Below are 72,089 nucleotides of genomic sequence, written 5' to 3' on the forward strand. Positions count from 1 at the left end.
GTTAGGACCTCAGGCCCCGTAGCCGAATGGGATTTCTGCGACGCGAAACGAAAACGAAACGCCGCGAATAGTAGTCTGGCTCTGTCGCGCCAATACGCAAGAGCGGTAGAGATAGATAGCTACGAAAGAGATATCATCGTGAGCGTTTGTCCATTCGGCTACGCACACAGGCTACGACATACGCATATTATCTGTGATAGTTATGATTTATGGTTGCGATGTATCAATTACGGTAACGGCAGCCGTAACATGACGCCTGACCACAAATCTAGCTCAGATCAGACCGGTTTTGCGTGTGACAAAATGCCTAGGTACACTGTTAAACAGAAATTGTGTGTGTGTAATTCGACATTTAGAGACTTTTTATACAAGTGTGTTTTTGTTTATGATATAGGAGATAAACAAGCAGATAGATCGCCTGATGGTAATCTAACATTGCCAATGGACACTATCAACTCCAGAGAGAAATTAGTTTTTCAAAAATCAGCCTTGAGCAGGGTTTACATCTTTGATTTACTTGAAAAGAAAATTAAATTTGACTTAGTACCTAAATAAAAAAAATAAAAAACAGATGTCCCTAAATCTAAACATGGCATTATAGGCCAGCATTAGAACAACTTAAAAAAACTTTGCTGTGGCAAATAAGAGTCGGTTGCGCCAAACTGTTTGTCACCCAATTTAGTGTTTGCAATTTTTTTTATATGGGAACCTCCATAGACTTCTGCTGTGTGACATTGACGCTATACATTTAAGTAGCATAACTCTGTACCTTTGTACAAAGTATGGTTAATTATGAGTTACTAGCTTTTGCCCGCGGCTTCGCTCGCGTTACATTAGAAAATTGCAGTATGCTCCATACAAACTTCCACTTAGGGAAGCAAGGGGGGGGGGGGGGGTAAAACAAAGACAAAAAGTAGTCTATGTCACTCTCTGTCCCTTCAACTATCTCTACTTAAAAAAACACGTCAATTCGTTGCTTCGTTTTGCCGTGAAAGACGGACAAACAAACAGACACACACACTTTCCCTTTTATAATATTAGTATGGATTTTTTAGATCTGGTACGTCAGTGAATATAATAGTAGGATAATCTAAATAAAATCACATGAAATAATATAAATGTATTTTCTTTCTTCTTCTTCTTTCAAATAATACTATTATCAAATTCCAAAGAAGAAAAAGAAGATTTACAACTTTAAACTTCAAATATAATATAAGTAACTCGTAATTAATTATCATCAATATTATGCATGCATATCAACAATGGCAGTTGTTGATGTGACATGGTTAGCATAATAAGTATAATGACCCTGGTAAATTGTTCTAAAGGGCCTGGCCGGACTGCCATGGTAAAATCGCCCCTGGCTAAATATGAAATATTGATATGCAGGATTATTCGTATTGTTACTACATGTACTACTACTGAATATTATGCCTCAAACTATTTCCGTTTATGAAAAAAATAAAAAAAAATTTTGTTTTTTATTTTTTTCTTTAAAACCGCGTATCCGATTAACTTGTTCTTTGGATATTTTATAGATATATTAGGGATACATCAATTAAAAAAAAATTAACTTCCTGACTTTTTGTTAAGTACATTTTTTTTTAAATTTATGTTTAAATTTTTTTTTTTTTTACCACATACGAGTTAGCGACACCTACTATATTTTCATATAATAATCGCGATTTTATACTCTATTACATATATTTTTATCAAAAATATTAGTTTGGATCAACAATGTCAAAATAAGTTATTTATGTATTATTACCCTTTAGTACTTAGTACGTTGCTCCTGGAAAGTGATGTATGAAAATTTTGGCATAATTAATGGAAGATTTTTTTTTAATTGGGATATGTACATTATAGGCCGAAGTTATTTTTCATCAACCCTCCCCACCCCTCCCCCTCTGCGTCACCCATCTACCCCCCCTTAAAGAGCCGAAAATGCGATTTTTCTCGATTTCTGACAAAACCGATTAAGATACAGAAAAAGCGTGTAGGAACGAAGTAATCCTTAATAAATTTACTACAAATCTCTCATAAACACTTTAGTGCTAGCACTTATAGTTTTCGCGCAATCCGTCACGAAAGTTGCTCCTTTCTTCAATTTTCTTTAATGAATGAAAAGTTTTCTCCTTATATGTTTACGAAATCATCGGTTTGATAGTACTAAAATATTATAAACTCAAGAATTAATTTCAGGGGAAAAAATCACTACCATGGGCGGGACTTGAACTCACGGCCTCTAGATTGATAGATATGATAGATAAATAACGCTAGGGGTACCATTGATTCATATAGTAGAAAGCTGAAAGATTCGCTAACTAGAGATGAGCTTTTGGTGGCTCAGTTGGTAGAGCCCTCGAGTTTCTATTCAGAAGCCGTGAGTTCAAGTCCCATCCATGGTAGTGATTTATCCCCTTAATTTAATTATAGTCATGAGTTTACAATATTTTAGTCGTATCAAACAAATTTCGACGATTTCGTAAGCATTTTGGGAGAACACTTTAATATTCTTTAAAGAAAATTGCAGCAAGGACCAACTTTCGTGACGGATCACGCGAAAACTATAAGAGCTAGCACTAAAGTGTTAATGAGAGATTTGTAGTAAATTTATTAAGGATTATTTCGTTGCTACACGTTTTTTCTGTATCTTCAACGGTTTTGTCAATAATTTAGAAAAACTGCATTTTGGGCTCTTTAAGGGAGGGTAAAGGGGTGACGCAGAGGGGGGAGGGTAGGGAGGGTTGATGAAAAATAACTTCGGCCTATAATGTACATATCCCAATTAAAAAAAAATCTTCCATTAATTATGCCAAAATTTTCATACATCACTTTCCAGGAGCAACGTACTAAGTACTAAAGGGTAATAATACATAAATAACTTATTTTGACATTGTTGATCCAAACTAATATTTTTGATAAAAATATATGTAATAGAGTATAAAATCGCGATTATTATATGAAAATATAGTAGGTGTCGCTAACTCGTATGTGGTAAAAAAAAATTATTTAAAACATAAATTAAAAAAAAAATGTGCTTAACAAAAAGTCAGGAAGTTCATTTTTTTTTAATTGATGTATCCCTAATATATCTATAAAATATCCAAAGAACAAGTCAATCGGATACGCGGTTTTAAAGAAAAAAATAAAAATCAAAATTTCTTTTTTTTAATTTTTTTCATAAACGGAAATAGTTTGAGGCATAATATTCAGTAGTAGTACATGTAGTAATAATACGAATAATCCTGCATATCAATATTTCATATTTAGCCAGGGGCGATTTTACCATGGCAGTCCGGCCAGGCCCTTTATAATAATGAGATTATATTTGAATAGCATTAAAACACATAGCATGCAGTAAATATTATCCATACATACAGTCACGCCTGTATCCCATAAAGGGGTAGGCAGAGCACATGAAACTACCAAAGCTTCAGTGCCACTCTTGGCAAATAAGGGGTTGAAAGAAAACGAAACTGTGGCATTGCAGTGACAGGTTGCCAGCCTCTCTCGCCTACGCCACAATTTAACCCATATCCCATAGTCGCCTTCTACGACACCCATGGGAAGAAAGGGGTAAGGGGTAGAAATAAATATTATGTAGCTTTAAATAGCATCTAGGAAGAGATATTGAGAGTACAATGAGTAAAATGTCTCATTATGACGAAGGAAAAATTATAATGTGGGTAGTATTGGCTTTTGTCTGAATTTCACCTTCCCATGCAGAGTTTCATTCTTTATTAAAACTATGTGTTTCATTAAAATGAAACTTTTCACTAGCTATATCCAGGGCCGATATTACCAATTAGTTTATTAGGCACTTCTGACTTATGAAACAAATGAAAATGTAAAACCAATTTGGTTGAAAAACTTTTTCATAGGGAACAGTCAACTCTCATACTGATCATAAGCCCCTCTCTCTATTTCTGTGACGTAATATATGGATGAACCCTTTCCACAACTCTATAACTGGCACCTTTCTTGACTGAAGCAGGATATCAGGTGAGATTGTGGTCAAATGTTTTACCTGTTCCTCATTAAGAAAAAAAATAGGTTTAGCCGGACAAGCGCAACCAATAATCATCAAAGTCACTACCTCTCAATATGCCCAGATGATTAGCATGTAAACATGTTACAAATAACAGGCACTATCAACTTATAACACAACATTCATTCACTTTAAAAATAATGAATTACCTACTTGATAAGGCTTATCGAAACAAAAAATTCTCAGAACTTTTGCTGTTATAATGAATTGCTGCAGTATTAAACATTAAAACTTTATAAACATTTAAAAATAAAATATAAACAGTAACTATAGAAAAACAAGTGCAGTGATATACACACATCGGCTATCAGCTGCTAGTGTATGAAATAATATAATATAATAATAATGGCCCCTATCATAAACAAACCTCCCTTGAAAACCTTGAAAAAGGAGAAATATTTAAAAAAAACATAAAATAATAATAATTAACATGTTATCAAATCCTAGTTGTTAATGGGGTTTTATTAAGTTTGACTAACAGCTGTCCTAACCTAATTCTGCAGCAGAATAATAAACCAAATCACAATAAACAAAACAGAAAAATAAAAATTGTCTTACTTGTAGTGGAGCTGAAGTTAAAATTTGCAACATTGCAGGACACATTCATGGGTGTGTAATGTACATGAGTATTAGAATGAGAAGGGATTCATTTAATATAACATAACACACATATGTTAAATTTGCCATAAGTGCCATAACCTATAACACATTTTACACACAAATATATAGGCTATATTTATAAATATAGGATAACGGTAATACAAGAAATGTAGTTCTGGGAGTATCTGTATGTATCTGGGAGTATATTTAAAGTTTTTCTAATTTGATTAAAGTATAAGAATAATATAGGAAACACTTACTGATATCTGTTATTGGAGCTTTGGTGCTGTACCCCTTTAGATGTCCAGAGTCAGAATCGTCCAGTAACTCCGGCGTCTCGGGCAGCCCCGCAATCACGAAGTAATCCGCCACTCTCTTCTCGTCCATACTTATTAATTAACTTACTACCCTTGAAAATTGTCACACTACGAAAAAAAACAAATACGAATTACAATAACCCTTCACACATTTTATACAATAATCACTTCAAAAAGCCATTAAAGACGTGTATTGAACACTTATTCAGTGCAGAATATAACCAATAACAAGAATAAAATAACAAATCTGAAAGGTTGTTACCAATAACATGATTTGAAACCCTTTAAGTGAATTAAGCGTTCGTTTTATTGCCAATGGCTAGTTTTAGATAACGACTTGCACATGAAGTATACATTCTCACATTTCTTATTAAACATTAACAACTTATTGCGTTTTTAAACAACCATTCACTGATTAAATAAAATAAAACACAGGTGCATCACAAACGTCATTTTTGCTTTTCAGATTGGACGACTAATCGTACGATACGAAGTGAAGTTGGCAACGTATCAGCGATCGCAAACATCAGTGACAAATAATAAGTATTTTTATTACTGCTAGTATTTTTAATTAGTTCAGATGCGTTTATTTGTGAATTAACATAATTTATCACACTTTTATATATATTATATGTAAACGACCATTATATAAATAACACTTTATAATGTGTATCGAAAACCTAAATTTAAAAATACTCATGATATTTATTCTAAGTATTTCGTCTAAAATTACGAGAATTCGTGGCGTGGACCGATTATTCTTGGATTTTTCAAATTTTCAGTATCCAAAACGGTATCATCAGCTTCATTTGATTGATATAATGTTCTTTATTGTTAAAATTTTCATTTATTCGTGAACACAGGCAAGACATAATAACAAGACAGAAAGGAATGAAGTTCCACGAAATGGCCTCATCTCAGCGTGTTGCTGGTGACTTCCAGCGCTGATCTTCCGATGAGACCACAAAGTGAGAAAGATTCACGGAGGGTAACAGACACAAGAAATACAAATCACATACAAGAGACAGTGAAAACGTTACAAGAAAAATAACAACAGATTGTGATCGAAACATGAAATAAAAAGAATAATATTAAACTGTACGCACTAAATTAATTAAAAAGAAAAAGAGTCGTACACCAGATCGCACACGCCGCGTTTTAACGTTTGGTCGAACCATACTATGGGTGTACATTAAAGCGGCAAAAATTGCTAGTTGCAACTGATGGTGATTATAAATGGTGAAGTTACTTCTAATTCTAAAGTTTCATTCATTGTCACTTCCATTTCCGCTACAGTTGGTAAGGCACAGTTTGTTGGTAAGGCAGTAAATAAAACAAAAATACATTATATGCGATACTTTTTTAATCATACATCAATAACAATTTCCTTCTGAGCAACAGCAGAAGGAGCTAGGATCTCATTTGTTTCTACAGGAGTCGTACCAACTTGAGCGCCCGCTAATAACATATTAATAGCCCCTTCCAGCTCACTCACCTTTTTACACACTTCAATTTCAGCTTGAACTTTTTTAGCTATACTTCTATAGAGACGCTGGTTGTCTTCAGTCAAAAGATGAACTTGGTTGCCATATACATCAATGACAACATTCAAAACATCAATTAATGTTCTGTTAAACATGGTCTCCCCTAACTTCCTCTGTATAAATTTAAGCAGTTTGTATAAGTGACGGTCATCTATGCCACCCAAAGCTGTGTGGAAGACATTCCTTTTCAGTAGTTCTTGGAGCATACACACAGTTCTACTTGGATATTTGGATGCAGTTAAAAGTGTTGCCGCAAGCAATCTTGAGTACTCATGTTTCCTCAAATATTTCTCCAACAAGGGTTCAGCCGCAAGTTTACTCTTAGTTACTGATAAATCAATGTTAGAAAGCTTATTAAAGTCCGATACAAACTTAAAACTTGTTTTGTTCTCTGCATCTGTTTCTACTTTCTTTGTCTTAGAATGCTCTCGTTTACTGATTGATATAACACCATCTACCATGCCGACTGCTAGGACATCATCGCGGTCGGCTACAGCCATACTAAGAATAGCATTAGGGAAGTCCATATTGTGAACAACAGCAAATGTTGAAATGTCGTAAAACTTCAAGTGTCTGTCCAATGATGCCGACATGAGTCTGCTGTTATTACTGGACAATCTTAAAGATGTAACCGTTTTGTGATGCGATGATATGCAAGAGAGTAATTTTCCACCGTTGAAAATGTCCCAGACTTTTATTTGAGTGCCTCCAGCACTTACAAATATTCCTCCGGATGGTAGGAAAAGTGTGGACTCTATTGGGTCTCCATGGTTGACTGTGAGTACAGTCTCATTGGTACGACAATCATACATTTTGACAATGTTGTCATAGCCACCAGATAAGATGATATCTGGGGATATCGGACTTGTGGCCCCAGCTCTGACATAATCTGTGTGTTCTGTAAAGTTTGCGACTCTTGCTTCGGTAGCAATGTCCCAAAGACCAACAGATTTGTCATCTGAACAACTAAGAACTTTTAGGTTGTCTTTTGTGAAGAATGTCCTGTGCACCTGTAATTCAAATTACAGCATTATTATTTTAAATTATAGACTGCATAAATTGAAGCTTTGAAAAAGGTTGCTAGCTAGCACTAATATAATTATGTACAAAATTATAAATTACTTACAGGTGCCGTATGTCCTGTAAACACCCTAAGTACATTTTTGGATTGGACGTCAAATAGTTTGACAACTTTTTCCTCACTGCCTGCCACTAGGAGACGGCCGTCACCCCTGAAGGTTGCTCCATAGGCACCTTCCACAAATTGAGACAGGTTCTTGGCTACTACTTTAGTTATTGGGTCATAAACCTGTAAAAAAATCCAAAAGATGGAAGGGTAAATTTATATTATTTAACTTTGTGACCTCTTGATTTATGCAAATATGAAGTATGCCTGTTTATTTCAATAGTACTTACCTGAACTCTGACAGAGCATGTGGCGGCAAAATAATAGGGCTGTACCGGACAAAAGTCCAAATAGTCAATGGCTCCATATTCTTTGACAAGGACTGGTAACTAAAACATACAAATAAACAGTTATTGTGTATTGCTAAATGTGCAAATACCACTCAAATAATGCAATCAATGAGCTTACCCCAAGTTTCTTCCAATATACTGAATCTGGCGTTTCTGTAGCCTTCGGAGGTGCATATATCTTTTTATTAGTTTTCTTGAATGGATATGCTATTTTAGATGGATGTTTCGCCATTGTCATATTATTAATAAAGTTTCATAACAGAAACAGTGCGCTATTCGCGTGCAATTCTAACCTCACTCAGTACTCAGTAAATGTCAACTGTCACCAAATGATGTCCGAAACATGCTAAAAAAATTCTCGCTGCGAAGTACACGCAGGTATCTCATTGTGTGTAGTTTGGACAATAATTGAATTCTAGTTTTTTTAGCCGCATGATGTCAAAGTGTTTAAGTGCTTGTTTTAAACACTTGAAAATTGTTCTTTTCAGGTATTTCTTCTTATGTCAACTGTCACTGCGTTAGTGTCAGTCACTGTGTCACATCTTTAGATTGGGTTTGGGTTATGATTTTATTTTAGAATATAGAAATATCTCACTTAATGGAAACTTAACTTATTATTGTACGTTAAGAATATGCGGTGTACTCAAGTTGTATTTTGAATAACCCATTCCATTTAAAACATATAAGCGGTAATAAGTGAAAATGTTCAAATTATTGAGACACCATGGGTGCCGCAGCGCAACTTCGACTTTGTTTAGGGACAAGTTTGAGGTTAGAAAAGTGAAGACTTATTATGTATACGCATCAGCTGGATCCGTGAGATTCTCATCGTCGGGTAGCGATGCAGGCAAGACTACTACTTTAGTAGATGTTATACCGGAGCCACCGCCAGTGCCGCAGATTCCCGACGGCTTAGCAGAGACAGTACAGTCCTTAGCCGCTAATGGAGAACCTACTTTCGCAAGTTTAGGCCTCGGCGGCTGGAGCCCCGTGGGCATGGTGCAACAGTGCTTAGAATATGTACATGTCTCCCTGGATATTCCATGGTGGGGCGCTATTTTGATTGGTACCATCGTCGTCCGTATCGCCATGTTCCCGCTAGTCATTATGGCGCAACGGAACACTGCAGTTATGAATAACCATCTACCTGAAATACAGCTGCTGCAAGTCAAGATGACTCAAGCGAGGCAATCAGGTAATCAGTTAGAGGCCGCCCGTTATGCTCAAGAAATGATGATTTTTATGAAAGAAAAAGGCTTGAATCCTTTGAAAAATATGTTGGTGCCTCTGGCGCAGGCTCCCTTCTTCATATCCTTCTTCATGGGTTTGAGAGGAATGGCAAACTGCCCAGTTGAGAGCATGACATATGGCGGGTTGGCTTGGTTCATGGATCTAACAGTACCTGACCAGTACTTCTTACTCCCCCTTATTACCAGTGCCACATTGTGGGCAACAATAGAGTTGGGAGTAGACGGAGGTCGCTTGGAAGCCTCAAATATGGTCATGATGAGATATTTCCTGCGGGCCATACCTATAGTCATGATACCATTCACAATCAACTTCCCTGGAGCAATCCTTGTGTACTGGTGCTCCAGTAACTTCATATCACTTATCCAGGTGGGAGTTCTTAAAATACCTGCTGTTAGAGAATACCTTAAGATACCTAAACTGATGAAACACACACCGGACACCCTGCCAATCAAGAAAAAGGGCTTTGTAGAGGGTGCCAAAGATTCCTGGACCAACATGAAGATCTCTAAAGAACTGGCTGAAAGACAAAGGGTTGATGAACTCATCTTTACTAAGGCAGGAAAAGGACCCCTACAAAAAACATATAAATTTGACCCCACAAAGCTTTCTAATGTACAAGCGAAATCAAAATGATTTATTGTATTTAGTTTGTAGATTCTTTTAGTAATAAAATAAATGTTGACATTAAGTCTTGTTTCATTGTAAATCTTTTACAACTTTGAAAAATCTATTTACTGTATGTGATAGGTACACGCCATCTATCTATATAAAAGTGACGCTAGATAGCGTTGCTTTCACGTAAGTTTTACTTTTAAAATTGACCATAAATATAGCCAGAATACATTTCAGGTCACAACCAATTTTTTAAACTTTGTTAATTATTAAATTAATTATTTAGCGAAGATTTTTTTTTTAAATTGTAAATAAGATATAAGATAAGATATTTTTCCCCTTACTAGCTCGGAAACACGTGTTTTGTCCTTTAATATCAGCGGGTAAAAACGCATTTTATCCACTAGTGGGTAAAGTAATTTGACCTTGAATAAAGTCAAATTAACTGCTTTAAAATTGATAAAAGTAGGTGAATCTAGTAATAAAGATGATTTACCACCTGTGGAACTACTGAAAGCAGTGATAAACGCATTTTTTGCGTTGTATATAGTTTTCTCGCTATAGTGAGGGAAAAAGTTTTGTGTTACACTCGGGTGCAAATGTATTTTACTTCTCGTGTGTTAAAAATTCCACACTCGGCGTTAAAATACAACTTTGCCCCCTTATATAACAAATAAGTTATAGCTACAATTAGCAAGTAGGTTTTAAACCACCAATCATGTCTATGGAAAATATTCAAAGTAACTGGCTGTTGATTTGAAACTTTAGAGAAAAATAACTCTATTATCATTCTCAGTTTGTAAAAATGTCTGTAATCATAGCAGTATTTTAAAATTTTTGATTTACCCATAATTAAGCTACTTCATGTAGGGTTGCTGTTACTTTTTGGTCTAATTCGCCCGAAATTATCGTGAATTACGTGGTGAGTAATTTTATTTTCAATTTTCATAATTTCCTTTTTTTCAGGTATTTTCACTATCGACAAATTACTTTCACGGCTAAAGTACCTACTAAAGTTAATGTGGTCATTGTCTAGAGACTCTTGCACAAACCTTGCATTTAGGAACTAAGGTTGCATAAATAGGTATATCAAATGGGAATAGCTCAGCATATTTGACACTGATTTTGTACAGTGTTACGTCACATATAACATGGCAACTTCAAAGTAACTTCGCCTTTGGCTAGTCTGTGAAAAAAAGTCAAATAGGACGCAGTTGCTTACGTGGACGACGGTCGCGCGACCGCCGTCGTGGCGTCGCATGTCGCATCGCCTATCATCATACATTGTTCATCGACGTCGCCCACTGAAGACACTTCCATAGAAATCGAAGGTTTGATTTCGTCGCGCCGCGTCGCATCGCATCGCCGTCGCGTGCCCGTCGTCCACGCTAGCCACGGCGTAAGGAGCATGAAATCAGCGTGCGTAGCCGAATGGCATTTCTCCGACGCGAAACGAAAACGAAACGCCGCGAAAGGTAGTCTGGCTCTGTCACGCCAATACGCACGAGCGATAGAGATAGATATCTATGAGCGTTTCGTTTCGTGAGCGTTTGTGACATTCGGCTACGTACCCAGCACGGACTCTATCCATTGCGAACGTTTTAGGGTTCCGTAGCCAAAATGGCTAAAACCGTAAATAGTTTCGTCGGGTCCATTTACTCATTATGACATGTTACTCATTATGATATAGGTACCTTTTTTTTATTTATTTGTGTGACGTCTCCTCTGGCTGTAGAGAGTTGAGGGAAAGCATTAACGCCGTGTCTTGCGTGGGCGACGGTCGCGCGACGGCGATGCGACGCATACGAAATCAAACCTTATCGATATGGAAGTATGAGACGCGACGGCGACGGTCGCGCGACCGTCGCCCACGCAAGACACGGCGTAATACAGTTATTACTGTTCCAGGCTTAACGTGATAACGCGAGCACAACCTAAATACTTAAGGTACCCGTATCAAATTAATTCCGAATGCTTATTCGATTGGACAAAGTGTCTCGTTTAACTCAATTATACAGTACGTATTACGGTAAGAATTGTTTAAAAATGATATTTAAATGTTCTTAATTTAAGCCAAACGTACAATAGTTGCCGCTCTGTATAAGGTAAAGCGGGGCAAATCTCGACTGGGGCAATTGTAACCAATTTTTTTTTCCATTATTACAATATGATGTTGAGTTCTACATGTATCTACTGAACACGCCTACCATGTATAACCGGCGGTGGACACTCTATTTAATAATGCAAACATTGTAAAACATGATAAAATGGACCAGTTACATTTGCCCTCCAGTCGAGATTTGCCCCGCTGTACCTTACACAAATTGACTCTTCATTGACGCGCCAATACGAGCGATTGCAGTTGCACGCTTGGCTAAAGAGTCGGGTACCTAGTCAACGTCAAAATCGCTTACGATATCGTAACTGTATCTATCTCAATCCATCGCTCTTCAGCATTGATGCAATAGGGTGAACTAGCTACGATAACGATATTATCGTAAGCAACTCAACTTCGAAACCAGGCCCCGTAGCCGAATAGCATTTCTACGACGCGAAACAAAAACGAAACGCCGCGAAAGGTAGTCTGGCTCTGTCGCGCCAATACGCAAGAGCGATAGAGATAAATATCTACGAGCTTTTCGTTTCGTGAGCGTTTGTGCGTTCGGCTACGCACGCAGATTCCCTTTGGGAACGTAGGATCGTATCCTACCGACCGCGCCATGTAGGTAAAGTACTTGGGATCATAATGAAACCACCTCAGCTGATTATGGACTGATTTATTATTTTACCTTACATGTATTTACCGCCTACCCACATAGTAATATGTGACAATGACTTAGCTAGCTACTCATGTACAGTCAACCAATTGGAACCTTAGGCCACAGATTGTAAGAAATCTCTTACTGCTTGTCATTTGACATGGTTGTAAAGCGGCCTAGGGTTCCTTCCAATTGGTTGACTGTACATGTAAGTTTACCGTTCCTGCTTTAAAGTACAGATGTAGTGCAAAAAGGGTTTCCTTCGGAAACGTTCGTATTTGTCACGCTAGTTCAGTCAATGTCAGTACCTACATCTTGTACGCATGACACGTTCGTACGTTTCCGTAACAATACGAAGGCAACTCTTTTCGTACTACATCTGTGTATGTTTCCCAGTTCTTAATGAAATGAAATTTCTAGAAACCCTACATTGCTTTTTATAGTATTTTATGCAACAGGCGTTTAAAGGAGGTCAAAAAAGACGAGTGGCGTGGGTAACAATTTGAGGCGAAGCCGAAAATTGTTATTAAGACGCCACGAGTATTTTTTGACTCAGTTAAACACCGTTGCATACAATACTTTTTCTACGACCATGCACTTATAGTTTTTAATAGTTTTCTTGAATAACTTTCGTGATATTCACACTGTTTCCTGTATTTTGACGCAAAGGTTTGCACTGTCAGCTCAGCTGCCCAAAGCCTTCCCGCGCACGCGTGCAGTATCGTTATAACAATGCGTTGCCATGGTTACAGAGCCAAACAATGCGTTTTCAGTTTTTTCGATACTGCGCGCATGCGCGGAAAGCCGGCGGACGCTGGCTTTGGGGAATAGACTTTTATGTAGGGTTTTAAAGATCTATGCACGACCCTGTAAATGCCGAATAACAGTTCGGGAGTAGAAAAAATAATTAAGTATATGAGGATTGAGTACAGTCAAGTGTAAAAATACGTATCGATTTTATCCGCTCAAAAATATGTACCGAGACCTTATTCCGCCGACATAATGTGCTATGGGACATATTTTTGATAAGTTGTACTGTACGCACCCATATTTTTACACTTGACTGTACATGATTGTTATTTCAACAAAATTGTAATGTTATTTGGTAGTAGGTAACAAGCTAGAACCCAAATAAAACTGGGGTTGCTGTATAGTACCTAACCTAACCTAGAGTTTCTCTTCAGCAACCCCAACACGAAACGCATAACTTTCTGCTGCTGGCTGTACCTGTATGAAAGTGAATGTGAAATTAACAATAAGCATTGCGATTCAGCGAGGAAATGTCGCCACTATCCTTGGTACAACATCTCACTCAAGGGCCTATTTTAGACATTAGCATGTCTCAAAATACTTCCTTCTCCAAAATATATACACGGTGTTTCCGGTATCACTCAAAACCTCAGACACCCCAACTGATTTTTATTTTTTTAAACTCATCTAGAGTATTCATCTTTCAATCTGATCGTTACTTTTTTTTTAATTAAATTTTTAATTTTCTGTACAGCTCTACTTGACTTTTAGCTCTACACTCAATAAAATAATTGCTAACTACCATCATAAACCATAAGACTATTTATTTGTGTACGTTACTGCAACGACATAAGGTTTACCAATAGACAGCTTAGATGTCACTGTAAAACACTTTAAAGCTTTGTCACAGTAAACTTCAAATTGGACAGGTAATCGCAGTAAGCAAATAAACTCAATATTCAAAATGACAAGGTTGTAATTAGGTACGAGTTCAATTTGTTATGACTTATGATAAACATTAAGATTAAACTGACAAACAACGTCAAACTAGTAGCGGAAAAAATAATCGTCCAAGTAACCGGCCAGTATTAATACCCCTAAATACAGAAAAAAGGTAAACAACCTCTAGCAATGCGATATACACAATGTTGTATTACGAGTACAATAGAATGGGCACGTAAAAAATAACTAATAATACTAATTTAAATAAAAATATTACCCCCATCAAGATATAGCTCAATCGATTCTACTCTCGATTCTGAACAAACTGTTTTCAGGTTTTTAGTGTTAAGTGAAACACGGTGTATGTACGAGTAGGTACATCACATCACTTACAATACAATAGTTACCTACAGACAGAAATGTAGGATACCTATTACAGACGTTACAGTTTAGTTTGCTGCGCTTATCTGCAAACTAAACTGCAAAATTCCCGATAAGGGCATTTATTTGTGTGATGAGCACAGATATTTGTTCCTGAGTCATGGATGTTTTCTTCTATGTATATAAGTATTTATATATTATATATATCGTTGTCTGAGTACCCACAACACAAGCCTTCTTGAGCTTACCGTGGGCCTCAGTCAATCTGTGTAAGAATGTCCTATAATATTTATTTTATTTATTTAAAATTGATTGTTTTCTTACAGATTTATTTTGTCTTTCGTGAATTAACTTCATCAAGCAAATGGCCATATATTCGACTTTGAGTGATGCTATGAGCTCCAGAGTAAACGATTTGGCGCCGAATTCTCTTACCGCCAAAAGTTTAATAAGCTCTGGCAGCACCAATTCAAATTACAAACGACGCAAAAGTAAGAACAAGTCAGTCTATATCTCAAATAATCATATCCACTTGCATTCTCTCACTGAAGAAAAATCAGAAAATAAGATCTTATCTTCATTTCAACTAGCTGCTAAATTGTATAAATCTAATTCTGATGAATTCAAAATGGCGAAGAAACTGGGAAAGAAGAGCAACAAAAAGTCTGTGTTGACCCTTCCTAACGAACCAGCTGCACTGCCTCAGTCTTGCACTGTGAGTGACATGAACGATTCCGAATATTTCAAACGTATCAACAAACCTAAGGCGCCAAAGACTAAAAAACGCCAGCCTCAGAAGAAAACTCCCAAGACACCAGATTACAATTGTGAATATTATGACAGAGATGCGGACTACTGTTCCCAAATGAACGTGTACCTGGATTGTAGTTCTGTGGATGTTGTTAAGAACTTTAAAGGCGACTGTCGGAAAAAAGCAAGAAATTACAATTCCAAAACTGAAACAGACGCTGCACCATCACCGTCTGATGTTTGGTCTATGTTGAGAAACATGAATAGATTTCAGTTTTATCCATCTCCACCCATGTCTGATGACAGTGTGTACGATGTAACGCCAAGGAAAAAAGTTGTCAAGAAGAAACTTAATAGAGGGTGAGATATCTTTGTATCGTGAAACATACACATAGTCTTTCTTTAAAATGATTAAACCGCTAAACTTTAGGTTTTGCAAACGCGAGCGTAGCGAGCTACACAACCCTAATCACAACATTTCTATTTCAGCGTTTATGAAACGTGCCGAACTGAGCAGATTTATTTTCAAACTGAACTTAATGTTCCTACAGAAGTCAGTCCTTCAAACTCTTCCCAGATAACTGTCATCGACACCAGCGATGAACTCAACAAATTTTGCAAAGAAGTGGAAATGTTCAAAGAGTTCAATCCAAATAATAGAAAGCAAGATTCGCCGAAGACTACTAGCAGGAAAAGTAAAAATTCGAACCTGAAATCTAAAACGAAAAAGAAGTCAGCCAGCAAAGACACACTTGTGGATAAACAATCTATACAACCTATACTAGCGATAAAGCCAGAGCAGACTTTAAATAGAGGCGACGGCAACTTTGAAGAATCGCGGACAAAACTTGTTTGCACCACAGAAGTGCAAACCGAGACGGATATCGAGAGTAAGTATGTTTAAAATATGTCAAAATTAAGTGATATGGGAAAACTAAGTAACTATTAATTACAACGATTTATTTTTGCAGAAAAAGAAGTGAATAAAGCTCAAACGGATTCTTGCCGAAACTTACACAATGCCGTTACTAACACCGGGACTGATGATATGTCAAAACATATTGTTAACAAGGGTCAGCCTCCTATTCGACGTCCTCTACCAAGCCGGGTGCCCTGGAGCTGCCCTAATAAACCGCGTGAAACGCGACCCAACATTCCACCTGGCCGCGCCTTAACAAATGCGTCTTCCAAAATTATACTGAGTCCACCTCAAGGTTTGACATTTTCTAAATTACAAGACAGCCCTAGATTCCCTTATCAAGCGCCAGCAGATCCAATGCACCCGTTAACTCAGACCGCCATACGTAGAATTGTAGCCAAAATAAAATTCCCAATAGTTATTTTGGGGAAGGACGAAGTTAGTGGCACATTTGAAGTAGAACATTATGATTACCCACAATTCAGAGGATTAGATGAACATGTGTGGCCTTTTATGGTCACTTGGATGGAGAAACCTAAATTACATGCCCTTGAGACGTCGGTGTCATCTAAAAAACAATTTGTTAAGGACCAAGGGCCTATTTCAACAATAACTGATTATACAGTTCGCAACAAAAAGAAACAGACGGGTGCAATTCTCAATAACGTTGAATCTAAACAGAATAGTGTCGCCAAAGCAAAACCAGCAACTCGATTCCGAGATAACATATTGAAGCTGTTGTATAAGAAGGCTTCTAATCAAAACATAGGCAATAATGTCTTACCTACTCGTACCTTACGGGACGCGTACGTTTACTCAATACCAACCAGAAGTTCGATAAATTGTAAGGCAGAGACTCTAACCGTCAGCATTAGTTCCTTAGCTAAATCTCGAACGAAGAGCCAATCTCAAGCAAAGAATCTGCCTCGAACAAAGAGTCCGTCTCAAGCGAAGAGTTCAATTCGAACGAAGAGCCCGCCTCAAGCGAAGAGTCCACCTCAAACAAAGACTCCGCCTCAAACGAAGAATCCACCTCAAGTGAAGAGTCCGCCTCAAGCAAAGAGTCCGCCACGAATAAACAGTCCGCGTCGAATGAACAGTCCGCCTCGAACAAAGAGTCCGACTCGAACGAAGAGTCCAGCTCGAACGAACAGCCCGCCTAGAACAAAGAGTCCGGCTCGAACGAACAGCCCGCCTAGAACGAAGAGTCCGGCTCGACCAAAAAGTCCTCGAGCGAAAAGTCCATCTCGAGCGAAAAGTCCATCTCGAGCGAAAAGTCCATCTCGAGCGAAAAGTCCACCACGATCGAGAAGTCCACCACGATCGAGAAGTCCACCACGATCAAGAAGTCCACCACGATCGAGAAGTCCACCACGATCGAGAAGTCCACCACGATCGAGAAGTCCACCACGATCGAGAAGTCCACCCAGAATATCATTAACACCCCCTCCGCCGACATCACCGTCCAAAATTCTCATACCCCCGAAAAAACGAGAACCTCAAAGAATCTGGGGTAAAGCTAAATGGGCGAGTGACATGATTGAAATCGTTATTAATAAGATAAAAAGTGGCATGTATTATAGTAGCGAATCGCAAACAAAGAAAATAAAAACGCTTACTACTCCTTCGGATCAGACCAGCGATAGCAGTGACAGTGAGAAATGTAAGTAATTATAGGTTCAGTAGTCAATGCGTGATCGGGATGGATCAGACTAAAGTATAAGCGCCGCTTGAATTCGGCTTACTCCGATCCGCCCCATAGTGTGTTACAATAGATACAATGAAAGTTCCAACAAAGAATACTAAGCGGCCTAAAAAGGTCGGTTTAAAGTAGCTTTATGAGAACAGCATTGTCTCGCCCCGTCTTCCAATGATAACTGCGTCTCGTTGTCAGCGCAAGAATGACGCGCTTACCACTTGTTTTTAGGGTTCCGTACCAAAAAGGTACAACAGGAACCCTTATGGTGCGACTCTGTCCGTCTGTCTGTCCGTCTGTCACATTCCTAAATATCTCGAGAACTACTAATGCTATCAACTTGAAATTTGGAATAGTTGTGAACATTATAAACCTCTACAAATAGAAAGTATAATTTTTTTAAATATAGAAATTTTTAATTGTAGAAAATGGCCAAAATGAAAGGGGGGCAAACTGTAAATTTCAAGTTACTAGGTCAAGTGTGGTATCGTTGGAAAGAGCTCAAATTGAACGGAAATAAGCTATTTTTATAATTTTTTTGTTGTGGAAAAAAAAAGAATTTTGAAGGAAAATGTAAAAAAAAATACCGTTCCCCCCCCCCTTATCTCCGAAGTTTACCAATGAAAAATTATGAAAATTTTAGTAAACATTGGTTTTATGCTATATATTACAGGAAAAATATAATCGTGTTTGTATTTTGAATACTTTTTTTTTTATTCACAAAAAACTTTTCAGATTTTTACTTTCAATTTACCCACCCTTGCGGATGTATATCGTACTTCAAATTAATACGAGATGTTATGTAAACCATCTTCTGTCCAATAAAGTAAAAACTGTTTAAATCGGTTAACATTATAAAGAATTATCCCTGAAAAACCAGGTCGCGCAAATTAGTTAGCAAATTGACCGGGAGATGGCGCTATACACTATAATACTCATTAGTGTCTATACTTTTGTCTTCTAGTCAAGTCATTAGAGTTATATGAAAATATGAGATTATTTTTACTAGGTAGTTTGAAAGAAAGTTTGTACGGAACCCTCGGTGGGCGAGTCCGACTCGCACTTGGCCGGTTTTTTTATAAAGTTCAACCTGCTAAGACGGTGTAACGAAATCTTGCTTCCATCTCCGAGGCGTTTAGTTGCTTCTGTTACTTACATATTTTTGCTTAACACTTTCGCTACCAAGAACCCGACTGTCGGGCACACCGCTCGTAGAAGCGTAGCTGATTACATGGGGAAACCCGTATGTAGCGAAAATGTCGTAGCGCCGCGTAGAGCCCGGTTTCGAAAGTGTTAAAACGTAGAGGTTACGGCGAGTAGCTTTTCGGTGTGCTGCAATCTAAAAGCTCATATTATTATAAATTTAACCTATTTTGTTAGTTACAGATTCGAAGGAAGTATCCATTCAGGTAACCATGCCTATAATTACGGAAGATTTTACACCAAAAGTCACTATACACAAGAAAAGGGAGCTATCTGTAATGTTGCCTGGATTTGATGATGCTATGCCGCCACTGGAAATAAAATCAATGACACGGAATTTAATTGCAGTGAAACATTGCATTATGAATGTTTTGCTTCAGTTTGATATAAACGTACCAGCAGAATCAGACCAAAGCTCGCTTACCATCAAGGGTTCTACATCATGTGTGCCTCTTTGCGCAACAGAGAGCAGGACAAAAGTATTTAAGTGTAAAACTAGAATTCTCAATGCTGCATTACCTGCTGAACTATGCAGTATTTTACCGAAGGTGATGATGCAATTTTTGGATAAAGACATGTCACCACCCCTAACATTCTCAGAACCAAATAGGAATGCATCTTTAAGCACTATATCTGAATACACGGTGTCATCTGAGGAGACAAAGAAACTCCCATTGTTGCTTGAAATATGGATGTCACCAGAGCTGACAAGATTAATGAATGGAAGATACTCGAAAACTCCTAAATCATTTGCAGAAAGGACAAACGAAAACATTTATATCATATCATTAAAAGAATTTCCATATCAGTATCGTAATATAGCAGGAATATTGTCACCGAAATTATTACTACAACGACAAGACTATATTGAAGTACATCCGTGTCGTGCGTTAGCACTGAACTCCACGAAAGCTCAATGTAATTCACCGAATCTGCCAACTCTAAGATCTAAAAACAATTGCACAGCTTTAGTTCCGTACATGGGTAATACAGTTTCATATGGTGCATTTATAGTGCAAAATTCACCACTGGTAGTATTACAGGAACTCTTCAGCAAGATGTTACAAACCAACAATTCGCTCTCGGAATGTCTACCTATCATCAAGATGCGAACCTGTAACAATAATGTCTATGTGAATTTGAGTATTGGAAACCAGGGAAGGGGTGCTTCCTTGTGCATCGACACTACTAATTTCAAATATAAACCGTTTAGCATTGTCACTACGGCAATGTCATCCACCGCTATTGTGAAATATGAACATCCAGAGAAACAAATCGAATACATAAAACTTGCGGGGGTAAAAGAATCTAACAGATCAGAAACGAAAAAATCGATGCCTAAAGCAGCAATTAGTAAAATCAAAAAGAAAGGTCACGCGAGATATGTGAAACTTTACAAGAAATGCAAGTCTACTTCGCATATTACAGCGGAAAGATGCAGCACACCTTTAACTAAAGTAACGAATTTGGATGAATTCTTCCTAGCAATGGGCGCTGGGAAACTGCTATCCAGTGTTTTTGATGGCAGTTGTGAGAAGAAAATTCTCGTGTTTGTTTCAGACGTAAGACCTACACATTGAAATATTTTTGATTAATTGTTTCTTAGGACAGATTAAATAGGTAGATATTCCTTTCAAATCCGTTCTTAATAATATGTTCCTACATTATTTTTCCAGCTGAGAACGTATGTTACGGGAATAACGCCGAGACAAGCTTTACTGGTCATGTTACTGGCAAACAAAAAAGATACGCCCAACTTAATACGGTTCCGGCCTGTGATCCTGCAGGGCATAGCGGTCAATAGGATCACACGCGCGACCGAACTGGATATGGAAGTTGAAGTTATTGAAAAGGAGAAGTTTAATAGAATGCCGGAGGTAGATATAGTGTAGACTAATAAGTTTCAATTTTTACTACGTATGTGAGGATTTAGAATACAATATTGGTACCTAATGTTGGGGTTGCACTATAGTATCTCTTTAGCAACCCCATCTGGTTTCTAACTACCGATATGATCCAACTTTTTTAGGAAACAATAATTGTTTTTCCCCTCACTAGCTCGGAAACACGTGTTTTGTCCTTTAATACCAGCGGGTAAAAACGCATTTTATCCACTAGTGGGTAAAGTAATTTGACCTTCAATAACGTCAAACTAACTGCTTTAAAATTGATAAAAGTAGGTGAATCTAGTAATAAAGATTATTTACCACCTGTGGAACTACTGGAAGCAGTGATAAACGCATTTTTTGCATTGTAGTTTCCTCGCTATAGTGAGGGGAAAAGTTTTGTGTTACACTCGGGTGCAAATGTATTTTACTTCTCGTATGTTAAAAAACTCGCAAGTTCAGGATTCTATTCTCGAACCACTCGCTTCGCTCGTGGTTCAAATATAGAATCCTTTCACTTGCTCGTTTTTCAATTCCACACTCGGCGTTAAAATACAACTTTGCCCCCTTGTATAACAAATAACTATTACCCATGATCAAAGTTTGTAATTCAATTTTGTCAGGTGTTAATCAAAACGCAGGATTTTTTTTAGATGTTTTGTTCATGTTTTTTCAGTATCTGGACGTCCCTCCCTTAATGGATTGTTCAGAAAATAACGATAGTCTTTTAGATGAATTGATTTGGATAGCGAAAACTACTGTAAGATTTACTTTATTTTTATTTAATAGTTTGTTGTTTTGAAATTAGGATTATTTTGTATATTTACTTTAGAATAGGTACCCGTGTCTTCATTACTTTGAAAAAAGTTAAAATGCAGTAACTCTAGTCTCTATAATGCATCCCAACGTACTTCATTTGTCTTTTCATGGACAGTCAAAGATAGTTTTTTCAAAGTCGTGACGATATATTCACGTTATTACAGGCATCAGATTATCAGCGGCTGTTCGACGAATCTTCTGAAAAACTCCTCAAGACACTATTAGAGAAGAGGAAACGGTTAAACCCATCGTATCTGCGCGTGATGGCGCGGTACGTCGGGCTTAGACTACTCAAAAGTCCCGTGAACCACTAGTCTCTGGAGGCCTATCGATAAAACACAAAATTTACCTGCTAATCGCTCGAAATATGCAAAAGTGGTAGCAGATGACGACATTTTACTGGTCGGCCATCTGAGTGAAGTTTAGAATTTTGCTTTGAAATTGTTTGTGCACGTCGTCTGTATCGTCATGTAAATTATCTTGTGGATTGGTCTATTATCATTAAATTATTGGATTCAGAATTATTGGTTTTGCTTTGGTCTTGATACGAATACAGGACGTTGACAGCACACGCACGCACGAACTCACTCACGCGCGGACAGACGCACGCAAGCACGCACGCACGATAGAACTGCAACGACTAGCGTGAGTTTTGTTGATTAGGTACAGTTGTAGTGCGAAAAGATATTTGCCTTCGTATTGTCACGGAAACGTCGGAAACGTACGAACGTATGCATTTCAGTCAGTGTCACTACAAAATGCAAGATGTACTGACATTGAACTAGCATGACAAATACGAACGTTTCGGAAGGAAACCCTTTTCGCACTACATCTGTATTAAGAGTACAATATATCTGCGCAATAGGGTTATTATCGGAAAAGAAATATTGATAGCGCGTTTACTAGACGGAACAGCGGCATCTACTGTGAGATTTGTGAATTAAACAAAATATCTACGTATCTGAAAAGAAATCTTGATAACGCGATTCAGGAATGTTAACACGGCCGTGTTCCGGAACAGCGACATCTAGCGTGAGATTGGTTAACTAAATGAAATATCCACGCAGTAGTGTTATTATCTGATAAAAAATCATGATAGCGCGGTTCACGAATTTCAACAGATGGAATAGCGACATCTACCGTGAGATTGGTTAACTAAACAAAATATCCGCGCAATACGGTTATTATCTGAAAAGTAATCTTGATAGCGCGTTTCAGGATTTTCATTAGACGACATCTATCGTGATATTTAGTAACTAAACCGAATATCCACGCAGTAGGGTCATTATCTGAAAAGAAATCTTGATAGCGCGTTTCAGGAGTTTTAGTACACGAAACAGTAGCGACATCTACCGTGATACCGTCAGATGTGGTAACAAAAAAATTATCCACTCTGTAGGGTCATTATCCGAAAAAATCTTGATAGCGTGATTCAGGAATTTTAACAGACGGGACAGCGACATCTAGCGTGATATTTTTAAACTAAACGAAATATCCACGCAGTAGTAGTCATTATCTGATAAAAAGCCATGATAGCGCGGTTCAGGAATTTCAACAGATGGAATAGCGACATCTACCGTGAGATTCGTTAACTAAACAAAATATCCACGCAGTAGGGTCATTATCTGAAAAGTAATATTGATAGCGTGTTCTAGGAATTTTACTAGCTTGAACAGCGACATCTACCGTGAGATGTGGTAACTAAACAAAATATCCACGCAGTAGGTAGATTGAAAAAAAATCTTGATTGCGCGTTTCAGGATTTTACCTAGACGGAACAGCGACATCTATGGTGAGATTTAGTAACTAAACAGAATTTCTAGTTATCTACGCAGTAGGGTCATTATCTGAAAAGTAACCTTGATAGCGTGTTTCAGGAATTTTAATAAACGGAGTAGCCACATCTAGCGTGAGATTGATTAACTAAACAAAATATCCGCGCAGTAGGGTTATTAATCTGAAAAGTATTCTTGATAGCGCGTTTCAGGATTTTCATTAGACGGAACAACGACATCTATTGTGATATTTGGTAACTAAACAGAATATCCACACAGTAGGGTCATTAACTGAAAAGTAATCTTGATAGCGTGTTTCAGGAATTTTAACTGACGGGACAGTGACATCTACCGTGATATTTATAAACTAAACCAAATAGGGTCATTTGATTCAGGATTTTTTTCTACGTCATCGAGTGTACCGTATACAAACAGTTTATTTTTATCTGTGTTGTGCGTGTGTTTCATCTGTATCGGCAATAACTGTCCTTATTCTTTGTTTCGCTTATCTATCGCATTAGGAATTAAAACTTGTAATGGATTTAAGTTATTTCCCAATAAAAAAAAACTGATGAAATTGTGACGTTTACTAATTCATGCAGAGGCAGGGCTATCAACATTGTTGCATACTTAGCTTGGTCTGACTTTAACTGCCATTTCGTGAAGACAAAGCACGGAGACAAAGTATGTAAGTCTGCAGGGATCGTTTCGATTCCGCTATTAGGCTACTTGCCTCCTAGTCAAATCAGCTTCTTATTAAGAACTGTCAAAACGAATTTGAACGACTTGCTAATGTAGAATTTATATGAAAATTGAGTGACGTAACGGTCAACTCAGTTACTTTATATATTTCTACCTGACTTATTAAATAGAAATTGGATTTAAAAATAAGTTCTGTCCATGCTCGTTTGCCCCCTATTCCATAAAAAAAAATGTTTTATAAGTATCCGATGCTGTATTTCGTGCATGGCATAAAATATTTTAACTACAGTCAAGTTCCCTATTTACATAATCCATACTAATATTATAAATGGGAAAGTGTGTGTGTCTGTTTGTTTGTCCGTCTTTCACGGCAAAACGGAGCGACGAATTGACGTGTAAGTGGAGATAGTTGAAAGGATGGAGAGTGACATAGGCTACTTTTTGACTTTCTAACGCGAGCGAAGCCGCGAGCAAAAGCTAGTTATGTATAAATCTGAACCCTTCGTCTGTTTGATCAAAAAAATTATTATGATATTTGTGTTAAATTTCTGACTGATTTAATGTGGTATTATTATACTAATACTTAAATAGTATTAAATAACAACATCTTACTTTGGACGATGTCGAGTAACATTGATAGTATTTTTGTTCAACCACGTACGTATTTTTGTTGAACGCAGTAGGTACCTTTCGCGTCGCCGCTGCCGGAGATTAACTATTGAGTCGTTCTTATACTGTGACTTAGGGCCTAGTCTTACGTATTAATAAATCAAAAGCAAAAATTAAGGTTTTACATTTTTTTTATTAGTTTTGAGTTGATCACTTTTGGGGAGCACTCTTGTCGGAGCTCTTGGAGTCGCGCATCGAAGCTGAGCGCCTGCGTCTGAGTTCCTCTTGGCGGCGAACCTGAACAAAAAATAATATTTATTATTTCATATGAAAATGATAGTGAATACTAAAATCTTGCAATCGAGAACATCGCTTTTACTCCGAGCAAATTCAAAGGGAACAAGGCACCTTCTGGGAAACTCGTTCTATCGTTAGCCACATCTTCGCGTCGACTAATCTTTGGCCATGAGTAAGCCCATTTACAGTTAAAAAAAAGGTAGGTTCTGCCAATGTCAAGGTATAGACGGAACTGTTTGTTGAAATTGTGATATTTTGTGCAAAGATAAGCTGGGAACTTGTATAATGGTTAAAGTGTGGCTATTTTAATATCTCAGCTTACACTGATAGTATGCCGAGGGGTAAGAAACAGCACTTGATCTTACAGCATGATATGATTTCCATAAATTGAGTCATGGTCATCTATCAGCTGTTACATTATTTATTTTATAGCCTTCATACCGGATCCCTTTCTTTGACATAATGATCAAAAATCATAATAATGATTGCCAGATATTATACTAGGACCTTCAGTACTAAGCTCAGGCTTTCTGGTAGATATTCATTAGTAATGAATATCTACTTAGCTTCATTACATGAGAAACATACACGATTCTTGAATACCTTCACAAACCGAGCAAGAGGGATCACTCCTACAAGCTTTCCAACATAATACGTATGCAATATGGCCATTTTCAGAATTACGGACCCCCGATTAGCGAAAGTTAACAAAAATTAACTCACTGTCAGTTTTGTGACGATAATCCATACTAATATTATAAATGGGAAAGTGTGTGTGTCTGTTTGTTTGTCCGTCTTTCACGGCAAAACGAAGCGACGAATTGACGTGATTTTTTTAAGTGGAGATAGTTGAAGGGATGGAGAGAGACATAGGCTACTTTTTGTCTCTTTCTAAAGCGAGCGAAGCCGCGGGCAAAAAATAGTTATTAAAGTATAAAGTTTCAATAAAAATATTGTTTTTGTGTTAATTACATAAACTTTAAGCAATAATCTACATTCAGAATGTGAAAAAAGTGAATTTTTAGACAGATTTTATGCTTAATTATTATCGTCACAAAACTGACAGCGAGTTAATTTTTGTTAACAACCCAAATTCTAAAAATGCCCATATAATAAGATAACTTTATGTAGTACTGAAGAACCCAGTAAAATACCTTGGGACAGCATTGATTTGAGCTAGACAATAATTAACCTTGGATTCCTTCTTCCTCTGAGCGAGCAGTTTGGCGTAGTCGGCCTCGGCGGCCTTGCGCTTGACGAGGCGCTTCTTCTTGAGCGCCAGGCGGTGGCGTCTGCGCTGCAGCACCACGGGCGTCACTAGCCTCTGGATTTTAGGGGCCTGGAATAACAGACAATACATTCAGTTTTAATATTACTAAGGCAGGTAAGAAAAATAACATTTATTTCTCCGCAATACTCTAAAGTAAAATTCATAATCCTACGGACTAAATTGACAAATGACTGACAGGTAGTGTTACCAGGAACAGCAAAATAAAAATAGTGAAGGGTATGTGTCGATAATAATATATCGACAAGTTGTTAAAGTACATCAACGGCCATTTCTCAGGGCGTTTACATTTTTTTTGATTTCGGTGGCAACATTTTTACGTGAATCCTGTAAGAGTCACATGAAATTTTGTCAATTTAAATAGATTTCGCGGATTTCTACCAGAAACAAAGAAAACTCATGCTACGCTTACGGGGTTCGGGTAATAATGCTGCCACCGAAATCAAAAAAGTTGAAACACTCTGAGAAATGCCCAAACAAGTTTAAATCAAGAATAAGTATATTCGTTTCAACTAAGAGGTACACATTTTGGTTTGTTCTATGTATTTTCGAGGTAGTGGATGGATACCATGCGTTTTTACCCACTAGTTTTAAAACATAAAAAGGTTTCCGAGCCTGTAGGTAAAAATAAAATACCATGTCCGACGATAATTTTAGTCTTTATTATAAAATATTATTCATTCCCAGCCGGTGTATTATGCTTTCAATTTTATCACATATCTATGGGGATAAAGTATCCGTCACGCTATTAGGGGCTCTAATTAGGGGTCTACAGACCTTTTGATCTGTCGAAATCACAGAAAAAGTTGGTATATTGATTAGCCGATCAAATTGCCAATTTCATTGTCCCGTCTGGGTGCACCTTAAATCTACGATGTAATAATAATTTTAATATCGATAACAACGACACTGGCCAAACTGTGGCAACATTTGTTCCCACTTACTTGTCAATTTGGTCTGTAGGATTATGGATTTTACTTTAGCCGAGCTACAAGTACATGCCGACGGCCGCGAATGCAAGGCCCATTCAGTGGTGACGACCTTAGCGCTGCGCATTAGAACTCAATGTCAGTAGCTCACATGCAGTTCGTTTGGTAATGTAGGTGTAAGAATTTTGAATGGCAGCATTTTGTGAACATCAAAGGAGTGAGCCTTCTGTACTTTTACTATTATATATTCTGTGATACTACTTAGGAAGTTAATTTTTTTAAATCCACAAAAAAAGGAACTCCATGAAAGGTTACTCCATGTCAATATTTCCTTGTTTAACAAGCAATAAATGGCGAAGTGCCACTGTCAGGCGACAAGTAGACTACTACATATAAGCAATTTAACGTAATTTTGTAATTGTCCAGCACACTTGTAAAGAACACCGGTATGAGACCTGTGTTACCTGCTCGGTGCCAAAATGCTTTACCCTGATGCTGCTGCTTGCTACTATTTAGTAAATAACAAACAATATTTAAATCAGGGCATATTTTATCTTAAGCATGACAAACTTGAACAGCAAAATAAGTATTTACAACCCAAATGTCAAAACCTATTGTAGAATTAAAATTTTGAAAAACCCCCGACCACAACATAGTAGACAAAAAAAACTAAATCTAAATCGGTTCATCTGTTCGGGAGCTACGATGCCTCAGAAAGACACACACACAGACAGACAGACAGACACGTCAAACTTATAACACCCCGTCGTTTTTGCGTCGGGGGTTAAAAAGGCACACCAACAGAGGCTCAGGCTCCATAATCCTTACCTCCCAGAAAGATAAAATCCATTTTATAGCATCAAAAGGCTTGTGGCAAAAGGCTTTGTAGGAGGCAGGGCATAGCGAAGGATATTCCGCTTTGTGTGGTAGGGCACAGCACAGCGGATATCGTCTCGCTCGAATCTAGAGCAGAGCCCAACTGGGGAAGTACCTTTGCCTTACTGAAGACCGCAGCCAAATAGCACTAGACCCTACTCATAGTGTTGTGTTCCTGTCGGTGAGTTCTCCCAGAGCTCAACGAGGGTGCGGTGTGCTGATGACGGGAGGACTTACGGAACTAACTTGTTCTGTCTATTGTCCTTTGAGTCGTCGGCAACCCGAACCCTCCTTAGAACTTGTACACTCCTTTTTGCTGTGTACTTAACACAGCAAAAGGGAATGTACAAGTTTCTAATGGGGTGGCAACGCGCATGTGACACTGTTTGAGTTGCAGGCGTCCATAGGTTACGGTGACCGCTTTACATCAGGCGGGCCGTATGCTTGTTTGCCACCGACGTAGTATAAAAAAAAAATTAAATTATGGAAAATAAAAATCAGAATGGTAGAAAATTTTTGAGCATGCCTTTATCTGTTACTATTTCAATTTCCTTAACATGTACAATTGAGAATAGGGGTAAGGAGAACACTGTCAGATCTCGGACAAAAAACCTCAAATATAGATGGTGCAACTAGGGTTGCCAACCGTACTATATAATATAGTACTGTACTATATTTTGGCCCAGCGTACTATATTATATATGAAAGATATATAGTACGCAAAAGTACTATATTTTTGGGGTCCTTGCCAGTGGCGAATTTACACTAGGATCAAACCGTCAGGGGCGGCGTTTTTATAATGAAAAAAATTTCGCGCTCGCTACGCTCGCGCTTTCATTTCTGTTTGACCTCCATTGTACATTTCATTACTTCATTCTGACATGGAATGATTACAGTTACAAATATATAGAGCCACCTTTGTTTGCAAACATTTGTATTTTTTCAACGATATATTATTATCGACATTTCTTAAGGGGATTCTCTACTCCGATGAGCTTCGATTTGAATCCATTGGTATTATGAATATTATGATAGTTTCTAAAGCCTATCATATTAATAGCATCGTCTTTAAGCAAACTAGTATCCCATAATTACTTAACAGCTCATTGATTCTGTGATATTTAGCATCAAAGTTGAACTATTCTAGGACCAAACTGGTTCTTTGGTCAAAACTTTTGCCTTAATTAGTTTAAAATTAAAATCGCTCTTGCATTTTTAGAAATTTCTAGATTTTATGTATAAGACCCTTCACCAAAACAAAATTTCCAAAAATGTTTTTAAGACAATGTCAAAGTTCGTAAAAAAATAAGTACATAATATTTTTTTTTTTTTCAAAATATGGGTCTTACAAATAGGGTGTTCTGCCTTTTCATAGAACTATTTTTGGCCGAGTTTAATTTGCCAACCAACATTTCGCCGAAGTTTCATTTTAACAATTAACGTGTCGTTTAGCAACTTTTTGTATGGCAACTTTTCAATTGGTAGAATTATTGTACCTAAAGCAGATTATTAAAATCCATCTAAACTTTTGGCAGACTTTTCATTTGTCAAATGTTTCACTTGCTCAAATAAATTTTGGACAAATAACGTTTCGCAACGAAAGATTAGGCAAGTTACAAATAATTTCTAACATCATCCACAACTAGTTGTATATTCCGCCAAGTACAACAATCGACAACATGACAGTTTGCTAGTACCCTAACAAATCATTTTTTTCCACTTTTTATTTTGCCACTTTGTTGGCGTGATTGATACACATATTGGTACCAAATTTCAGCTTTCTAGTGCTAACGGTTACTGAGATTATCCGCGGACGGACGGACGGAGACAGACGTGGCGAAACTATAAGGGTTCCTAGTTAACTACAGAACCCTAAAAAGGCTAAATGTTAAGTTAATGTTAAATGTTAATTCCGCGAAAACTGAGTTGAGAAGTGATAATATATTCGGCCGTACAATTGTCGACGATAAAATAAGAGAACCAATACAACACAAAACTTCTCAAAAATCGATGAAAACTGAGTGAAGCCCCTGTGTGTCTGAAAGTGGGCAGTAAAAACGATTTCTACGACTCGGTTATTGATTATCAGTACCATACTATATTTTATTTCGGTGTACTATATTTTATAAATGGAATTTCCTAAAATACTATATTTCCCTAAAAAAAAGTTGGCAACCCTAGGTGCAACTCACTAACAGTACTTTGCACTCTGTCAATAATAGCCAAGTAAATTCATGTCATATTGTCACTACTTTTAAAAAATCTCATATCTCACGCTGTTCCTCAAAAGTTAAAACGCAGTAAGTCTAATATGCATTCCATACATACTACAATTTTATTTTCATTGACAGACAAAGATACAAGTTTTTCTTCACCTCTGGAGTTTTTATAGATGATGTTCTCCTTACCTCTACTCTAAAATATAAAGCCATACATACCTTTGATCTGGGCTTGGCATTTTCCTTGCCCTCCTTGGGCGGCAGCACGCGCTTCACGACGTAGCGGCGGACGTCGTCCTCCTTGCTCAAGTTGAACAGTTTGCGGATCTTCGACGCACGCTTGGGGCCGAGACGGCGGGGCACGTTGCCGTCGGTCAGTCCGGGGATTTCCTGTCAAAAAATTATTTACTACCTAAGCGTTCGAGATTTACAATACAATACTCTTTATTGCACACCTTGATAAAATACAACAATACAAAACAAGGAAGAAACACGAACAAAGGTAAACAACAGGCGGTCTTATCGCTAAAGAGCGATTTCTTCCAGACAACCTTAAGGTAGCGGAAATTGATAAATTTATATAATGTCAGTAGGTGTCAGCAAATTCGAAGAAATAAACTTATCGCACAATATAGGCAAAAAAAATTAACATACATATATAAAGATAAATAACTAAATGCATAAATATATAAATAAACTCTATATAAATAAATACGCACATAACAGTACCAGGTTATTTAGAAGGAGTAATCAGACAAAAATATTACAGAAGAGATAAAAAATGGAGTTTAAGTAGTTTCTTGAAAGAGATTTGCGAGACAATAAGGGTTCTCTTAACTTATCGACCCGGAATCGGAGCTAGCCAACCAAAAATCGCATGTTAGTATGAAGTCTTCTATGCCCGTACGCATGTTCATGCTAACGAGCCACTTTTGGTCGGAGATAGCTGAATCAGGGTTGATATGTTTGGGGAGAACTTTTTGAAAGCTTGTAACAGACACCCATTGTAAACAGACGGTGTGTCATCAAAAATGTTGTAGTATGGCTATAGGCGCAAATATTAATAGCTTATGACTCTTTTTGATATTAAAATGTATATTAAAATAGAATGTTGGATGTTAAAGTAATGCAAAAGAGCTTGGTAAGCACTAGAGCAAGCGTTTAACATCACAGATTTTATACCCTGCCGCATATAATTACACAGATTTGCAGATCTGGGAAACAGTAAGAACAGGGATATTAGCTTTGCGAGACTGGATATTGAAGCCCTTAAACGTGATGCATGTGCTGTGGATTGGACGCCCGTATTCGCGGCATCCTCGGTGGATGAAGGAGTAGCTTCTCTGAATAAAGAAGTCTTAAAGCTATATGACACTCACGCACCGGTTTGCACTGTAAAAGTAAAACGACCTCCTGCGCCCTGGATTACTAGAGATGTCCGAGTGGCCATGACACAACGTGATCGAGCGTTCAGGAAGTACAAACGCAACCGGTGTGACGAAGACTGGCAACATTATAGGGCTGCCAGGAATCGGTGTAACCGAGTGGTGAGAGCGGCAAAGCGTAAATATATATATGTTAATATTATTTCTTCATCCCAAGCTGACACTTGGAAATTTCTTAAATCGATTGGTGTCGTTAAATCTAACAACAAGTGTAATTCTTTTTCTACATTTTCTCTAAACGACTTAAATCAACATTTTGCGAGAAGTTCTTCTTTAGACCCTGACACCAAAGATTTGAGCATGTCGTACATTTCCTCTTTACCTTCTATATCTAACAAATTTTCTTTTTCTCCTGCTACTGATGATGAGATCCGCAAAATAATTTTGTCTATTAAATCCAATGCAGTTGGTCACGATGATTTAAGTAGGTTAATGATTGTCTGCATTTTAGAAAGTATTCTCCCAGTTATAACTTCCTTGATTAACTCGTCCTTATTTAATGGGGTTTTCCCTTCAGTGTGGCGGAATGCCTATGTTATCCCACTACCCAAAATTTCTAACCCCGTTTTACTTAAAGACTTTCGGCCAATTTCCATTCTACCATTCATGTCAAAAATACTAGAAGCTGTAGTTCACAAACAACTATCTACCCACATTTACTCTAACCAACTATTGTCGCCTTTCCAGTCTGGCTTTCGCCCTGGGCACAGTACTTCGACTGCTCTTCTGAAGGTGGTTGAGGATGTGAGGCAGGGCATGGAGAACTCTGTGCTAACTGTACTGGTTTTAATCGATTTTTCCAATGCCTTTAATGCTGTTAACCATGAGCTTTTACTTGCTGCGCTAAAACATTTAAACATCGCGTCATCAGTCGCTGAGTGGTTTTCATCCTACCTCCAGGATCGTCGGCAGGTAGTTCGCGCTGATCAGTCCTTTTCTGACTGGCTAGAGCTTACTTCAGGCGTTCCACAGGGTGGTATACTTTCTCCCCTTCTCTTCTCTATTTTTATTAATTTGATCACTAACAACCTTAGCTGCTCCTACCATTTGTATGCCGATGACTTGCAGCTTTATACGCAAACGAGTACCAAAGACGTTGGATGTGCTGTTGCAAAAATAAATGAAGACCTTAACCGTATCGCGGTATGGTCCCGTGATTTCGGGATTGCTGTTAATCCGGACAAATGTCAAGCCATTGTTTTGGGAAGCCCCGTTTGATTTCAACAACTGATTTGTTACTGGTCACACCCATTGTTTACGAGAACACCGTGATTCCCTTGTCATCGCAAGTTAAGGATCTTGGCTTAATCTTAGACAATGGTTTGACATGGGAGCCACATGTGGCTGACGTCAGTCGCAAGGTGACTAATACATTACGGGCGCTTTACAGACATAAAAACTTTTTGCCGGCTAGTACGAAAACCTTACTTGTTCAGTCCTTAATACTTCCTATTATTGACTACGCTGATGTGTGTTGCACTAACATTACACAAGCCTCACTGTCTAAACTTGATCGTCTTCTTAACAACTGCATCAGATTCGTGTTTAACCTCCGCAAATATGACCACGTCTCTCCCTTTCGCCAAAAACTTCAATGGCTCCCAATTCGTGAACGCAGGTCATTGCGAATCTTATGTACCCTGTATTCAATTTTATTTGATCCAGCAGCACCCACCTATCTCAGTTCCAAATTTGAGTTTATAAGAGCCCGCCCGGTTGTGTACTTCGTGGCTCTCGTACTCTCAAGCTAGCTGTACTCCCACATCGGACTGGCTTCTTGTCAGACTCATTTACCTGTCAAGCGATTCGTCTGTGGAATGCTCTCCCTTTGCCTATCAGACAATCTCAGAGCAAACTTACGTTTAAAACCAAGTTGCGTAAGCATCTATTTGAAAACATTCGTGACTAAGTATTTGTATTGTGTCTCACACTAGGTACGAAATTATTATATATATGTATGTATAATATATATTTATGTATAATATATATTTGTGTTTAATATATATTTTATTTTATTCGGAATATGTATTTATTATATGTATATAAGTAGGTTTATTGCGATAAGTATGAATACTGACTTGTGTTTTCTTACTTAATTTTTAAAATCCTGCACCAAACTAAGCTTTCTGTTTAGCCCAATGGTTGACTGGTAGAGAATGCCTCAAGGCGTTAAGTCCGCCATTTGTACTCTTTTTTTGTAAATTTGTGCAATAAAGTTTAAATAAATAAATAAATAAATAAATATTAAAATATTCATAAATATTGAATCCATCCCTACTAAAATGAAGTCGGTTAATTATGTAAGTCAGGTATGGCTGAGACTTGTGTTGTTCACGAACTATGAACTGTTAGGAATAAAATCCCATCAATGACCAAAATTAACTGAATCTTTCCGAGTTCTGTGAATCGGTCTTTGCTCATTTAGTTCAGTATAGGATCGGCGAGCGCGAGCGATTTGGATCGAGAACGAGTGTGACTGCGCCGACTGAGAGCGAGATATTTAGCGAAGCGACACAAAAACGTCAAGTTTTCATATTAAGATTCAGTTACTTACAACCTTCCGGCCCGGAATTGTTATTGTCTGTGGAATATTCGTATCATTTTGACACTAGTCGATCCCATTCGTTCAGATCTTTCCTACCGTAGTGGTCGCTGGTCTGACTGAACTAAATGAGCAAAGACCTAAAAGAGCGAACTAGTTCGTGGGAGCGATTGAACGAGATCAGAGCGCTCTGATCAATGAACGAAACGGCACAAGCCTAGTATGGCTGATCAAGGATTTAGCAAAATATTAAATACAAAAGAGTTGATGTACAACAATGAAGAAAGTACAATAATTATAAGTACTAGGTTTATTATTTATGTGTTAATAGGCTCTTGCCTAATGTAAATTGGATATATACAAATTTACATTTCAAGTGCCACCAATCAGCACATTCATTAGTTATAAAATTCTGACCTTTTTGCACAACTTGCTTTGTCGCGCGCGAGTCCATACATCATGTATGGACTCGCGCGTGACAAGGCAAGTTGTGCTGGAGGGGCTGTTGTGGTCATTGATAACAGCAATCATAAAGAGACAAGCAAAAAAATTATGCAATAATCTTACCTGGGTGCCCTTGCGGACGATAACCAGAGCCAACACAGACAGGTTAGCGTCAACAATGCATCCGCGGACAGACTTGCGCTTCCTCTCACCATCACGACGTGGTCGGTAGCAGGAGTGGCCCTTGGACATAAGAAGACGCACACGACCTGCAAAGTAAAACTGTTTTTATTTATTGTGGCAATTTTTATCAATATTGGAAGAGAGTTCACTATAGTTAAGTTTATAATTTTACCAAATAAACACAAAACTAGATTATTTTGAAAATGAAACTGTTAGCTGTAAATACTGAACTTAGCTATATCAGTGTAAATGTAATAATTTGTCCAGATCACTTGTAAAAGAACATAGGCATTGTAACCTAGGTTTCCTGCTCTTATACCTAAAAACTAGTAACTAACTTAACCTAAAAACTAGTAAACAATAATAAAAAGTAGTAATTTTACTCTAAAAAAATGGAATATGTACTCACTATTGGTCAGGACTCCCTGCTTCATGGGGAAACCTTGCTTGTCATTTCCACCGGCGACGCGGAGCACGTAGCCCTTCCACTCATCGCCCAGCAGGTCAGCCTCGACCTCTGCGCCCATGCGCTTCTCATAAAAGATACGGAGCTTGTGCTCGTCCACAACCTCGAATAACTTCTGGCATCCCGTTGCCGGGTACGAGACGTTCAACTAAAACAATTTTGAGGTTATAAACACCACACAAAAAACAACTGAACTTAGAGATACGGGTTACTATGAAGTACAACTTTTAACAAATATGTTCAATACAAACTGAATTCACTTTATAACAAGAAATATAAAATAAATTAACACATGATATAGTTTCACTACACAACACGACCGGGAAACATCTAAATTATTCCCAAGAATCGTAACACTTGTTGAACTAAAATCGTGGCTGGAATTTAGTTAGACATATAAACTATTGCTGTTTCACATTATTTTTGCTTTATAACAGCGAAAAATATTAAATATAAGTTATAAACCTTCATGACTGCGGTTGAGTCCCACGAACGTCAGCCATGAAAAAGAACCAGAGACAAGTTGATATGCTAGAGGTGCTCTATAAGGGATGATGATTATCGGTTAATTGTAATTATTGTAAATACCGGTAATGAATCGAAAAACTTTTCAATTGACATAAACTTTTTTGAAATAATGTTTTATAAATAATAAAGTTATTTGATAGTTTGTATTAACTAAAATCTTATATTGTTAAAATAAAAATGAGGAAAGTCATTAAATTACACTTTTGTTTTTGATTTTTGTACATATTAGCAGAAACAGTAACAAATTTTAACGCACTAAACTTGTCTTATATCAAGCAAATATATCTAGATATCTACGTTACAGGTAAAAAGCTCTTTCGCAATGCTCTTTGTTTACAATCACTGGAATCTGATCAAATAACAAAGGACAACTTTCGTAAACAAACAAAAAAAGACTATGTTGAACCTTTTTGGAGCATACTGATAACAGGTTTGTTTGAGCGATGCTCTTTATTTTTATTTGAGCGGCTATCATGGAAAGTTACGTCATCTCCATAATATACAGGTAAATCGCAATGATTGGTATGTTGAGAACGGTCAGTAGTAGCTCAGTGAGCTGTAGGCCTTCGCGTTATGTTTAGGAAACGTAAGAGTTAAAAACACATAGTTTTTGTTGGGAAACGTGGATATGTGCATTGGTTGAATTGAAACGACGATTTTTTTTTATTCAAGTAAGATTTTTTTTAAAACATTATCAATATTAACTTAATATTATGAGACGAACCATTATCTAAATATTATTGAAATGCTCTTTTCTGCACTTGTATCGTAATTTACTATATTTTATCATGTGTTTAATTTTATAATGCATTTCGTAGATTTTTCAAATACTGTCATAAACGGTAATTACCGGTTCAGAATACACACATCTACACCTCTATTTCATTTGACAGCAGTCAGTGTGACATTGTGACACTCAGATGAAGAATACTATGTTTAAGTTGTGACACATTGTGGGTCTGTCCGAGTTGCGTGTTGCAATTTTTTGATATAAAGCCCTGTCCTCGTAATCTGAATACTGCTGTTATAAAGTTGAGTTTTGTTTTAATATTTTAATATTTCATGCCAAGTTTATGCTACAAATATTCCTCTATCTAACAAATAATTATCGGAATCGTATTTATTTATAAGTGATCATAACAGATAGCCTTAATTTGGACAAAATTTTGACAGTTCGTCTTACTTCACCCCGCTATCATTTCCTCGCCCTTCACCTTCACTTATAAAAAGTGAGAGGCAGGATAATGTGAATTAGCCGTGATTAAAGTATTAAAATATTTAAAAAATGATAAAGTGTTGTATTAAATTTACTAGTGAATAGTCTGCCTCACACTGTATCAGTCAGTAAATTGCCAAAGAAGCGAGTGATCATTTCGGTGGAACTTCATTATTTTTTATATCTCATCCGGTTGTACATTTAGAAGAAGAGAAGTTATCATCATGAGTAACCAAGAAAACTTGGAGATGGCCCACAGGCAACATGTAAAATATTTCATGCGGTTCCTAGATATCTTGCCTTCATCATTGTCTTCACATGATACAACTAGGTAAGTATTTTTATAATTCCTAATGAGAATTTTGAACCTTTCTGAAACAAATGCTGTATCCGTATTCAATAGCTTTATTGGCAGTTAATGCCAACTAATAAATATGTTATTAGCACGACAGTTATATTTTTCACACAATATTTAGCATATTTTATAAAAGTTTAAATATTTGTTTTGTGTTTTGGTGTTTAAATTAAGTAATATTTGCTTAGTGCTATCGTATATTCGTTAATGAAAAAGTAAATTTCAGTTCCTGTTAATGTGATATTGAAAAATGTACCTGCAATATCAACAGTGGCAAGTTTATCATACAACTTATATTATGTTTGTATTAAAAATAAACACATTCAGCATATCAGATTGCATACCAGCCAGATTGGTCACTATTGAATAGTAAGAATTATATTGTCACTTAATTCCTATGGTACAAGCTTTATGTTAGTTTGATTGGTATAAGTTTGTCTTCAAATTTATTTATTTATACTTTATTGTACAGTAAAAATATACAGTCTTTATAAAAGGTGGACTTAATGCTTCATGGTATTCTCTACCAGTCAACCTTTAGGCCAAACAGAGAAAAAAAAAAGTAACAAAAAAGATGAAGAACGCATTGGTTTATGTAAAGAAATCAAATGAGTGATGTGATGACGGGCAGTAATCAGGTATTGAGGAGGATAGATATGATGCACCAACCTTAAATGAAGCAAATGAAATGCAAAATGACGCTGAATGAGCAAATGATGATGATAGTGATGAAGATGGGTGATGATGATGATGATGACTTTCCTCAAACATAAATTTATTTTAATTTCAGAGTAACAATAGCATATTTCTCAGTAGCCGGGCTGGATGTGCTCGGCGCCATTACCTCTATATCTGTAGAGCTGAGGTCCCGGATTATAGAATGGCTGTATCATCTGCAAGTGTATCCAAATAAAGAGAGTAAGTGGTATTTATTTTAGAGATGGGCCGAATATGGACCTTGACGAATACGAATATTCGGCCGAACATTCGTTTCAGCTCTTAACGAACCGAACATTCGGCCGAATATTCGGTTACTCCATATTTAGAAAGCGGATGTTAAGATTAAAACTATTAAATGATTGATAATGGTTACATATGTTACTAGAACTACATATGTTCTTATATGATTTAGTGGATAAGAAAAACTTAGTTACAACAACTCTGAACTCTTCTCAACTCTTAAACTACAGTTTTTTCAACTTTTTTACAAAACAATTGTATTTATATTTTGACGCATAGGTAATGATCTCTTTTTAGTAGTTCCTTAGGCAGCGTTCCCACTTAAGCGTCGCGTGTGTCGGGGTGCGCAACGGACGTCTCCGCCACGCCGCCTGAATGTAATTCAAAAAACGTCTCCTCAGTACATTTTGTATAGGAAGGACGTAAGACGCGCCCCAGGCGGCGTGGCGGTGGCGTGGTGCGCGCCGCGCCGCCTGGGGGCGCGTCTTACGTCCTTCCTATACAAAATGTACTGAGGAGACGTTTTTTGAATTACATTCAGGCGGCGTGGCGCGGTCGTCCGTTCTGCACCTCAGGACATGCGTCTCTTAGATGTGGCCGGTCCCTTAGAAAGCTACTAAAATAGGAGCTTATTATCCAATGGAATACGTAAGATCTTCATTAGATAATACTTTGTTTATTCGGTAAATATTCGGCAATGCAACCGAATTATTCGGCCGACATTGAAAAACTTGCCGAATATGCCGAATACCGAATATTTACCGAATATTATATATAATATACTATAAGATAAGTGATTATTTTATTACATTAACAATTGATTAACTTCATATAGTAGTACCTAACTCATTATAATTCTCATTTCTGCTATGAAATTGTTTTCATGTTTCATTTTATTTTAATCATGAGATTCTCATGCATGCAATGAATGAATTAAAATTATTCAGAGATATAAATCTTTATTTGCTTCCAAGTACAATTGATATTGCCATAAATATGGGTGTGTTAGGACTTAGGCCATTCATTGATACACTCAAGTTTTGTATAAGGAAACTAAGTGCCTTGTTGTTCCAAATTTTAAGGAAATACTACAAAATTATATGTATAGTATAATCATATATTATTTTAATAATTTGTAAACAGGCTTAAATAATGAATCATGAATTTGGAAGAAGTGGTTTGGTCAATGTGTAGCCCTATTCAAATTTATATTCTTTTCCTGTAAAAAAAATAAACATTGCCTTCAAACATTGCATTGTGGCATTCAAATAGGGTATAGAACATGCCATATATAGTATGCATACTAAAAGTAATATTATTTAAATTCGGACCCCTATTTCACCCCTTAGGACGTGATTTTTGTAAAATCCTTTCTTAGTGCTCCTCCACCCGTTACAAGAAACTTATGTGCCAATTTGGAATCGCGGTTTCAGCTGTGTGTTGATATGTCACTTTCTTCTTTTATATATTAAGATGTTTAAAAAAACGACGAATCACTTCGAGAAAAGTAGGTGCCCTTGCGCTTCGCTTGGCTCGTCTTGGCGGGGGCACTACCGTGCTTCTATGTCTGTCTTTTATTCACAAAGGCGTGAGCAATTGTTCGTATTTTCATGTAATTAAAGACTATATTTGCCAAATATTCCCGTCATCATTCATGGCACGATATAGAGGTACATACATAGTACCTCTGATTACTAGGTATAATGTTAATGTAAAATAATCACGATTTATGTTGATAAAATATATTTACACAGCCTTGCATTGTACGTGAGTGGTATTGTGTGCTGTTGAGCAAACATTGTAGTTCCTTATCATTTTAATGGATTTTATATGGCGGTTAAAAGATTACAAGAAGCTCCGCTTCATTTACTTTACTTTTATTACTGTAAGATACATGACTTTGGTCATGACACTATTAATGTGAATGTACACAATTAAACCATGAAAGTAAAACCAAAACAAGGTGACGCTATTTACTTATGTATTACTTCATAAAAACGCCTTCCGGGCTTACGGTGCCACCTTGCCTTACAGCAGTGTCACACACAAAGTGTGACCCAACAGTTCGTCGTATTATATGAGTCCAACGCGATTAGTTGCGATCGCTCCACTCACTGAACTAAAACCAGATCACTAAAGCCTGGTCGCGTGATTAGTCCGGTCCACAGGGCGAGCAGCGTCGCGAGGCAATTCAACTGCACATGCTCAATGTAGACCTGCCTCGGCTGAGGCAGCGAGTTTTCCCCGGCTATTCACCTATCTCAAAAGAGCTCGCTTCAAAACTATGCTACCCAATTACCCGTCTTCGCCCCGTTCAGCTGTCTCGCAGAGCTCTTAAGGCCAATAGTCCGCTATCATATGTTTATCATAGAAATATGATAAGATAAGATAAGATAATATTTATTCCATAACAATTTTACAATTATGTCGGAAATGTAACATTATACTATTAATAAATTTTCTAATTACTAGAATATCTTACAACCTTATAATTAACATGCAATTTAACTATATTATACAGAATTAGGATATTAATTAATCTTATGTCAGTCAAATTTTGGTATACAGTAGGAACATTTAAAAAATACATTAAACATTACAAATAAAATCATTGACGTCGTAATAGCATTTACTAATCAATAAATCCCTTAACCGGCATTTAAAATTGGTCACATCGTGTATTGACTTGAGCTCGGTCGGGAGGCAGTTATATAGTTTTACTGCTTGATATAGTACGGAGTGGTGAACAACATTTAATTTTGGAGCTATCAAGTTATCCAAGTCCTTCCTACGTGTGTTCATTCTAGAGATTCTTTTTCCTCTGTCTCGTATCTATTTAAGTGTTTTACGACACCAGTTAGTAACACTAGAATGTAAAGACAGGGTACTGTAAGAATTTTGAGACGGATGAAGTGTTCTCTACATGACTGCCACCATGGGATGCGGACCATGATTCTAATGGCACGTTTTTGGGCTACAAACGCTTTATTTATATTATATTTGTAGCTTTGACCCCAAAACTTGATGCTATATCGCAACCGAGACTCTATTAATGCGTAATACACAGATGTCAGTTGCCTTAAAGTAACTTCCTCGCGTAAACTCCTTAGCGCATAACAAGCTGAACTAATGCCGTTTTCCAGTGAGCTGAGTTCTTCTCTCCAGTTAAGATCCCTATCTAAATATTGGGTTGGTAAGAAAGTAATGAGCGAATCATAACCAATATTGTAATTTTTATTTAATTTATTATTTTAATCATTTATCAAAAATATAACGGCCTTCGTTATCTACTACTTGTCTCCATCGTTCTGGTAAAGAATGAATAGCATCGGCGAAGAAGTTCTTAGGTTTAGATTCAAAAAACTCAGCTATGTACTGTCGTAGATGGGCTTGATCATCGAACTTTTTTTCATTCAAGGCATTGCTTAGCGATCTGAACAATGCGTAATCCGTAGGTGCCAAGTCTGGAGAGTACGGTGGATGAGGTATCACTTTCCAACCTAGCTCCAATAGCTTTAGCCGAGTCACTTTTGCAATGTGTGGGCGAGCATTGTCGTGTAAGAAAAAACTTTAGCATGCTGTGGACGATTCTGACAGATTTTTTGGTTTAAATTTTCAAGCTGATTACAGTATACTGATGCGGTAACAGTCATTCCACTTGGTAGGAGTTCCCAGTGAATAATACCATGAATATCCCACCAAACGGACAGCATAACTTTTTTCGGGTGAGGCTCTGTTTTTGGTGCCTCTATTCCTTTTTCGTTTGGAGCTAGCCACTGACGTTTGCGTGTGTGATTTATATATAAGACCCATTTTTCATCTCCAGTGATAAGATGGTCCAACCAGTTGAATGTGCGGCGAAAAGACAGAAGTTGTATGCAGATATCGGCACGGCGGTTTAGTTGATGTCTATCAAGTTCGTGCGGTATCCAAACACTGTATTTGTAGTTTTTTCCCAACTCGTGTAAATGTGTTTCTATGGTGACATGAGAGCAGCCTAACTCGGTAGCAAGAGTACGACTCGTTAGCCTCGGATCTCTTTCAATTAAGGTTTTTAATTTGGCTACATCAATCTTCACCGGTCGACCAGACTTAGGTTGATCTGATAATGAAAAGTCGCCACTACGAAACCGCTGGAACCATCGTTTCGCCGTGGCCTCAGACACAACTTCAGGAGCAACACGCTGACATATATTACGCACTGTTTCGGCGGCTGAATGGCCAGACTGAAATTCATATAGTAAGCAATGCCTTACATGCACTTTTAACTCGTCCATTTTCTTCCTTATATTAGCTCGGCGACAGCTAGTGAATGACTGACGAGAAACTGTGCGACTCGCCCTTTATATACTTTCGACCATAGAAGATTCTAGAACTTTCTCAAAAATTTTATGTGGAATTCAATCGATCGCTCATTACTTTCTTACCAACCCAATATATACCGAGGAATTTGACACTGTCTTCATCGGCCACAACAGAACCTTCTAGGTTGACATGCAGGGACTCGCTATTCCTAGACGTAGTTCTGAACATCATACATTTAGTCTTGTTCATATTTAAAATTAGGTTATTGCTATTAAACCACGCCTGAAACCTTCTCAGTAATGCATTAACTTTATTGCTCAGTTCTTCTGTGTTAGTTGAGGAAACTATTGCGTTTGTGTCATCCGCAAAAACCACAACGCCAACATCGCCAAAACATTTATTAATGTAATCAATTAAATCATTGATCATAGGTCACATGCCATCCCTTTTCTTCACTTTGGAGAAAAATGGAGGCATACAGACCTATGATCATAGTTCTATGATAAACATATGATAGTGGACTTTCGGCCTGCAGAATATGTTTTTATGCAACCATAGTTTTTTTTGCTATAGCCTTGTTTATTGTTCCACTGCCGGGCAGGGGCCTCTCCTCGCTTATTTATATGTATTATCATACCAACAATTTATTGGTTATTTCAGTACATCTATGTTTTTATATATTGTAAACTGACCAGACCTTGTATTCTCTAGCCAGTTCTTTACGAATGCATCAATAACCTGGACACGGCTCTTCCCCTTTACATTTGAATATTTTAGTCCACTGTTGTTTTCTTTTGCAGATTCGATCTATGTAGGTAATTATAAAGTTTTCTGACGTAGCTATACCTACACCTACACGTAGGATACAAGTTTTTAAAATGAAGGTTGTCTGAACCTGCGGATATGCGTTTTTTACTTAATTTCTTATCATTGAGCACACAACGTTGAGTTAAGGGTGTCTCTGTTGAAAGGCTTACCGACAATCATCCGTAAAGTAACACGATAGGGACTATATTCATTAAACGTACAAATACAGTCGCATATTCTGTCTGATACATTACTAAATAACCCTAATAAGTGGTCGAAGGTTGGTATAACTTTGCTACAGAGAACACTGAAGTTCGTACAAAAAATGTAACTTACCTAAACATTTATTCGACCTCAAATTGTAAAAAACGCTTGTCATACAATAACAAAATATTGAGAAACCTGATTTAAAGGAGTGTCGTATCAATGGGTAAATAAATTTACCTTAGGTAGGAACTCACATGACTCAAATCGATTGATGTAACCACTGATTAAGCGCAAATCAAGACAGAAAGTGTGGGACGTATATAAGTGGGAGGAGGACATTGTTGACTATTTAAAAGTGTATTATTGCATGTAAGCCTATTTGAATAAAGAATATTTTGACTTCGACTTTGGTTCAGGGGGTTTAAACCTCCCCCTTAGGACTCTACCGAGTCAGCAAACCCTATACGATGCTTATACAGAAAACTCTTTCAGCTTGTCCTTTCTCTGTATGATACATATTGCATATCCTCAATAGGGATATCAGCTCCTCAGCAATAGGGCAGCTCTGTCTGCTCGAACGAGCCAGCACACCCGAACAACGGCCCCTCAAAGGGCCTCAATCAAAACTTCAGATCAGAAGCAGCATTTTTTTGACGGAGTGGAAATACATTTACGCACGATGTGTGGTACTCGCCGTTTCTTTCCCCTACCCTAGCAAGAGGGGGGAAACTTGGCCCTACCCACTAAACTTCTTCGTCTCTCTATAGGAGAGATGTGACAGTTTTCTGTGGGCGTCGCATATTTTCTACTCTTAATAACATTGGTTCCTCATTCCATTCCAGCTGGGGACATGTCTATGTGCGGCTTCCAGGGGTCGTCAACCATCAACATAGATCTGCATCCCGAAAACGCGCATTATCGCTGCGGACACCTCGCCATGACTTACACAGCGCTAAGCACTCTCGTCACATTAGGTGATGACCTTAGTAGGGTCAACCGGAAGGCGTTAGTAGAAGGTAAGTTGAAGGGAATTCTAGGACTTGCTCTAACTACCTAGCGTTGAAAATGCGCATTACCGATGTGGACACTTAGCCATAACTTACCTCGCGCTGAGCACTCTCGTTCATCACACTTGGTGACGATGAAGACCTTAGTAGGGTCAACCGGAAGGCGTTGGTAAAAAGTAAGTCGGAGAACGAGCACTATCGAGTGTGAGATCTTACTAAGGGCGGTTTACCCGCGCATTATATAAATAAATTAAAACGCGAAGTAAATAAAATAAAAAAAACATGATGTAGGGCTGATAGAGAATACAAAATGACCCGCATCGCCAATAAATAGCCTCGCGTAGTAGCTCGGTCAGTGTGTCTCGCCTAAGACAATACAGCTATGAAAGTAATTTACTTATGGCCCAAGGCACGTCTGCACAGACCTACCGCGACCGGTTTCGTGAGGCAAATTTTTTGCGAGGGGAATCGTTACATATGGACCCCATACAAGATATACGTTTCACGTCAGTTGATTTACGACATGTTTAGTTTAAAATGTATCGTTTTAGGTGTAAAGGCGCTTCAGACAGAAGAGGGCAACTTCGCAGCGACGCTGTCGGGTTGTGAGTCCGATATGCGGTTCGTGTACTGTGCGGCGTGTATCAGCTACATACTGAACGACTGGTCTGGCTTCGACAAGGAGAAGGCTGCCGACTATATTATTAAATCAATAGTGAGCACAGATGTCATATATACCATAGATCAAGCAAACGTATCTACTTAGCGTGTCAAATGAACTCAGTGAAATCCACTGAGTTGTCCGTCTTTACTCGCAGCTTGCAGCTTTCGGGCGTCAATTTTTGTAAGTTGAAGTCAACCAAAACATAAAAAATGCCTCGTTACGTGATATTCAATTGCAACAACACAAAAATTATGAACAATCAAGAGCCTGAGACATATTTAAAATTACAGGCAAGAATCAACTTCAGTACAAAATTTGACACGCTCGGCCCCTATACAAATATATGAATTTGTTTCTTCTATCTAAATTAAGTTCTGTGATAGTGAGTTGGTTTTATTCAGCTATTGAGCTATTACTTTAAATTGGCGGGTGAATCCACGTAAAAGTAACGTGAGTCACGAATTCATTGAGTGTTTATTTGAAATACAGCTGCAAATGAAAGGATCTATGAATATATCGAGAAAGTAGCACTTATTTAGAGATAGATTATTGAACTTGCATCGTGAATAAATGGAACATGCCATAAAATCGTGACTTATGTTACTCTTGCCGCGGATTACCTGGCAATTATTGGTATAAATGTTTCCAGCTAAATTAGATTTTATTGTTGTCGGATTTAAGTTGAGTGACAGTGCTATAATCATTGTTTTCTGAAGGTGGATTTAGGAAGTGATTTAGTAACTTTATTAATAATCGATGTTTTTCTTTGGCTACATATGTAGTGCATAATAGTTTTCCATCATTTTTTCTCAGAAACGTTCGTATTTGTAATGCTATTTCAGGAAACGTCAATAGTTTTTGCACTAAGACGGGCTCAAATCAGTGAAATAACATGACTTGATTAGTACACTATAATTTATAAATATCATTGCACTATTATTGCTCGGAGTTTAGCCGTCGCGTGAACTCCTATATGCCTAAAGAGGGGCATCTGAAACATGTCGCAGCAGTAGCGATATAATAACGTGACTACAACAGTAAATTTATTAAATATTTGAATATGTCTCACGAAAGTTTAACGTCTATAATTGCACCACATCATAGATTAAATATAAGAAGATTTAAATATAAGATCATACCATCCCATACATTATAATGCGACCGCCTAAGAACGCGCATACACTACACCACACATAGATGGCGTCACAAAAAACATGTCATGTCACATGTAGATAGCGTTACGTGTCGCTTTTGACATAGACTTATGGCTCGAAAGTGACACATAACGCCAATCTACAAATAATCGATGGCAACAAGGCATTTTTTGTAGTGTATGCGCGTCCTTAGGCGGTCGCATTTTAATGCATGGGATGGTATGATCTTCTTATATGTACATATTTAATCTATACCGCGAAAAATCTATGGAACCTGAATCTCCCGTTCACCATACATTATGTAAAGGGCTGATGTGACTTCTATAAATACCTTACTTTATTTACGACCGTAAAGCTTTAAACAAACGTGTAACAAACATATCATATTCCTCAGGGCTACGACTACGGCATCGCGCAGTGCCCCGAGCTAGAGTCACACGGCGGCACCACGTACTGCGCGCTCGCCACGCTTCACCTCACCGATCAACTGCACAAGCTCTCCAACCAACAGGTCGAGGGCCTCAAGCGCTGGCTGGTCTTCCGACAAATCGACGGCTTCCAAGGCCGCCCCAACAAACCTGTCGACACATGCTACAGCTTCTGGGTAGGTGCTTCCCTAAAAATCCTCAAAACCCTAAAATACACTAATTACGCGAGCAACAGAGGATACGTCTACGAAACGCAAGATTTAGTCGTCGGTGGCTTCTCAAAATGGCCGGACACTTGCACAGATCCGATGCACACTTATTTAGGGTTAGCGGGACTTAGTTTGATAGGAGAGAAGGGGCTGTTGAAGATTGTGCCGAATTTAAATATTACTAAGAGAGCGTTTGAGCATTTGAAGAGTTTACACGAGCAGTGGGCTAAGGAGTCATAGTGATGGCAGGGTTTGTTAGGCGTAGTATACATGAAATCGCGTGTAAACTTCGAGCGATTTGCACAGAAGACTCTGATGCTTACGATACGGACATCTTACCTTTATAATACTTTTCATATGGCCTGGGCCGATGACAGTGTTTATCTCCATACAATTTATTACCTTGAAACACTAAACAAGAAAATAATTATAAAATAGCTATCACTGAATTCAAGGTTTGTGAAAAAGTTAAAAATCAAACGATAGGCAAAAGCTACGAAGCGCGATTTTACGTATACTACCTTTAGTACCTTGTTATCTTGTTAAAATCTGGTTAGAAGATGTAAGATGTTTCATAATTTTAATAAATATATGAATTATGTGGAGCTGGCACGAATAAATCTGAATTTACATATGGGTCTGTATATGGTCTGAGCACACCGGCTACGCAAGTGCCTGATAATGTTGACCCGCAAACGCACTCGTTACGCAAGCGGTGTGTCATCTTTCATAACAATTTGTATAATTCAACACACATGTGCGCGCATCTGGTGTACCGGCCTTTAGATGATTTGTTTTGGTTCGTGACATATCTTTAGATCTTATTTTTATGAATCCTTTACATATTTTAACTAATTTTCAATTAAGTTAGTGTGCACGGGAAAACGTCCCAGTTTGTCGATTGCTATAAAGCCGCTTTGTCAATTTATTCATATAAAGATACAAGTAAATCTCGCCTTAATGGTAACCGACAAAGTGGGACGTTTTACTAAACACACTCACTATAAGTGAATTTTAATGTTCAATGTTCCTGTATGAAATGCGTTTTTATTTAAATTATGGATAAGTACTTAAAGGTCGATGCATACGTTACGTGAATCCACAGTGATGCTCTTAAGCAAAAGGTGCCACATTATTGGTACACTAGGTACAGTCAAGTGCAAAAATACGTATCGAAATAATCGTCTCATAAATATGGTACTACACTCTTATTACATCGGACTAAGATGCTATAGGACATATTTTTGAGTAAGATGTGTACATCCATATTTTTACACTTGACTGTACCAGTTTCTTAGAGAATTCTTATATTTATACTATCACGTGTGTTAGATGGCTCAATTTGTCACATTGTAGAAATTTCTTGTAACTAGTATAAAATTGATATTCGTTTAATTTCAATGACCTAAAATCAGTATTTCAGTTATAACACTTCTTTCCCTATATTGAAAAGTAAAAAATCACGGATTGTATGCAGCGACCTTAAAGAGTTCACAGCTAGGTCGGTTCTCCATACAGACGTATTTACGCTCTTATTTTAGTTAAAATGGTAATAATAATAGTAAAAAAATACAATGAATTTAACATTATCCAAACTTGTTTTCGCTCTATTTAGTTTGTTTTGTATGCTGGAGCAATATAAACTTATTTCAGCCCGGGATATGTCTAGAGTTTCAGCATGTGCTATATGAAGTATACTTATACTTTGTCACACAATTACAATTCGATTGCCCTTACAATTCAACATTCGGTTATAAAATTAGAAAGAAACTTTTGTATGGGAAGGTGAAATCCGGCTGAGCTTGCCGGGGACTCTTAAGGCGCCCCCTGACTATCAATCCACCGGACGGTCACGAGTCACTTCTTCGACGCTGTCACTTACTTCTAACTGACTTGTCGCCGTCCGGTGGTTTGATCGTCAGTCCTACAGATAGGTGTTGCATTCTGCCTCAACAATCAGTAACAACAACGATTATTATAGTATAGCACTTAAAGCACTTTGGGTACAATGTATGTTTATGTCCTGTGCCATATAAGGGGCCGTCCATAAATTACGTCATTCTAAATTAGGGGGGGGGGGTTTGGTCTGCGGATGACGGTAAATGATAGATGGGGGGGGGGGGGGTGTTTCGAAATTGACGTCATTCTTATTTATTTATTTATAGTTTATTTTTCACGTACAAAAAGATTATTTCTAAAAAGAAATTTCTTCCAGCACACCTAGTAAGTGAGACTGCAAATGTGAGAGGCGGCTAAGGCGCATACAATATTAAAATAACTCATAATAAACATACATAAGTAATGCAACATAGATGTACACAAATACAGTAATAACTACAGATAAAATACTCTAACAATAATATTACATATAATACTAGCTGCCCGCCCCGGCTTCGCCCGTGGTACTTAAATGTATTATACATATAAACCTTCTTTAAGAATCAGTCTATCTATTTAAAAAAACCGCATCAAAATCCGTTGCGTAGTTTTAAAGATCTAAGCATACATAGGGACAGACAGCGAAAGCGACTTTGTTTTATACTATGTATTTATATTATATTATAAGTAGTTATATTATATCAATGATTATTGCCAAAGTAAAAATAATAAAAGATGATTCTATAACCAAGTGTTTTAATCATATAATACCCTATTTTTCTCAAATCTGCAATGTTTTATTTTGTCAAACTGGTAATGACGTCAATTTTGGGAGAAGGGGGGGGTCATTAAGATATGACGATAGGATGATTATAGGGGGGGGTCTAAAATCTGAAAAAATCGATGACGTAATTTATGGACAGCCCCTAAGTCGCGTTACGGCCTGACCACGAGATTGGTCTAAAGCGCGGCGAGTGGCGGCCATAGGTGCGAATGAAAGGTCCCATCGTTGTGTCTCGCTCTAACCTATGGCCGTTGCTGTCGCCTTGAGATTGAGACCAAATACCAAAATGTCTTGCCCGGGTCGCTACAGTCGGCATTATTGCTGTAGTTAGGTATTTATCAAATTATTGCACAAATTTATGTAATTTTTATAATAGTTATTTCTATTATTTTGTCGAATTTATAATAAAATATATACTTATTTACATGTATTAGTTAGGTTTTTGTGTTAGTGTCTGTTGGATAAAATTGCCTGCATTTTTACGAAATAACCTTTTTTACAGCGAGAAACTGGAATGTATTTAAGTTGTCACAAAAAAAGTGTTATATACTTGCCGGCATTGTCTTTACATTTCAGTACTCTAATTTTGAAACTTTACCGATGCATACTTAATGGAAACATTTTCAAAAACGTATGATTTTTTCACCGAAACGCTTTTCTTTCGTATTTCGAAGTAGTCACACCACTATTTTATACTATAAACTTGAAATAAAAGTCATATACAAAGAAAAAATCTATATACTGTTCTACCTCAGGGCTGACAGGGGATGCTAAAAGCTTTCGGAAATTGTCATATAGGTACTTGGAATTTTCGACCCTTTCCACCTTGACCCGACGGCCGAGCGGTTTAGGAATCCGCCCGGTAATCGGAGGACGCTGGTTCGATTCCAGCGCGGGACACTTGGAGGCCTTGGTCACTTTTTCTTCGTATATGACATTCATTTTAAAATTCGACTGGTTTGAAGAGCTCCTAATTCTTAACACTCAGTCAAAATTTTTCTAAATGTAATAATAAAAAGTAGGTAAATAAGCTGTTTATTATGTACCTACATCGTAAGGCTGTCACTGTTGAATGAACGTTTGTATTTATTAAAGTATTCCAAATTTGTACTATACAAGTATACATTTAAGTTATTAAATTTACAACTAGTTTATGAATTGTTTTAATGTCAAGCATTTATATGATTTACTTAAGAAATAAGTTGTGCCTGGGTAGGTACCGGTGTGCTGTCGGAAAATTATTGAAATTGCGAAATTTTCAATTGGAAACACACCATATTTATTTTATGGGAATTGTAAATTCCAAAATGAAGTCCATTTCCGAAATGTTTTCAGAGTTTTTCCTGAATGTTTCGTTAAGATTTCCAGAAATGCATTGAAAATTTGCAGATTTTTCGTTTTTTTTCTGCAATGTGGTATAAATACCTAGGTTTACAGTGAACATTTGGTGCCTACGCGTTTATTGATTGTTTTGTGTTTTAAAAACGAATACAAAAGATTTTTACCGATTAATTTGTGGTTTCATTGATTGTGTCTTTAGGGCTGTTTTAAAATATGTTTTTTTCAGAAACATTACATTTAATTTTTATTTTCATAAACTTACTGCATTTTGGGTAAGTAGAACCTTTTTGCAACACTATGCAACTACCAAGAAGAAAAAAAAATCGTTGGATGTCAGGATGTCACCAAGTGACTTTTATGTCCACGAGTTTTTATCAAAGTTTATAGCCCTTATAAACGAATACATTTTAAATTCTGCGAACCTGAGCCTTGAAATTTCACGTTATTTATAAAGGTTCAGACATCTTAGAGACTACCTACGCGTCAATTACTTAAAATACTTACTGATTTTGATGGATAATTCGAATTTTGGTGTCTATTTGATACAATTTTTTTTTTATGGGATAGGAGGCAAACGAGCAGACAGGTCGCCTGATGGTAAGCGATCACCGCCGCCCATGGACACCCGAAACACCAGAGGTGTTGGAGGTGCGTTGCCGGCCTTTAAGATGGGTGTACGCTCTTTTCTTGAAGATTTGAAGGTCGTATCGGTCCGGAAATACCGCAGGCGACAATTCGTTGTGTGAAGTTGTATGGTGGGATTGGTGTACTGTGAGTGTCATGCTATTAATCTAACTTAGTGAGATGTGTGTGATGTACGATCGTGATCTATGTAGTGAAATTTCCGGGATGTGTTCCCAGCACAAATTACACCGGTGGTCTCAAGCTAGGTAAGTTTCTTTGCCTTTAAAACCTTTCTAATTTAGATTCCAGTATTTTGGGTGTCTCCTTTAGGCTAGAACGGTCGACCGCGCCAGTATCTATCATTGCGAGCACAGAGACGCGCCAGCTATAGCTAATAGCGGAGGTTCTTAGAAGCTATTTCTTCTATGCGATTATTACATACACATATATATACATTCAGTCACGCCTGTATCCCATAAAGGGGTAGGCCGAGCACATGAAACTACTAAAGCTTCAGTGCCACTCTTGGCAAATAAGGGGTTGAAAGAAAACGAAACTGTGGCATTGCAGTGACAGGTTGCCAGCCTCTCGCCTACGCCACAATTTAACCCATATCCCATAGTCGCCTTCTACGACACCCACGGGAAGAAAGGGGGTGGTGAAATTCTTAACCCGTCACCACACAGCATATTATTATGCGATTATTGATACCCTATTATTAATTTACCAACTTTGGAAGAAAAAAGAAACTCGCATATATACGAGACTACGATTGTGTATATGCTTACTTACAAACATGAACGCTGAAAACAATACACTCTTTTTCTTTGGGCTTCGTGTAAAAATTGGTGCTGAAACTGGAGTTGTTGGAGTTTTAAGAAATTGCAGAAATTAACACAACAGTAGGTATATGTATTTTCAGAATTTGGGACCCCCCAATTAGCTTAAGTTGTTAATAAAAATTAACTCACCGTCTTTTGTGATGTTAATAAAATTATAAGCATGAAATTTATATAAAAGTATTGTTTTTTTTTTTATACCACGTCGGTGGCAAACAGGTATACGGCCCGCCTGATGGAAAGCGGTCACCGTAACCTATGGACGCCCGCAACTCAAGGGGTGTCACGTGCGCGTTGCCGACCCATTAGAAACTTGTACACTCCTTTTTTGAAGAACCCCATACTGTAGTTCATCGGGAATACCTCGACAGGGAGCTCATTCCACAGCCGGAGCGTTCGTGGGAGGAAATTCCTCTGAAACCGCACGCTGCGCGACCATTTAGGTTGCAAGGTGTGTGGATGAGCGCCCTGTCGATGGCGAGCGGTGCGATGATGAAAAGTGGCCGTTGGCATCATGTCAAACAGTTCTTCAGAACACAACCCGTTGTACAGGCGATAGAATACACATAAGGAGGCGAAGTCCCTCCTTAGACTTAAGGGTTCAATACCACCTGTGAGTTTGTTTGTTTTTGTGTAAATTACATAAACTTTAAGCGATAGTCTACATTCAGAATGTGAAAAAAAGTAATTTTTTAGACAGATTTTACACTTAATTGTCGTCACAAAACTGACGTCGAGTAAATTTTTGTTAACAACTTACGCTACTTGGGGGTCCCAAATTCTGAAAATGCCCATAGTTACAATTAAAATTAATTACAAAAGAAAAATGATTAACTAAAAGTCACCAGTCAAATGCTTATTATTATTAAAGCCAGGGCGAGAAAAGCGGAAGTAATAGTTTGATAATAATAATTATCGCCGACTATCGCCCGCAATCACAGAACGACTCGCCGTCCAACTTTGCCGTAGGTAATCGTTTTACGGAAAAGTTGTAACTCTCATCGTTTCGCAATTTTCCTGCTGCATGACGCAGATTATACCTACTGCCAGGGAGGTATTCATTGTAGAAGATGTGGAAAATCTAATAAATATATTTCTACAGATCGCGTTTAAAAATCTAGTTTATTTTTATTAAGTTATTAACTTGCGAATATTATCTAAGGTCAATTCACCTTTACTTGTCCAATCATGTAAACAAACACTGCTCGGAAATATTATCTCACTTTTCTCTGGAATTACACATTAATCATCACTTAAAATGTTAGTACCTATATACTTAAAGAAACTCACAAAGTATTGAAATCAATCAAAAAACCACTGAAAAATATCATTTCTAAAAAGATTTTCATCAATAATTGCAATAACGAACGGATGACATCAAAAACCCCTGACATTACGAAGTCCAGCACGGGAAGCATGGTCGCGCGATAGACGATAAAATATCAGGCCGTCCCTATCGCATTTACAAATAGTGCGATAGGGACGGCCTGCTATTTTATCGTCTATCGCGCGACCATGCTTCCCGTGCTGGTTGTCTACGAATAGTAATTTTGGGATGGCAACTTATCATTATGAACGATCGATATTAACATTTGAGTTTGTATAGCTTGGAAAAAATGCGTTGATATTGACTACAATAATTTATCAGATTTTTTAACCGACTACGTTACGTTTTATTTCCTTCTTTACGATAAATATTTAACTATCAGTATATTTTGATATTTGTTGTTGTAAATGTTAATCCTAGGTACTATAAAATGAATACTGAAGTAGCCTTTTTCACAGGATTGTTGCAAATGTGACGAAAAAGGATTTAATTTTGGTTTCAACATAGATATTGTGCGACGTAAAATTGAAAATCCTCTGATGACCTCAGCAGCGAAATTATCGTTAATACATCATTTTATCGACACTTCCAATCACTGGTTATTGTCTTTGACCATATTTGACGTTTCGTTTGTTTACATTATTGGACAAGTAAGGATGAACTGACTTTAGATTCTTTTTGAAAATTAGTTTAAACCACTGATTTGACGCACTCGTTATTTATTTTACAAGGAGTCAAAGTTGTATCGATGCTGAGCTGAAGTAACCGAAAGATTCCAATTTGAGCGTCTCGAGGGTTTAGGTTAAATAAATTTATTTATTATTTGGATTTTGATTAAATAAATTTAGGCTCTGAGTGATTCCAATATCCACATTCTGAACCTCTCGCTACGCTTGTGGTTCAATATAGGAACCTTTCGCTTGCTCGAGCATTGATATTGGCACCGCCCCTTGTAAAACAAATACATAACTATTTCACTTTAGATATCTTCTACTATCCAACTCTTTTTCCTACTGCGAAACAATAGGGTTTAATAGGGGTACAAACTTTTCTTTTTCACTCCCAAGTTTCCCAAATTAGCATACCTGATTACAAACTTCTACCCTTTTATTAGGATGGACCTAATTACTTTTGCAGCGAGATTATAATTTATTGAGCCCATCTTCTAATTTCATTTTCTAGTATTATCTCAGTATTTGTACTTGCTAAACTGTCTAATGAGTTTCATAAATTGTAAAGTTGGATTTAATTTATGTGGTTTCCACGTGTTTTGATGTTTACTGGATAAATATTCGACGATTGAAATAACGAAAAGCTCGCTTTACAAATTAGAAAAAAAGAGAACGGAAGATAAAGCGCGCTACATGTCTGAATGTTTTTATTTCTGTATAATTCCTCAAAATGGATGCCAAAACCAGTGTCGGGGATATTTTGGTAACAGCACGCCGTACCAAGACAAGGTTGTGAATCCTACCTAATAAAATGAGCATTTGTCGGACGACGTAGCGTGCATTACACACAAAATTTGAACGCCACGATACTATGTATTACGCATAGCTGGGCATTAACTCGTTAATCCGTTAATCGTTAATTAACGAAGTTAACATTTCGATTAACGGATTAACTTTTAAGTTAACTTTAAAAAGTGTTAACGGATCCGTTAACTTCCGTTAAATTTATCTTAGTCCGTTAATCGTTAATCTAGCATGGCAGGCGCCAGCGGCGCAGCGAAAAACACGTTGTGAACGCTACTGAAAAAACCCTATGTCGATCGTTAAAAATACGAAATTATATATAAGCTAGTATTGTTCTCTTTGCTTCGCTTTTTACCAACATTGACTCAGTGAATCCTAGGTTTTTACCATGGCGATTGTGTCAGGGCCGCTAATTGGAGCATAGTTTATGACCACATTCACTTCGAAACGATAATTTGTGAATGTGCACTGGAAAACGTCCCACTTTGTCGAATGCTATAAAGCCACTTTGTCAGTATATTCATATAAATATACAAGTAAATCTCGCGTTAATGGTAACCAACACAGTGGGACGTTTTAATAAACACACTCACATTTGTTAACATTTCGTTTTGACCTATCAGGGATGTTTTGAGAGGCTTTGCTGTACTGAACAGTAACATAATACAATAAATATAATGGATTATTGATGCAAGTAAAATTCAAGTTTTATCACGTGTTAACGAATTATCGGTTAACTTTAACTTCCGTTAAATTTGTAGAAATATATCACTTTAACGATTAACGAAGTTAGCTTTTTTAGTAACGGATTAACGATTATCGAAGTTAACTATTTGATTAACGGTGCCCAGCTATGTGTATTAGGTACCTACTTACTTAAATGTACGAAAACGATTGCGTCACACCAAAACACAACAACACGGCAAACGTGAAACCGGCTTAAACCATCGGTTATTCGGACATTTTATCTCCTCGGAATCCATCGGCGGTCGCAAATACGCACAAATAAGCAATTTACAATTCTGATCCTCGGAGTGAGCACACCTATTCATCATTTAGATTTATGGGCTCTTATCTAGCCGATCTGTTTTCTTGTTTAATTAATGGAAGTAAGAAAATTTCGGTCTGAATGCATAATTAAACTATTAGACTGGGCTTGCGATCCTAGTCGATGTCTTTTCGCGATTATTTATTGTCTTCTTTGTATTTGGTTTCTTTGGGGCTCTCAGATTATTAAAGGTGCTTAAGTAGGTATTATATAAAACTGAAACGGGTGTTTCAAGGATAGTCTGTGGCTTAAAGTAATTTATTAGGTAACTCTAGCCTCTATAAAAACCGGCCAAGAGCGTGTCGGGCCACACTCAGTGTAGGGTTCCGTAGTTTTCCGTATTTTTCTAAAAAACTACTAAACCTATATTTTTTAAACATATGGTTCAAAAGTTAGAGGGGGGGGGGACGCACTTTTTTTTCCTTTAGGAGCGATTATTTCCGAAAATATTAATATTATCAAAAAACGATCTTAGTAAACCCTTATTCATTTTTAAATACCTATCCAACAATATATCACACGTTGGGGTTGGATTGAAAAAAAATATCAGCCCCCACTTTACATGTACCCTAATAAAACATTTTTTCCATTTTTTATTACTGCACTTTGTTAGCGTGATTGATTTACATATTGGAACCAAATTTCAGCTTTCTAGTGCTAACGGTTACTGAGATTATCCGCGGACGGACGGACGGACGGACGGACAGACAGACATGGCGAAACTATAAGGGTTCCTGTTCCTAGTTGACTACGGAACCCTAAAAAGGGTCTCTTATTTTGATTAAACGTTGTTTTAGTAAGTGTTCATGTCTTGGGTTAGTTAGAGGATAAATAACATAATGTAGGTATGTTATACATAGGTATACAAGTTAAAATTAAGTCGTTCGTCAACAATCAATTTAGTTGCGTCTGTAGGGTAAATTATACGGCTATTGCTGAACCAAAGATTTCCTTTGGTAGGATTGGTCCTTAGGGCCCAAGGATGGATTTTCGAAGTGGGGCCACCGTGATTTTTGATGTTAGTTTTTTGAGGTTTTGGTAGCTTCTGCTCTGGAGGAAAATAGGGTCTCAATCTATATAGAGGTATTAATTATGCTACTATTCCAAGTTTGGTACCATATTTGTATGACTTAAGGATGTCAAATACATTTAGGACTCATATGTGCACGAGGAAGATGTTAAACTACGTAAAATAAAAAAATAAGTAAAGATTACAGTACCTATTTATTAAAAAAAATCTAAGACAAAAAAATCCAAAAAATTGGCACGATGGTTCCTAGGATCCTAGCCCTCGTCTTCCAATACCTCTAAATCCTATTCTATATCATCTTCGATGAGTGCTTCGCGGTCCATTACACTGTAACAAAAAATAAAACAATGATTATCCAAAAAAGTTGAAACAAACCAGCAAGAAAACTAAAAGCGAGAGTTATTCAAACACTAATATACCTAGAATTATCGCAGTTGCCATTACAGGTCCTGCATAGGAGTGTGCACGGCATTCTTTTTCGTCTACAAGAACAACGGCCTCTACATCTGTTCTTACATCCACATTTTACCAACTCTCGCGCCGCATCCCAGATAATGTGCTGGGTTGTCCATATGAGAGCTGGTAAAATGTGGATGTAAGAACAGCTATAGAGGCCGTTGTTCTTGTAGATGAGAAGGAATGCCATGCACACTCCTATGCAAGACCAGTAATGGCAACTGTGATAATTCTAGGTATATTAGTGTTTGAATAACTGTCACTTTTAGTTTGCTTGCTGGTTTTTTTCAACTTTTTTGGATAATCATTGTTTTATTTTTTGTTACAGTGTAATGGACCGCGAAGCATTCATCGAAGATGATATAGAATTGGATTTAGAGTTATTTGAAGACGAGGGCTAGGATCCTAGGAACCATCGTGCCAATTTTTCGGATTTTTTTGTGTCAGATTTTTTTAAATAAATAGGTACTGTAATCTTTACTTATTTTTTTATTTTACGAAGTTTAACATCTTCCTCGTGCACATATGGGTCCTATAATGTATTTGAAATCCTTAAGTCATACAAATATGGTACCAACTTGGAATAGTAGCATAATGAATACCACTATATAGATTGAGACCCTATTTTCCTCCAGAGCAGAAGCTATCAAAACCTCAAAAAACTAACATCAAAAATCACGGTGGCCCCACTTCGAAAATCCATTCTTGGGCCCTAAGGACCAATCCTACCAAAGGAAATCTTTGGTTCAGCAAAAGCCGTATTCTTCGTTTTTTTGCCTTGTACAACTGCAACTAATTCTGTTTCTGTTCTGCTTGGATTGGAAAAAAGGCAATCGCAAAAAAAGTAAAAAGAATCTAAGGAAAAAGAAACATAGTCGCTGTCATATCAGAGCCAATTACTTTAAAGTAAGACAAAGAGAAAGGCTTTAATAGTAAACTTCAAACGAATAATAATCTCCATTAAAAGTAAAACGTTTCATTACCTTAACTCTTTCTAGTTTAGTTCAGATTTTTTTAACTTTATATTCAGTCTAACATAAAATAAGCCATTGCCCTTTATTGTATAACTTGATCGACTAACAGCTGCGCCAAAACCTAGATGAGAAATTGAGAATCTATTTGCCAAATAATTGGATGGAACATGTGGAGAAACTAATGACAATCGAAAATAAATTGGGGGTTGAGCACCCACTAATATAAGCCATGCATAAAACATCTAGAAGCCGTCTGGTACTGTATCAACTGTGATAAAGTGTAGGAACGCTAGCTTGAACATCACATTTCCATAGAATTGTCTAAAGTCGCGCTGTAAGAATCGTCGACGTTCGCACTAACAAAAGATATTGAACTTGTTTGTTTAAGGAGACAGTTCGTCTCCTCGTGTATGAGGCACTAGTCCCGGAGACACAGTCATGCAATCAGATTAGGGTCTTTCCACCGCGGTACAATCGACTGTTTTTTTTATGCATAGTAATTAAAACTAACATCTAATGAAGTATGTAACGGGAGGTGATGACTAACTACATAGAGATGTTTCGGTGTCTGCCATTTCTCAACACACCAGCGAAGCTGACGTCCACGATAGTTCATTATTCATGGCCGTTAACCAAGTAGGTATCGCGACGCGATGACGGACGAAATTTTCACCTATGTATGTATGTATGTATAAACTCTTTATTGTAGAAAACACAATCAAACATTTCAATACTTCGCTATGTAGCCACAGCTACTGCAAGCAATTCAGAGGTGCGTAAACTCGTAGCTCTGGCTATTGGAAGCATGTGAGTGGATACCAACGGTTGCTTTTTACTACCGCATCATTTGTCGTCGGCAGGGTGTTCAACTGTTCATCCTCACACACTATAGAACCTGTCCAAACGACGAATGAGGAAAAGAGGAAGACGAATCTTGTGATCGGTTCGTCTATCTGTTTAGAGACCGACTGCCTCAGGAACGTTTTCCTGAGGTCCCAAACACTTTCAAATAATTAATCGGCCATAAATAATAAATTAATCAGAATAAGTAATTGTAACTTAAGCTTCGAGTCGATAAAGGGGCTGTCGATTTCCGTAGAATTAACTTTGCATTATGAATAATTCAGATATTTAATTTTACATCGTTTCCGCGCGCCGTGCTTGAAATTGTCTGTGATTTAAACTTTAAGTGATTATACGTCAGCTTTCAATTATCAATATTCCTTTAATTACTTATTATCAGACATCGTAACTTTTCCAGCGATCTTGATGGGGCATTGTCGGGTTAAAGGAATGTATAAGTCCGGACCGTGCATGCTGGAATAGTTCATTATGATTAATAACAGTACTTAGGTAATAACATAACCACAAAATTACAATTTAAAATAAAAACCCCTGGTGGACTGATTTTCATGAAACACTCCCGACTAATTCAGCTTTCAGATAAAAAAAAAAACTAAATCTAAATCGGTTCATCCGTTCGGGAGCTACGATGCCGATGTCACAGACACACACACACACACAAACAGACAGACAGACACGTCAAATTTATAACACCCCGTCGTTTTTGCGTCGGGGGTTAAAAAAGGGTCAAGTAGCCTATTATGAATTTCTTTATTGCTACTATATTCACTATGCTGCACCGGAATTGCTGGAAAAGTTACGATGTCTGCTTATTATACTTTTACCCCCTTTCCTCCCGTGGGTGTCGTAGTAGTGGACAGTGGTTCCATTGTTGCGTGGGCGGAGTGGCAACCTGTCACTGAAATACCACAGTTTCGTTTTCTTTCAACCACTTAATTGCCAAGAGTGGCACTTCTTGGGCCCTAAGGACCAATCCTACCAAAGGAAATCTTTGGTTCAGCAAAAGCCGTATTCTTCGTTTTTTTGCCTTGTACAACTGCAACTAATTCTGTTTCTGTTCTGCTTGGATTGGAAAAAAGGCAATCGCAAAAAAAGTAAAAAGAATCTAAGGAAAAAGAAACATAGTCGCTGTCATATCAGAGCCAATTACTTTAAAGTAAGACAAAGAGAAAGGCTTTAATAGTAAACTTCAAACGAATAATAATCTCCATTAAAAGTAAAACGTTTCATTACCTTAACTCTTTGTAGTTTAGTTCAGATTTTTTTAACTTTATATTCAGTCTAACATAAAATAAGCCATTGCCCTTTATTGTATAACTTGATCGACTAACAGCTGCGCCAAAACCTAGATGAGAAATTGAGAATCTATTTGCCAAATAATTGGATGGAACATGTGGAGAAACCATCGATCTAAACTACCTAGATGCACCATCACGGCTTAGAATGTGTCCGCAGCAAATTGTGCTTGAAAATGTTCTAAGCACAATTGGGCGGTCAGTAGCGCTTCATCCGCCGTGTCGGCAACATGCCTAAGTGCTCCGTAAAAAAATGCAAAAATAACACCTTATATACGTTGAAAAAGGATGACGTATCGTATTTCCGGTAAGTAATTGTTAATAATTTTATAATGTTATGCATTTGTGGTCAAAATGGCTTCCTAACTTACAAAAAACATTTATTTTCTAGAATAATTAAAGTAAATTCCTTGATTTGGTCTTACGCAGTTTGTCTCTTTCTCTCGCGCTATACTAGTAATGAGCGGACGGCGACAAAAGATGGATGAAGTGGAACATAGTTAAAAATGGAATGATGGAGTCGCTAATTTATATTTTTTGTAAAAGAAGCCTATTTCATATTAATAATGTATGTATTTATTTATTATTATGGACCAATAAGTCTGAAATAAATGATTTCAATTCAATAATATTAATACATATCTTATAAATTACTTTAATTATAAAAAGAAACAACCCGGGAATAGCAAATTCGTTTTTAAGTAATAAAAAAGCTTTTTATTCCAGATTCCCAAAACAAGACGTTGAAAGGGAAAAATGGCGCAAGATTATAGCTGAGGAGCGGAGAGAAGATTTACCCAAACAAAGCTTTGAAAGAAATTATACGTAGAATAATAAATTAATGTCATCGTTCAATTCTTCTTTGTTTTAATAGCTACTTAATTCATATTCTCCAAGTGCACCCTCACACACACCACATACAATCCCTCAACTGTTTACCTTCACATAATCGCTACACATACACTCACTACACGCACACACACACACACACACATATGTTATATATATATACATACCTACACACACACACACACACACACACACATATATATATATATATATATATATATATATATAATATACACGGTGTTTCCGGTATCACTCAAAACCCCAACTGATTTTTATTTTTTTTAACTCATCTAGAGTATTCATCTTTTAATCTGATTGTTACTTTTTTTTTAATTGAATTTTTAATTTTCTGTACAGCTCTACTTGACTTTTAGCTCTACACTCAATAAAATAATTGCTAACTACCATCATAAACCATAAGACTATTTATTTGTGTACGTTACTGCAACGACATAAGGTTTACCAATAGACAGCTAAGATGTCACTGTAAAACACTTTAAAGCTTTGTCACAGTAAACTTCAAATCGGACAGGTAATCGCAGTAAGCAAATAAACTCAATATTCAAAATGACAAGGTTGTAATTAGGTAAGAGTTCAATTTGTTATGACTTATGATAAACATTAAGATTAAACTGACAAACAACGTCAAACTAGTAGCGGAAAAAATAATCGTCCAAGTAACCGGCCAGTATTAATACCCCTAAATACTGAAAAAAGGTAAACAACCTCTAACAATGCGATATACACAATGTTGTATTACGAGTACAATAGAATGGGCACGTAAAAAATAACTAATAATACTAATTTAAATAAAAATATTACCCCCATCAAGATATAGCTCAATCGATTCTACTCTCGATTCTGAACAAACTGTTTTCAGGTTTTTAGTGTTAAGTGAAACACGGTGTATATATATATATATATATATATATATATATATATATATATATACCTCAGTTGACTCTATTTAATAATGCAAACATTGCAAAACGTGGAGATATTAATCAGTTCAGTTGCAATTGTCCCCCAGTCCAAATTGTCCCGCCGTACCTTATATATTTTTTTGTTTGAGATAATATCAATAAAAATATCGTACAGTAAAAACTCATTTTTTTTCGCTTAAAATACGCAACATCTCGAAAAATGTTAATACCAAACGTTTTGTTCCTTAAGAAATTTTCTATCTAATAGGATTTTTTAAAACAGTTTTTCGCAAAAATACCGCAAATTTCCTCATTCTCGCCTTTCATCTCATAGCGCGACTCCCATGATGCCTCTGTCCATCCTCGTTCCCAATGTAAAAATGGCGTTTAGATTGTTGCAGCGCAAACGAAATTAAACTTAAGTTGGTTGCAATAAGACGTAGATTTTTTTAAAAATATGCACACCTGCGATCTGCGGTAATAAAATTTTATGGCTTTCGCGATGATCACATTCATTAATGTCATAACCGCCAATTGCTTGCATTTGAAATTGAACTTTAAGTACTAAGAAATAACGTTGTTTTTGTAAAAAAATGAAAGTAGTTTTTACTACATTGCGAAGTTTTCGTTTCTCAACTGGACGCACACATTTGCAACTAAGCGATCGGACACTTTTGAGTGCCGAATTTGTAGGTGATAGTGTATCTAGAGAAGTTTAAATCGATGGGAGAAACTAATGACAATCGAAAATAAATTGGGGGTTGAGCACCCACTAATATAAGCCATGCATAAAACATCTAGAAGCCGTCTGGTACTGTATCAACTGTGATAAAGTGTAGGAACGCTAGCTTGAACATCACATTTCCATAGAATTGTCTAAAGTCGCGCTGTAAGAATCGTCGACGTTCGCACTAACAAAAGATATTGAACTTGTTTGTTTAAGGAGACAGTTCGTCTCCTCGTGTATGAGGCACTAGTCCCGGAGACACAGTCATGCAATCAGATTAGGGTCTTTCCACCGCGGTACAATCGACTGTTTTTTTATGCATAGTAATTAAAACTAACATCTAATGAAGTATGTAACGGGAGGTGATGACTAACTACATAGAGATGTTTCGGTGTCTGCCATTTCTCAACACACCAGCGAAGCTGACGTCCACGATAGTTCATTATTCATGGCCGTTAACCAAGTAGGTATCGCGACGCGATGACTGACGAAATTTTCACCTATGTATGTATGTATGTATAAACTCTTTATTGTAGAAAACACAATCAAACATTTCAATACTTCGCTATGTAGCCACAGCTACTGCAAGCAATTCAGAGGTGCGTAAACTCGTAGCTCTGGCTATTGGAAGCATGTGAGTAACCAACGGTTGCTTTTTACTACCGCATCATTTGTCGTCGGCAGGGTGTTCAACTGTTCATCCTCACACACTATAGAACCTGTCCAAACGACGAATGAGGAAAAGAGGAAGACGAATCTTGTGATCGGTTCGTCTATCTGTTTAGAGACCGACTGCCTCAGGAACGTTTTCCTGAGGTCCCAAACACTTTCAAATAATTAATCGGCCATAAATAATAAATTAATCAGAATAAGTAATTGTAACTTAAGCTTCGAGTCGATAAAGGGGCTGTCGATTTCCGTAGAATTAACTTTGCATTATGAATAATTCAGATATTTAATTTTACATCGTTTCCGCGCGCCGTGCTTGAAATTGTCTGTGATTTAAACTTTAAGTGATTATACGTCAGCTTTCAATTATCAATATTCCTTTAATTACTTATTATCAGACATCGTAACTTTTCCAGCGATCTTGATGGGGCATTGTCGGGTTAAAGGAATGTATAAGTCCGGACCGTGCATGCTGGAATAGTTCATTATGATTAATAACAGTACTTAGGTAATAACATAACCACAAAATTACAATTTAAAATAAAAACCCCTGGTGGACTGATTTTCATGAAACACTCCCGACTAATTCAGCTTTCAGATAAAAAAAAACTAAATCTAAATCGGTTCATCCGTTCGGGAGCTACGATGCCGATGTCACAGACACACACACACACAAACAGACAGACAGACACGTCAAATTTATAACACCCCGTCGGTTAAAAAAGGGTCAAGTAGCCTATTATGAATTTCTTTATTGCTACTATATTCACTATGCTGCACCGGAATTGCTGGAAAAGTTACGATGTCTGCTTATTATACTTTTACCCCCTTTCCTCCCGTGGGTGTCGTAGTAGTGGACAGTGGTTCCATTGTTGCGTGGGCGGAGTGGCAACCTGTCACTGAAATACCACAGTTTCGTTTTCTTTCAACCACTTAATTGCCAAGAGTGGCACTGAACCTTGTGCAGTTTCATGCCACCCCGCCTCTGCCTACCCCATTTGGGAATACAGGTGTAAGGTTGTTTGTATGTATATTCTGTTATTTCTTTTTGTGCTGTTTTTTTTCTACACTTGAAGTACCTTAGTGGTAGGTGCAGGACATTTTCATCAATCTCGCACACTAAATGTGCTATTGCAGTGTATGGGAATCGTAAACTAGAACTTTCCTTTGCTAATCCGCGAATAGATAACGTGCAAGTCAATCAGTGCTAACCTGTTATAATTACTTGCGTATTTTTTACATGCAATTAATTTTCCCACCCTCCCACCGCAAAAATAAAAATAAATACGCAAATAAATATAACAACCCACCACCAAAAATACAAAACTCGACACGTGTTTCGCCTCTCTACGAGGCATCCTCAGGAGCTGATGTTGACGGTCCGAAGTCCCGCAACTGACCGTCGGAAAGTTCTAGTTTACGATTAACATGGATTTCCGCAAAGTAACGCCTGATTCCATCGATTAGTGTAGTGGGAGTTACACAAACATCGGTCTCTCAAGGAATTTATGAAATTTCTAGTACCGTACCACACCTCGGACACTGGCGATCAAATATATGAAAGAGGCGCGTTCCTAGCACCGTCTAAGCTCGTGTAGGTGAACGCGTACTATGCTTGTATGAGTGAGATATGACAGGTCGACTGTTCGCGTTTTTGACTGTAACTGTAAGGTAACCGAGAGGGGGTAGGTGGCACTTTCAGCGGGGAGCGGGAGTGGCCATACTGTACGATAGTACTCTTTATTATACTGTGACCGTACTTAACTTTTTTTTATATCTATTCACATATTTTTGCAGTGCATAATAAAATTCCAGACTCGATTCTTTAATTCGATCCCGCTCTCCGTCGATATTTGACTTACTCTCGTTTGCAACATTTAATTTCCGCCCCAGGCGGCACAATGTACAGTCAACCAATTGGAACCTGTAGAACTATGTCATAGTGACGTTATAAATCAGAGTGTAAGAAATCTCTTACTGCTTGTCATTTTGACATGGTTGTAGGGTGGCCTAAGCTAAGGTTCCAATTGGTTGACTGTACTATCGTACAGTATCGAAAAGTGCCGTAGCCGAATGGCATTTCTGCGACGCGAAACGAAAACGAAACGCCGCGAAACGTAGTCTGGCTCGTCGCGCCAATACGCAAGAGCGATAGAGATAGATATCTACGAGGGTTTTGTTTCGTGAGCGTTTGTGCCATTCAGCTACGCACCAGTTCAACAGACTAATTTGGTCCAACATACGCGTACTAAGGTAGGTATACTAGGTATACAGTATCACAGTTGTACCATTGATCCATCTTTCACCATTAGACCATTAAGCTGTTACTGTACTAGTGTAGCTCTACGTCATAGATTAGGTAAGTGGGGGTAACGTCGTATAGAGGTATAGTGAGGTTTGTGAGGTTTCGTAGAACCAAAACGACAAAGTCGTGTATCGTCCGATGGCGTTCATTATAGGTGCCGTTCTAATTTAAAAGGAAGTACAATTTCAAATGACCCATTGAGTTCTAATCACGACACGGCGTTTTACCTCTATGACCAATTTTCGCTATAGGTATACGGGGAAATCCATGTATCGGTTACGACCGTTGCGCTACAACCTACGACTGTAACTCAGCGGCGAATATGTGAAACATAGGGACGCTCTAACGTATATTTCGCATAAAATACGAGCGAAATTCGTGCTGATGGTAACAATGTGATATATATTTTATTGAGAAGTCACATTTATTGCTTTTCTATTGGGTTTTACTTTCGTTACCTAAAAAGTAACAATTCCGGAATTAAGTCGCATATTTGAAAAGAGTTCGCTACATATCCAAACTAAGTTAAGTATAGTATAGTTATATTCCATATTATTTACTCTTTCTTTACTCTTTGACACATCCTCACAGCGCTCATCTACCTCGCACATCTCTGGTGGAAACATTTCCTTGCTCCTTAAGTCCGTTTTCACATTATCCGATCCGATATCGGATATTGGTCCTGCATAATGTGAAAACCCACTAAGGATAGCTTCGTTGAGTTGATACCTAGGTACACCTTTATTAAATAATATTTAAACCACATATAAGAATCCGATTCATAAGAAGGTAATGAAATGATAAACACATTACCAAAAAAGTAATAACGTTACAAAAATAAAGAATTTTTGTAACGTTATTACTTTTTTTCGTTTAAGCGATTCTTCTTGAATGTTTCTTTTTGAATGTCAAGTGCCAATTAATCTTCTTTAAGAATTGGTAACGTTGAGTTTGAATCATATTAAATGTAACATTTTTATACTTACATAAATAAATGTCTTTATATTTCAAAAAAAGTACAAAAAGCGTACCAATTGTAATCTTGGTGGAATGGAGTACCTATAAGTGTTGAGGACGTTAGTTAGCTAAAGACGCCGGTTCGAATCCGGCCTTTACCACTGGCTTGTTTAGTGAACAAGGCAGTGGTGAAGGCCGGATTCTTTGATATATGATATAACATCTATTTCGGTTTATAATTGTTATACTAAACAATAGTGTAAATAAATACCTAACAGTGGCGGCTGGTGAAAATTTCTGCTAGGTGACACTGAGCAAAAAGAAACGTACCTTAGCATTAGGTACTTCACTTAGTAATCAATTTTAGGCAAGCCGGTGGGAATCGGTTGTATGGATCAGCAGCCGCTGCTGATAAGTAAAAACATCAAGATAGACAAACAAATCAAATTCAATATTTCCATTAAACGGCGGCAGGAAAAATGTAGTAGGGTACATTTTTCCTGCCGCCGTTTTTTAGTGACAAGATTTGCTTGCCCAGTTATGTATAATAATTAATAATCTTATTTTAGCACCTAACTTTGTTGCTTGCAAGTTATGTGTTAAATTATTTTACACAAATAGTTGGTACTAATTTTGTACTTTTAAGTAGTCTAGTCCAACTACTGTTATACACGGTGTAACATGAGGAAACCGAAAGATTTTAACTCCGCATTTCTGAGAGCAAAATAAAGATAAAATGTTATATGACGTCAAGCTAATTTCGCCAAAAATATTTATTTATATATTTATATTTTCACATAAAAAGTGAATGTTGTTAGTAAAACTGGAACTTCAAATAAAAATTTACAATTGTTTTCTAAAAAAATACTTTTTTGCAACATGTCACAAGTTACTTTTTAATATCTATCAACGAGGATATTTAGATTAAGTCCGATAACGGCATCATCGCCATCAAAACAGCGTTTGGTTCTGAGAAATAATAAGCAGTTATTTTTTTTAAATGCTTATAACTCTGAAAGTAGGCGAAATCCAGAAAAGTTTACATGACATTTGTCTAGGAATACGCTGTTAAAATGATTCGGTTTCCTCATGTTACACCGTGTATAAAACCATGAATCATAATTGTCTTTACAATGTTGATTGCAACTATTTATACATGGAACGTACAAGTGCATTGTTATGATTATTTCATTAGTAACTTATTTTAATGGTATACTATTGGGTCGTCTCGTTCGTTATTCGTCATGTTCCTAAATTTGTCCGATTCTGCTTTCGTCTGTCATTCTTTATTCGTCACGATCGTCGATGGTCTTTCTTAACTATGGTCAATTTCGTTGTTCATCTCTATCTTAATCCGTTTCGTTCTTCACTTGTCATAATCTTCTTTCAACATGTTCACTGTTAAATCTATGTTTTTCGTGTTTTTTCGCAGTCTTAGGTCGGTACCAACTTAGAATATGACCAAATACGAAATGACTAAAAATGATTGAGTCGCAATAAGAAAAAGGCCAATAACTCATTGTGGTCAAAGACAATAATGACTGCAGACTAAGTTGACGAATGAAGAATGGCTGACGAAAACAGAATCGGACAAATTTAGGAACATGACGAAAAACGAACGAGTCGACCCAAGAGTATACCATTTTAATTTGTACCTAAACAAAAAGAAGCACAAATATTTTTTTTCTCTTACCTACCTCAGTATTGGTTAAACCAGAATATTTCCTTAATAAGTACCAAATCCGTATTTACGTATAATAAATTCAGACAAGCTGTCAAACAGCATTTACCTACGTCGTGTTTCCTTTTATTCTCTTAAGAAATAATTTAAAATGAAAATAATTTTTAGACATCCCTTTTAATTTATGTAAATGGTTGAAGAGGATCGTCTTAGAACTCCTTTTTCAATAGGTATAGACAGAAATAATAAATGCCATAGATAGAAAAAGTATAGACGGTTTTTTACCAGATAGCAGACTTACTAAAACAGGCAGATATGTATGCACCCATAGCTGATCTACTTGATCTTCAATTAGTTAGTACTACTACTATGTTACCAATTTACCACTTTTCTTCCCCAGTCATTCAATTTTTTTTATGAAAAATTATAGGAATGTTTGGTGACTATCAGTACTCTCGTACAGTAAATGGCCATAAATAATGCACACCGGTTTTTCGTCTTCCTAGAGCGTTGTCTCTTTCTTGACCATAGTACCGTGCTATAAATATATACAATAAGTTACCTAGTGAAATAAAGTCTATACAGAAAAATAATATCTTCGCCAACAAACTCATACGTGCTATTAAAAAACATACTACTTATACAATCCAAGAATTCATGCAGGATGATCTGCAACAACCTTAAATACAATTTCTAAACTTAGAATGTACCTATTGTCCCAGATCTGTAAGTTTACATTTTTGACACATTTGTTTTGAAGTATGTTGCGATGTGGATAAGACGTGTCGTTTGCCAAATCTAGCGATTAATTACGAATTGGTTGAATCGTTTAGGCCCTATGTACAAGGAGGCGCTTAAACAAATATACGATTTCTATCAACTAACTGAAATGTCATTTGAATCGGTATGACAGACTTTGCCACAGCACTAGTTTAATAATAAAAATGAATGATAAATGACATAGTAAGTAAATCCTGCGTGATAAATTAATATCGTAAAATACTCACTAACGAAGATCCGCAAAAATGTAACATGTGTTAGAATTATGTTTAAAGTAAGCGAAATATTGTTTTTAAGTACTTGTTTTTTTTTAATATTATTACAGGATTTTATTTAAAATTTCATTAGGTCCCGCGAGTTTACGTTTTGTGGACGCTGTCATGTGTCAAAAATGTGAATTTACAGCTCCGGGACAATAAGTATGTAATGTGTGTAGCTGTAATAAATTTAGGAATAATCTAGATATAATTTAGTAAATAATTAATAAATATAATTGCCACTATTGCCATACCCTACCGGGGTGCCACGCGACCTCCTTCGTATTGTAACATCTTTAATGTAATATCATGGTTTGCAATAAACAATATTGGTTGATTGACTGACGTTCTGACGTTAATTGTTTCTTTCTCAAGACTGATATGCATTCTTTATGTAATCGAAGTGTTGCCATGATGACGTCACATACCCGTCAGCTAAAGGTTTGTACTCTATGGTATAGACTGTCGAAACGACAATAAACTTTAGACGAAGTTTAAATTCCAATTTGAACACCAATTATTGATGCAAATTGAGCGTGTGCTGTTCGAAGTTAGCTCTTCGTTATCATTGCCTGACTAGGCATTTAAAAATCTATCTGTCTGCATTTCAGAAAGTTGATGATTCGAATCAGGAGTTATTAAATTGTATGAATATCAATAGATTGGCCGTAGGCAACAATGGTCGTATCAATCTAACTTAGCATCTATGCTAATTACAAGTTAAGCTCTAGCCTAGAATACTTAGCTGATAATACAAAAAGAGTTTAACTTTTAGAAAGTAATTATATAGGTTTAGGTACATAATAATAGCTGAGCCAACAATACGTCCCAATGGTGGGCACAGGCCTCCTCTCAAGCACAAGTTAAGGTGGCTCGCTTTCCATACAAAAAACATCTACCATTTATTTAGTCACTGCACACTACAACTAAATAAAAATATGCGCATACATCTACTATACATTATCCGTCGTCGCGGTAGTGAATGAAATACATTGTTTCATACAGAAATCATGGACAAATCCATGTGAATTTTTTATTAATTTTACGTAAATGTGCGTGCCAAATTTTGTGTACAGACACAGAGCCGTCATATTTCGCGCATTTTTAGTTGACATTGTCATCAGTGACATTTGGCTCTTGACAAGTAATTATTTAAAGATATTGGTTTAGTTAACTCAAGCAGACTCAGAAATAATGACGCATTTTGTCAACAAAGATACATATCGTGTATTTCGACACTGCTAATGTAAATCGAAATGGCGTCTCGGTCAAACGACCGACTATGATGCAGAAGATCGTGGGTTCGAGTCCGAAGTTTTTTTTAATCATTTGAACTTTTATGGATTTATTAAGTATTTTTTATTTTTTTAATGGAATATTTGACTATTACTATATTGCTTTCCTATTTTTTATTTTCATACAAAACTACAATACA

General features: G+C 37.1%; 4 protein-coding genes and 1 long non-coding RNA gene across 5 annotated transcripts; 3 read left to right on the forward strand and 2 right to left on the reverse strand.

Moving 5' to 3' along the window:
- Positions 1–6,319: 6,319 nt before the first annotated feature.
- Positions 6,320–8,304, reverse strand: LOC125233941 (U3 small nucleolar RNA-associated protein 15 homolog). Its single transcript, XM_048140115.1, has 4 exons — positions 8,107–8,304; positions 7,929–8,027; positions 7,639–7,821; positions 6,320–7,522 (listed from the first exon to the last, which is right to left on the reverse strand). The coding sequence occupies exons 1-4, from the start codon at positions 8,224–8,226 to the stop codon at positions 6,335–6,337; spliced, it is 1,590 nt and encodes a 529-aa protein (XP_047996072.1). The 5' UTR covers positions 8,227–8,304; the 3' UTR covers positions 6,320–6,334.
- A 201-nt stretch (positions 8,305–8,505) lies between these two features.
- LOC125233943 (mitochondrial inner membrane protein OXA1L-like) lies at positions 8,506–9,927 on the forward strand. The gene has a single exon (XM_048140117.1). It carries the CDS (start codon positions 8,691–8,693, stop codon positions 9,870–9,872), a length of 1,182 nt encoding a protein of 393 aa, XP_047996074.1. The 5' UTR covers positions 8,506–8,690; the 3' UTR covers positions 9,873–9,927.
- A 15,288-nt stretch (positions 9,928–25,215) lies between these two features.
- LOC125234014 (40S ribosomal protein S6) lies at positions 25,216–36,279 on the reverse strand. The gene is made up of 6 exons (XM_048140195.1): positions 36,197–36,279; positions 35,675–35,879; positions 35,206–35,351; positions 30,871–31,041; positions 26,532–26,678; positions 25,216–25,339 (listed from the first exon to the last, which is right to left on the reverse strand). Exons 1-6 carry the CDS (start codon positions 36,200–36,202, stop codon positions 25,253–25,255), a joined length of 762 nt encoding a protein of 253 aa, XP_047996152.1. The 5' UTR covers positions 36,203–36,279; the 3' UTR covers positions 25,216–25,252.
- On the forward strand, positions 28,887–30,687 carry LOC125234015. Its single transcript, XR_007177919.1, has 2 exons — positions 28,887–29,058; positions 30,614–30,687. It is a non-coding gene; the product is annotated as an uncharacterized LOC125234015 (long non-coding RNA).
- Positions 36,280–37,267: 988 nt separating the features above from the next.
- LOC125234042 (geranylgeranyl transferase type-1 subunit beta) lies at positions 37,268–49,602 on the forward strand. Its single transcript, XM_048140222.1, has 6 exons — positions 37,268–37,290; positions 37,681–37,806; positions 38,621–38,748; positions 44,952–45,125; positions 45,668–45,831; positions 47,329–49,602. The coding sequence occupies exons 2-6, from the start codon at positions 37,700–37,702 to the stop codon at positions 47,809–47,811; spliced, it is 1,056 nt and encodes a 351-aa protein (XP_047996179.1). The 5' UTR covers positions 37,268–37,290; positions 37,681–37,699; the 3' UTR covers positions 47,812–49,602.
- The last annotated feature ends 22,487 nt before the right edge of the window (positions 49,603–72,089 follow it).

The sequence above is a fragment of the Leguminivora glycinivorella genome, chromosome 15 (genome assembly GCF_023078275.1).
Source record: "Leguminivora glycinivorella isolate SPB_JAAS2020 chromosome 15, LegGlyc_1.1, whole genome shotgun sequence".
In the NCBI taxonomy this organism is placed as follows: domain Eukaryota; kingdom Metazoa; phylum Arthropoda; class Insecta; order Lepidoptera; family Tortricidae; genus Leguminivora; species Leguminivora glycinivorella.

What these genes read in the sequence shown, in the direction of transcription:
- LOC125233941 (XM_048140115.1), bottom strand. Translation starts at nt 8,226, where the DNA reads ATGACAATGGCGAAACATCCATCTAAAATAGCATATCCATTCAAGAAA. An exon ending in CATGCTCTGTCAGAGTTCAG is followed by an intron (nt 7,822 to 7,928) that starts GTAAGTACTATT and finishes ATTTTTTTACAG; the next exon opens with GTTTATGACCCAATAACTAA. An exon ending in TTACAGGACATACGGCACCT is followed by an intron (nt 7,523 to 7,638) that starts GTAAGTAATTTA and finishes TTTGAATTACAG; the next exon opens with GTGCACAGGACATTCTTCAC.
- LOC125233943 (XM_048140117.1), top strand. Translation starts at nt 8,691, where the DNA reads ATGTTCAAATTATTGAGACACCATGGGTGCCGCAGCGCAACTTCGACT.
- LOC125234014 (XM_048140195.1), bottom strand. An exon ending in GCAGGGAGTCCTGACCAATA is followed by an intron (nt 35,352 to 35,674) that starts GTGAGTACATAT and finishes TTTACTTTGCAG; the next exon opens with GTCGTGTGCGTCTTCTTATG. An exon ending in TCGTCCGCAAGGGCACCCAG is followed by an intron (nt 31,042 to 35,205) that starts GTAAGATTATTG and finishes ATTTTTTGACAG; the next exon opens with GAAATCCCCGGACTGACCGA.
- LOC125234042 (XM_048140222.1), top strand. Translation starts at nt 37,700, where the DNA reads ATGAGTAACCAAGAAAACTTGGAGATGGCCCACAGGCAACATGTAAAA. An exon ending in TCTTCACATGATACAACTAG is followed by an intron (nt 37,807 to 38,620) that starts GTAAGTATTTTT and finishes TTTTAATTTCAG; the next exon opens with AGTAACAATAGCATATTTCT. An exon ending in CCGGAAGGCGTTAGTAGAAG is followed by an intron (nt 45,126 to 45,667) that starts GTAAGTTGAAGG and finishes GTATCGTTTTAG; the next exon opens with GTGTAAAGGCGCTTCAGACA.